Consider the following 71,223-nt stretch of genomic DNA (forward strand, 5'->3'; position numbering starts at 1 on the left):
AGAAGCAGAGCCCGATAGCCTACCCAGAGCGCTCCCAAGGGGAGGCGGTTGGCTACACGCAGAATTCCGTGCCAAATAAACTTTATTCAAGGAAGGGACCAGTGTGTAGCTAGAGTGTATATTTACTTGGTAGAAATCACAAGGAGGTAGGCTGCATGTTCGCTGGAACCGGGGAACTTATGGCACAAGCCTTGCTTACCACTTTTGAATGCTCCATTCAAGCTGCCTTGAAGCTACCTAAATTACAATTTTAGGACGGGTCTCTAGTGTCTGTAGGCAGGGCTCTGGGAAGGGAACGAGTGTTCTCTACATCAACAGGGTGCTTTCATAGACTGGGTAGGAGCCTCGCCTGCGACACTCTAGAGCTAAAAGGAAACTTGACGTGAGTCCTCTCCTCAAGGTAAAGCCTAGAATAGCCCTGCCAAAGTGGAAGCTTGGAGAGGAGTTCTTGAGGCATTAGTTTCAGGTCTGTTTTCTTTTAAGGTTAGTAAGCTTTTCAAGGCCCTGAGGACCTCGCCTGGGCACCCTATTCCCTGCAAGAACACCCAGTACCGGCAGGCTCCACTGGGCTACTAAGAAACATCCAGGCCCAGAAACTTTTCCCATTCACTCTTTGTATTTTGTGTGTAGGCCAACACACTACACTCTTCCTTGGAAGAGCTAGATTTCCTCAGCTCTCCAACAGCTCCAGGAAATGTGTTCTCTCACGTCCTACATATCATGCAAATCTGCCTCATTGCCCTAGGCTGACCGGCACTGAGAAACCAAAACTGCTTCACATTCCTTCTACAAAGTCATACCTTAACACCTCATCCTTACAGTAGAAAGTCGGCTTGCGTTTCTGCTGTAACCACAGCACAGTTCTTCCTCTTACACTCCAGGGTTTTAGAAGAAGCTAAGCCCGATAGCCTACCCAGAGCGATCCCTGGAGGAGGCGGTTGGCTACACGCAGAATTACGTGCCAAATAAACTTTATTCAAGGAAGGGACCAGTGTGTAGCTAGAGTGTATATTTACTTGGTAGAAATCACAAGGAGGTAGGCTGCATGTTCGCTGGAAACGGGGAACTTATGGCACAAGCCTTGCTTACCCATTTTGAATGCTCCATTCAAGCTGCCTTGAAGCTGCCTAAATAACAATTTTAGGACGAGTCTCTAGTCTCTGTAGGCAAGGCTCTGGGAAGGGAACCAGTGTTCTCTACATCAACAGGGTGCTTTCATAGCCTGGGTGGGAGCCTCTCCTCAGACGCTCTACAGCTAAAAGGAAACTTGACGTGAGTCCTTTCCTCAAGGTAAAGCCTAGAATAGCCCTGCCGAAGTGGAAGCTTGGAGCGGAGTCCTTGAGGCATTAGTTTCAGGTCTGTTTCCTTTTAAGGTTAGTAAGCTTTTCAGGACACCGAGGACCTCGCCTGGGCACCTTATTCCCTGGAAGACCACCGAGTACCGGCAGTCTCCACTGGGCTACTAAGAAACATCCAGGCCCGGACACCTTTCCCAGTCACTCTGTGTATTTTGTGTGTAGGCCAACACACTGCACTCTTCCTTGGAAGAGCTAGATTTCCTCAGCTCTCCAACAGCCCCAGGAAATGTGTTCTCTCACGTCCTACATATCATGCAAATCTGCCTCATTGCCCTAGGCTGAGCAGCTCTGAGAAACCAAAACTGCTTCGCATTCCTTCTACAAAGTCATACCTTAAGACCCCATCCTTACAGTAGAAAGTCGGCTTGCGTTTCTGCTGTAACCACAGCACAGTTCTTCTTCTTACACTCCAGGGTTTTAGAAGAAGCTAAGCCCGATAGCCTACCCAGAGCGATCCCTGGGGGAGGCGGTTGGCTACACGCAGAATTACGTGCCAAATAAACTTTATTCAAGGAAGGGACCAGTGTGTAGCTAGAGTGTATATTTACTTGGTAGAAATCACAAGGAGGTAGGCTGCATGTTCGCTGGAAACGGGGAACTTATGGCACAAGCCTTGCTTACCCATTTTGAATGCTCCATGCAAGCTGCCTTGAAGCTGCCTAAATAACAATTTTAGGACGGGTCTCTAGTCTCTGTAGGCAAGGCTCTGGGAAGGGAACGAGTGTTCTCTACATCAACAGGGTGCTTTCATAGCCTGGGTGGGAGCCTCTCCTCAGACGCCCTAGAGATAAAGGAAACTTGACGTGAGGTCTTTCCTCCAGGTAAAGCCTTGACTAGCCCTGCCGAAGCTGAGCTTGAAGCAGTTTCCTTGTGGCATTTGTTTTAGGTCTGTTTTCTTTTAAGGTTAGTAAGCTTGTCAAGACACCGAGGACCTCTCGTGGGCACCCTATTCCCTGCAAGAGCACCGAGTACCAGCAGGCTCCACTGGGCTACTAAGAAACATCCAGGCCCGGAAACGTTTCCCAGTCACTGTGTATTTTGTGTGTAGGGCAACACACTGCACTCTTCCTTGGAAGAGCTAGATTTCCTCAGCTCTCCAACAACTCCAGGAAATGTGTTCTCTCAATTCCTATATGTCAAGTAAATCTGCCTCATTGCCCTAGGCAGAGCAGCACTGAGAAACCAAAAGTGCAACGCATTCTTTCTTTAAAGTCAAACCTTAAGACCCCATCCTTACAGGAGAAAGTCGGCTTGCTTTCCTGCTGTAACCAAAGCACAGTTCTTCCTCTTACACTCCAGGGTTTTAGAAGAAGCAGAGCCCGATAGCCTACCCAGAGCGCTCCCAAGGGGAGGAGGTTGGCTACACGCAGAATTCCGTGCCAAATAAACTTTATTCAAGGAAGGGACCAGTGTGTAGCTAGAGTGTATATTTACTTGGTAGAAATCACAAGGAGGTAGGCTGCATGTTCGCTGGAAACGGGGAACTTATGGCACAAGCCTTGCTTACCACTTTTGAATGCTCCATTCAAGCTGCCTTGAAGCTACCTAAATTACAATTTTAGGACGGGTCTCTAGTGTCTGTAGGCAGGGCTCTGGGAAGGGAACGAGTGTTCTCTACATCAACAGGGTGCTTTCAGAGACTGGGTAGGAGCCTCGCCTGAGACACTCTAGAGCTAAAAGGAAACTTGACGTGAGTCCTCTCCTCAAGGTAAAGCCTAGAATAGCCCTGCCGAAGTGGAAGCTTGGAGCGGAGTTCTTGAGGCATTAGTTTCAGGTCTGTTTTCTTTTAAGGTTAGTAAGCTTTTCAAGGCCCTGAGGACCTCGCCTGGGCACCCTATTCCCTGCAAGAACACCCAGTACCGGCAGGCTCCACTGGGCTACTAAGAAACATCCAGGCCCGGAAACTTTTCCCATTCACTCTTTGTATTTTGTGTGTAGGCCAACACACTACACTCTTCCTTGGAAGAGCTAGATTTCCTCAGCTCTCCAACAGCTCCAGGAAATGTGTTCTCTCACGTCCTACATATCATGCAAATCTGCCTCATTGCCCTAGGCTGACCGGCACTGAGAAACCAAAACTGCTTCACATTCCTTCTACAAAGTCATACCTTAACACCCCATCCTTACAGTAGAAAGTCGGCTTGCGTTTCTGCTGTAACCACAGCACAGTTCTTCCTCTTACACTCCAGGGTTTTAGAAGAAGCTAAGCCCGATAGCCTACCCAGAGCGATCCCTGGGGGAGGCGGTTGGCTACACGCAGAATTACGTGCCAAATAAACTTTATTCAAGGAAGGGACCAGTGTGTAGCTAGAGTGTATATTTACTTGGTAGAAATCACAAGGAGGTAGGCTGCATGTTCGCTGGAAACGGGGAACTTATGGCACAAGCCTTGCTTACCCATTTTGAATGCTCCATTCAAGCTGCCTTGAAGCTGCCTAAATAACAATTTTAGGACGGGTCTCTAGTCTCTGTAGGCAAGGCTCTGGGAAGGGAACGAGTGTTCTCTACATCAACAGGGTGCTTTCATAGCCTGGGTGGGAGCCTCTCCTCAGACGCTCTACAGCTAAAAGGAAACTTGACGTGAGTCCTTTCCTCAAGGTAAAGCCTAGAATAGCCCTGCCGAAGTGGAAGCTTGGAGCGGAGTCCTTGAGGCATTAGTTTCAGGTCTGTTTCCTTTTAAGGTTAGTAAGCTTTTCAGGACACCGGGGACCTCGCCTGGGCACCTTATTCCCTGGAAGACCACCGAGTACCGGCAGTCTCCACTGGGCTACTAAGAAACATCCAGGCCCGGACACCTTTCCCAGTCACTCTGTGTATTTTGTGTGTAGGCCAACACACTGCACTCTTCCTTGGAAGAGCTAGATTTCCTCAGCTCTCCAACAGCTCCAGGAAATTTGTTCTCTCACGTCCTACATATCATGCAAATCTGCCTCATTGCCCTAGGCTGAGCAGCTCTGAGAAACCAAAACGGCTTCGCATTCCTTCTACAAAGTCATACCTTAAGACCCCATCCTTACAGGAGAAAGTCAGCTTGCGTTTCTGCTGTAACCAAAGCACAGATCTTCCTCTTACACTGCAGGGTTTTAGAAGAAGCTAAGCCAGATAGCCTACCTAGAGCGCTCCTTGGGGGAGGCTGTTGGCTACACGCAGAACTCCGTGCCAAATAAACTTTATTCAAGGAAGGGACCAGTGTGTAGCTAGAGTGTATATTTACTTGGTAGAAATCACAAGTAGGTAGGCCGCGTGTTCGCTGGAAACGGTGACCTTATGGCACAAGCCTTGCTTTCCCATTTTGAATGCTCCATGCATGCTGCCTTGAAGTTACCTAAATAACAGTTTTAGGACGAGTCTTTAGTCATTGTAGGCAGGGCTCTGGGAAGGGAACGAGTGTTCTCTGCATCAACAGGGTGCTTTCATAGCCTGGGTGGGAGCCTCTCCTCAGACGCCCTAGAGATAAAGGAAACTTGACGTGAGTTCTTTCCTCCAGGTAAAGCCTTGAATAGCCCTGCCGAAGCTAAGCTTGAAGCAGTTTCCTTGTGGCATTTGTTTTAGGTCTGTTTTCTTTTAAGGTTAGTAAGCTTGTCAAGACACCGAGGACCTCTCGTGGGCACCCTATTCCCTGCAAGAGCACCGAGTACCAGCAGGCTCCACTGGGCTACTAAGAAACATCCAGGCCCGGAAACGTTTCCCAGTCACTGTGTATTTTGTGTGTAGGGCAACACACTGCACTCTTCCTTGGAAGAGCTAGATTTCCTCAGCTCTCCAACAGCTCCAGGAAATGTATTCTCTCACGTCCTACATATCATGCAAATCTGCCTCATTGCCTTAGGCTGACCGGCACTGAGAAACCAAAACTGCTTCACATTCCTTCTACAAAGTCATACCTTAACACCCCATCCTTACAGTAGAAAGTCGGCTTGCGTTTCTGCTGTAACCACAGCACAGTTCTTCCTCTTACACTCCAGGGTTTTAGAAGAAGCTAAGCCCGATAGCCTACCCAGAGCGATCCCTGGGGGAGGCGGTTGGCTACACGCAGAATTACGTGCCAAATAAACTTTATTCAAGGAAGGGACCAGTGTGTAGCTAGAGTGTATATTTACTTGGTAGAAATCACAAGGAGGTAGGCTGCATGTTCGCTGGAAACGGGGAACTTATGGCACAAGCCTTGCTTACCCATTTTGAATGCTCCATTCAAGCTGCCTTGAAGCTGCCTAAATAACAATTTTAGGACGGGTCTCTAGTCTCTGTAGGCAAGGCTCTGGGAAGGGAACGAGTGTTCTCTACATCAACAGGGTGCTTTCATAGCCTGGGTGGGAGCCTCTCCTCAGACGCCCTAGAGATAAAGGAAACTTGACGTGAGTTCTTTCCTCCAGGTAAAGCCTTGAATAGCCCTGCCGAAGCTAAGCTTGAAGCAGTTTCCTTGTGGCATTTGTTTTAGGTCTGTTTTCTTTTAAGGTTAGTAAGCTTGTCAAGACACCGAGGACCTCTCGTGGGCACCCTATTCCCTGCAAGAGCACCGAGTACCAGCAGGCTCCACTGGGCTACTAAGAAACATCCAGGCCCGGAAACGTTTCCCAGTCACTGTGTATTTTGTGTGTAGGGCAACACACTGCACTCTTCCTTGGAAGAGCTAGATTTCCTCAGCTCTCCAACAACTCCAGGAAATGTGTTCTCTCAATTCCTATATGTCATGCAAATCTCCCTCATTGCCCTAGGCAGAGCAGCACTGAGAAACCAAAAGTGCAACGCATTCTTTCTTTAAAGTCAAACTTAAGACCCCATCCTTACAGGAGAAAGTCGGCTTGCTTTCCTGCTGTAACCAAAGCACAGTTCTTCCTCTTACACTCCAGGGTTTTAGAAGAAGCAGAGCCCGATAGCCTACCCAGAGCGCTCCCAAGGGGAGGCGGTTGGCTACACGCAGAATTCCGTGTCAAATAAACTTTATTCAAGGAAGGGACCAGTGTGTAGCTAGAGTGTATATTTACTTGGTAGAAATCACAAGGAGGTAGGCTGCATGTTCGCTGGAAACGGGGAACTTATGGCACAAGCCTTGCTTACCACTTTTGAATGCTCCATTCAAGCTGCCTTGAAGCTACCTAAATTACAATTTTAGGACGGGTCTCTAGTGTCTGTAGGCAGGGCTCTGGGAAGGGAACGAGTGTTCTCTACATCAACAGGGTGCTTTCAGAGACTGGGTAGGAGCCTCGCCTGAGACACTCTAGAGCTAAAAGGAAACTTGACGTGAGTCCTCTCCTCAAGGTAAAGCCTAGAATAGCCCTGCCGAAGTGGAAGCTTGGAGCGGAGTTCTTGAGGCATTAGTTTCAGGTCTGTTTTCTTTTAAGGTTAGTAAGCTTTTCAAGGCCCTGAGGACCTCGCCTGGGCACCCTATTCCCTGCAAGAACACCCAGTACCGGCAGGCTCCACTGGGCTACTAAGAAACATCCAGGCCCGGAAACTTTTCCCATTCACTCTTTGTATTTTGTGTGTAGGCCAACACACTACACTCTTCCTTGGAAGAGCTAGATTTCCTCAGCTCTCCAACAGCTCCAGGAAATGTGTTCTCTCACGTCCTACATATCATGCAAATCTGCCTCATTGCCCTAGGCTGACCGGCACTGAGAAACCAAAACTGCTTCCCATTCCTTCTACAAAGTCATACCTTAACACCCCATCCTTACAGTAGAAAGTCGGCTTGCGTTTCTGCTGTAACCACAGCACAGTTCTTCCTCTTACACTCCAGGGTTTTAGAAGAAGCTAAGCCCGATAGCCTACCCAGAGCGATCCCTGGGGGAGGCGGTTGGCTACACGCAGAATTCCGTGCCAAATAAACTTTATTCAAGGAAGGGACCAGTGTGTAGCTAGAGTGTATATTTACTTGGTAGAAATCACAAGAAGGTAGGCTGCATGTTCGCTGGAAACGGGGAACTTATGGCACAAGCCTTGCTTACCCATTTTGAATGCTCCATTCAAGCTGCCTTGAAGCTGCCTAAATAACAATTTTAGGACGGGTCTCTAGTCTCTGTAGGCAAGGCTCTGGGAAGGGAACGAGTGTTCTCTACATCAACAGGGTGCTTTCATAGCCTGGGTGGGAGCCTCTCCTCAGACGCTCTACAGCTAAAAGGAAACTTGACGTGAGTCCTTTCCTCAAGGTAAAGCCTAGAATAGCCCTGCCGAAGTGGAAGCTTGGAGCGGAGTCCTTGAGGCATTAGTTTCAGGTCTGTTTCCTTTTAAGGTTAGTAAGCTTTTCAGGACACCGAGGACCTCGCCTGGGCACCTTATTCCCTGGAAGACCACCGAGTACCGGCAGTCTCCACTGGGCTACTAAGAAACATCCAGGCCCGGAAACCTTTCCCAGTCACTCTGTGTATTTTGTGTGTAGGCCAACACACTGCACTCTTCCTTGGAAGAGCTAGATTTCCTCAGCTCTCCAACAGCTCCAGGAAATTTGTTCTCTCACGTCCTACATATCATGCAAATCTGCCTCATTGCCCTAGGCTGAGCAGCTCTGAGAAACCAAAACGGCTTCGCATTCCTTCTACAAAGTCATACCTTAAGACCCCATCCTTACAGGAGAAAGTCAGCTTGCGTTTCTGCTGTAACCAAAGCACAGATCTTCCTCTTACACTGCAGGGTTTTAGAAGAAGCTAAGCCAGATAGCCTACCTAGAGCGCTCCTTGGGGGAGGCTGTTGGCTACACGCAGAACTCCGTGCCAAATAAACTTTATTCAAGGAAGGGACCAGTGTGTAGCTAGAGTGTATATTTACTTGGTAGAAATCACAAGTAGGTAGGTCGCGTGTTCGCTGGAAACGGTGACCTTATGGCACAAGCCTTGCTTTCCCATTTTGAATGCTCCATGCATGCTGCCTTGAAGTTACCTAAATAACAGTTTTAGGACGAGTCTTTAGTCATTGTAGGCAGGGCTCTGGGAAGGGAACGAGTGTTCTCTGCATCAACAGGGTGCTTTCATAGCCTGGGTGGGAGCCTCTCCTCAGACGCCCTAGAGATAAAGGAAACTTGACGTGAGTTCTTTCCTCCAGGTAAAGCCTTGAATAGCCCTGCCGAAGCTAAGCTTGAAGCAGTTTCCTTGTGGCATTTGTTTTAGGTCTGTTTTCTTTTAAGGTTAGTAAGCTTGTCAAGACACCGAGGACCTCTCGTGGGCACCCTATTCCCTGCAAGAGCACCGAGTACCAGCAGGCTCCACTGGGCTACTAAGAAACATCCAGGCCCGGAAACGTTTCCCAGTCACTGTGTATTTTGTGTGTAGGGCAACACACTGCACTCTTCCTTGGAAGAGCTAGATTTCCTCAGCTCTCCAACAGCTCCAGGAAATGTATTCTCTCACGTCCTACATATCATGCAAATCTGCCTCATTGCCTTAGGCTGACCGGCACTGAGAAACCAAAACTGCTTCACATTCCTTCTACAAAGTCATACCTTAACACCCCATCCTTACAGTAGAAAGTCGGCTTGCGTTTCTGCTGTAACCACAGCACAGTTCTTCCTCTTACACTCCAGGGTTTTAGAAGAAGCTAAGCCCGATAGCCTACCCAGAGCGATTCCTGGGGGAGGCGGTTGGCTACACGCAGAATTACGTGCCAAATAAACTTTATTCAAGGAAGGGACCAGTGTGTAGCTAGAGTGTATATTTACTTGGTAGAAATCACAAGGAGGTAGGCTGCATGTTCGCTGGAAACGGGGAACTTATGGCACAAGCCTTGCTTACCCATTTTGAATGCTCCATTCAAGCTGCCTTGAAGCTGCCTAAATAACAATTTTAGGACGGGTCTCTAGTCTCTGTAGGCAAGGCTCTGGGAAGGGAACGAGTGTTCTCTACATCAACAGGGTGCTTTCATAGCCTGGGTGGGAGCCTCTCCTCAGACGCCCTAGAGATAAAGGAAACTTGACGTGAGTTCTTTCCTCCAGGTAAAGCCTTGAATAGCCCTGCCGAAGCTAAGCTTGAAGCAGTTTCCTTGTGGCATTTGTTTTAGGTCTGTTTTCTTTTAAGGTTAGTAAGCTTGTCAAGACACCGAGGACCTCTCGTGGGCACCCTATTCCCTGCAAGAGCACCGAGTACCAGCAGGCTCCACTGGGCTACTAAGAAACATCCAGGCCCGGAAACGTTTCCCAGTCACTGTGTATTTTGTGTGTAGGGCAACACACTGCACTCTTCCTTGGAAGAGCTAGATTTCCTCAGCTCTCCAACAACTCCAGGAAATGTGTTCTCTCAATTCCTATATGTCATGCAAATCTGCCTCATTGCCCTAGGCAGAGCAGCACTGAGAAACCAAAAGTGCAACGCATTCTTTCTTTAAAGTCAAACCTTAAGACCCCATCCTTACAGGAGAAAGTCGGCTTGCTTTCCTGCTGTAACCAAAGCACAGTTCTTCCTCTTACACTCCAGGGTTTTAGAAGAAGCAGAGCCCGATAGCCTACCCAGAGCGCTCCCAAGGGGAGGAGGTTGGCTACACGCAGAATTCCGTGCCAAATAAACTTTATTCAAGGAAGGGACCAGTGTGTAGCTAGAGTGTATATTTACTTGGTAGAAATCACAAGGAGGTAGGCTGCATGTTCGCTGGAAACGGGGAACTTATGGCACAAGCCTTGCTTACCACTTTTGAATGCTCCATTCAAGCTGCCTTGAAGCTACCTAAATTACAATTTTAGGACGGGTCTCTAGTGTCTGTAGGCAGGGCTCTGGGAAGGGAACGAGTGTTCTCTACATCAACAGGGTGCTTTCAGAGACTGGGTAGGAGCCTCGCCTGAGACACTCTAGAGCTAAAAGGAAACTTGACGTGAGTCCTCTCCTCAAGGTAAAGCCTAGAATAGCCCTGCCGAAGTGGAAGCTTGGAGCGGAGTTCTTGAGGCATTAGTTTCAGGTCTGTTTTCTTTTAAGTTTAGTAAGATTTTCAAGGCCCTGAGGACCTCGCCTGGGCACCCTATTCCCTGCAAGAACACCCAGTACCGGCAGGCTCCACTGGGCTACTAAGAAACATCCAGGCCCGGAAACTTTTCCCATTCACTCTTTGTATTTTGTGTGTAGGCCAACACACTACACTCTTCCTTGGAAGAGCTAGATTTCCTCAGCTCTCCAACAGCTCCAGGAAATGTGTTCTCTCACGTCCTACATATCATGCAAATCTGCCTCATTGCCCTAGGCTGACCGGCACTGAGAAACCAAAACTGCTTCACATTCCTTCTACAAAGTCATACCTTAACACCCCATCCTTACAGTAGAAAGTCGGCTTGCGTTTCTGCTGTAACCACAGCACAGTTCTTCCTCTTACACTCCAGGGTTTTAGAAGAAGCTAAGCCCGATAGCCTACCCAGAGCGATCCCTGGGGGAGGCGGTTGGCTACAGGCAGAATTCCGTGCCAAATAAACTTTATTCAAGGAAGGGACCAGTGTGTAGCTAGAGTGTATATTTACTTGGTAGAAATCACAAGGAGGTAGGCTGCATGTTCGCTGGAAACGGGGAACTTATGGCACAAGCCTTGCTTACCCATTTTGAATGCTCCATTCAAGCTGCCTTGAAGCTGCCTAAATAACAATTTTAGGACGGGTCTCTAGTCTCTGTAGGCAAGGCTCTGGGAAGGGAACGAGTGTTCTCTACATCAACAGGGTGCTTTCATAGCCTGGGTGGGAGCCTCTCCTCAGACGCTCTACAGCTAAAAGGAAACTTGACGTGAGTCCTTTCCTCAAGGTAAAGCCTAGAATAGCCCTGCCGAAGTGGAAGCTTGGAGCGGAGTCCTTGAGGCATTAGTTTCAGGTCTGTTTCCTTTTAAGGTTAGTAAGCTTTTCAGGACACCGGGGACCTCGCCTGGGCACCTTATTCCCTGGAAGACCACCGAGTACCGGCAGTCTCCACTGGGCTACTAAGAAACATCCAGGCCCGGAAACCTTTCCCAGTCACTCTGTGTATTTTGTGTGTAGGCCAACACACTGCACTCTTCCTTGGAAGAGCTAGATTTCCTCAGCTCTCCAACAGCTCCAGGAAATTTGTTCTCTCACGTCCTACATATCATGCAAATCTGCCTCATTGCCCTAGGCTGAGCAGCTCTGAGAAACCAAAACGGCTTCGCATTCCTTCTACAAAGTCATACCTTAAGACCCCATCCTTACAGGAGAAAGTCAGCTTGCGTTTCTGCTGTAACCAAAGCACAGATCTTCCTCTTACACTGCAGGGTTTTAGAAGAAGCTAAGCCAGATAGCCTACCTAGAGCGCTCCTTGGGGGAGGCTGTTGGCTACACGCAGAACTCCGTGCCAAATAAACTTTATTCAAGGAAGGGACCAGTGTGTAGCTAGAGTGTATATTTACTTGGTAGAAATCACAAGTAGGTAGGCCGCGTGTTCGCTGGAAACGGTGACCTTATGGCACAAGCCTTGCTTTCCCATTTTGAATGCTCCATGCATGCTGCCTTGAAGTTACCTAAATAACAGTTTTAGGACGAGTCTTTAGTCATTGTAGGCAGGGCTCTGGGAAGGGAACGAGTGTTCTCTGCATCAACAGGGTGCTTTCATAGCCTGGGTGGGAGCCTCTCCTCAGACGCCCTAGAGATAAAGGAAACTTGACGTGAGTTCTTTCCTCCAGGTAAAGCCTTGAATAGCCCTGCCGAAGCTAAGCTTGAAGCAGTTTCCTTGTGGCATTTGTTTTAGGTCTGTTTTCTTTTAAGGTTAGTAAGCTTGTCAAGACACCGAGGACCTCTCGTGGGCACCCTATTCCCTGCAAGAGCACCGAGTACCAGCAGGCTCCACTGGGCTACTAAGAAACATCCAGGCCCGGAAACGTTTCCCAGTCACTGTGTATTTTGTGTGTAGGGCAACACACTGCACTCTTCCTTGGAAGAGCTAGATTTCCTCAGCTCTCCAACAGCTCCAGGAAATGTATTCTCTCACGTCCTACATATCATGCAAATCTGCCTCATTGCCTTAGGCTGACCGGCACTGAGAAACCAAAACTGCTTCACATTCCTTCTACAAAGTCATACCTTAACACCCCATCCTTACAGTAGAAAGTCGGCTTGCGTTTCTGCTGTAACCACAGCACAGTTCTTCCTCTTACACTCCAGGGTTTTAGAAGAAGCTAAGCCCGATAGCCTACCCAGAGCGATCCCTGGGGGAGGCGGTTGGCTACACGCAGAATTACGTGCCAAATAAACTTTATTCAAGGAAGGGACCAGTGTGTAGCTAGAGTGTATATTTACTTGGTAGAAATCACAAGGAGGTAGGCTGCATGTTCGCTGGAAACGGGGAACTTATGGCACAAGCCTTGCTTACCCATTTTGAATGCTCCATTCAAGCTGCCTTGAAGCTGCCTAAATAACAATTTTAGGACGGGTCTCTAGTCTCTGTAGGCAAGGCTCTGGGAAGGGAACGAGTGTTCTCTACATCAACAGGGTGCTTTCATAGCCTGGGTGGGAGCCTCTCCTCAGACGCCCTAGAGATAAAGGAAACTTGACGTGAGTTCTTTCCTCCAGGTAAAGCCTTGAATAGCCCTGCCGAAGCTAAGCTTGAAGCAGTTTCCTTGTGGCATTTGTTTTAGGTCTGTTTTCTTTTAAGGTTAGTAAGCTTGTCAAGACACCGAGGACCTCTCGTGGGCACCCTATTCCCTGCAAGAGCACCGAGTACCAGCAGGCTCCACTGGGCTACTAAGAAACATCCAGGCCCGGAAACGTTTCCCAGTCACTGTGTATTTTGTGTGTAGGGCAACACACTGCACTCTTCCTTGGAAGAGCTAGATTTCCTCAGCTCTCCAACAACTCCAGGAAATGTGTTCTCTCAATTCCTATATGTCATGCAAATCTCCCTCATTGCCCTAGGCAGAGCAGCACTGAGAAACCAAAAGTGCAACGCATTCTTTCTTTAAAGTCAAACTTAAGACCCCATCCTTACAGGAGAAAGTCGGCTTGCTTTCCTGCTGTAACCAAAGCACAGTTCTTCCTCTTACACTCCAGGGTTTTAGAAGAAGCAGAGCCCGATAGCCTACCCAGAGCGCTCCCAAGGGGAGGCGGTTGGCTACACGCAGAATTCCGTGCCAAATAAACTTTATTCAAGGAAGGGACCAGTGTGTAGCTAGAGTGTATATTTACTTGGTAGAAATCACAAGGAGGTAGGCTGCATGTTCGCTGGAAACGGGGAACTTATGGCACAAGCCTTGCTTACCACTTTTGAATGCTCCATTCAAGCTGCCTTGAAGCTACCTAAATTACAATTTTAGGACGGGTCTCTAGTGTCTGTAGGCAGGGCTCTGGGAAGGGAACGAGTGTTCTCTACATCAACAGGGTGCTTTCAGAGACTGGGTAGGAGCCTCGCCTGAGACACTCTAGAGCTAAAAGGAAACTTGACGTGAGTCCTCTCCTCAAGGTAAAGCCTAGAATAGCCCTGCCGAAGTGGAAGCTTGGAGCGGAGTTCTTGAGGCATTAGTTTCAGGTCTGTTTTCTTTTAAGGTTAGTAAGCTTTTCAAGGCCCTGAGGACCTCGCCTGGGCACCCTATTCCCTGCAAGAACACCCAGTACCGGCAGGCTCCACTGGGCTACTAAGAAACATCCAGGCCCGGAAACTTTTCCCATTCACTCTTTGTATTTTGTGTGTAGGCCAACACACTACACTCTTCCTTGGAAGAGCTAGATTTCCTCAGCTCTCCAACAGCTCCAGGAAATGTGTTCTCTCACGTCCTACATATCATGCAAATCTGCCTCATTGCCCTAGGCTGACCGGCACTGAGAAACCAAAACTGCTTCCCATTCCTTCTACAAAGTCATACCTTAACACCCCATCCTTACAGTAGAAAGTCGGCTTGCGTTTCTGCTGTAACCACAGCACAGTTCTTCCTCTTACACTCCAGGGTTTTAGAAGAAGCTAAGCCCGATAGCCTACCCAGAGCGATCCCTGGGGGAGGCGGTTGGCTACACGCAGAATTCCGTGCCAAATAAACTTTATTCAAGGAAGGGACCAGTGTGTAGCTAGAGTGTATATTTACTTGGTAGAAATCACAAGAAGGTAGGCTGCATGTTCGCTGGAAACGGGGAACTTATGGCACAAGCCTTGCTTACCCATTTTGAATGCTCCATTCAAGCTGCCTTGAAGCTGCCTAAATAACAATTTTAGGACGGGTCTCTAGTCTCTGTAGGCAAGGCTCTGGGAAGGGAACGAGTGTTCTCTACATCAACAGGGTGCTTTCATAGCCTGGGTGGGAGCCTCTCCTCAGACGCTCTACAGCTAAAAGGAAACTTGACGTGAGTCCTTTCCTCAAGGTAAAGCCTAGAATAGCCCTGCCGAAGTGGAAGCTTGGAGCGGAGTCCTTGAGGCATTAGTTTCAGGTCTGTTTCCTTTTAAGGTTAGTAAGCTTTTCAGGACACTGAGGACCTCGCCTGGGCACCTTATTCCCTGGAAGACCACCGAGTACCGGCAGTCTCCACTGGGCTACTAAGAAACATCCAGGCCCGGAAACCTTTCCCAGTCACTCTGTGTATTTTGTGTGTAGGCCAACACACTGCACTCTTCCTTGGAAGAGCTAGATTTCCTCAGCTCTCCAACAGCTCCAGGAAATTTGTTCTCTCACGTCCTACATATCATGCAAATCTGCCTCATTGCCCTAGGCTGAGCAGCTCTGAGAAACCAAAACGGCTTCGCATTCCTTCTACAAAGTCATACCTTAAGACCCCATCCTTACAGGAGAAAGTCAGCTTGCGTTTCTGCTGTAACCAAAGCACAGATCTTCCTCTTACACTGCAGGGTTTTAGAAGAAGCTAAGCCAGATAGCCTACCTAGAGTGCTCCTTGGGGGAGGCTGTTGGCTACTCGCAGAACTCCGTGCCAAATAAACTTTATTCAAGGAAGGGACCAGTGTGTAGCTAGAGTGTATATTTACTTGGTAGAAATCACAAGTAGGTAGGCCGCGTGTTCGCTGGAAACGGTGACCTTATGGCACAAGCCTTGCTTTCCCATTTTGAATGCTCCATGCATGCTGCCTTGAAGTTACCTAAATAACAGTTTTAGGACGAGTCTTTAGTCATTGTAGGCAGGGCTCTGGGAAGGGAACGAGTGTTCTCTGCATCAACAGGGTGCTTTCATAGCCTGGGTGGGAGCCTCTCCTCAGACGCCCTAGAGATAAAGGAAACTTGACGTGAGTTCTTTCCTCCAGGTAAAGCCTTGAATAGCCCTGCCGAAGCTAAGCTTGAAGCAGTTTCCTTGTGGCATTTGTTTTAGGTCTGTTTTCTTTTAAGGTTAGTAAGCTTGTCAAGACACCGAGGACCTCTCGTGGGCACCCTATTCCCTGCAAGAGCACCGAGTACCAGCAGGCTCCACTGGGCTACTAAGAAACATCCAGGCCCGGAAACGTTTCCCAGTCACTGTGTATTTTGTGTGTAGGGCAACACACTGCACTCTTCCTTGGAAGAGCTAGATTTCCTCAGCTCTCCAACAGCTCCAGGAAATGTATTCTCTCACGTCCTACATATCATGCAAATCTGCCCCATTGCCTTAGGCTGACCGGCACTGAGAAACCAAAACTGCTTCACATTCCTTCTACAAAGTCATACCTTAACACCCCATCCTTACAGTAGAAAGTCGGCTTGCGTTTCTGCTGTAACCACAGCACAGTTCTTCCTCTTACACTCCAGGGTTTTAGAAGAAGCTAAGCCCGATAGCCTACCCAGAGCGATCCCTGGGGGAGGCGGTTGGCTACACGCAGAATTACGTGCCAAATAAACTTTATTCAAGGAAGGGACCAGTGTGTAGCTAGAGTGTATATTTACTTGGTAGAAATCACAAGGAGGTAGGCTGCATGTTCGCTGGAAACGGGGAACTTATGGCACAAGCCTTGCTTACCCATTTTGAATGCTCCATTCAAGCTGCCTTGAAGCTGCCTAAATAACAATTTTAGGACGGGTCTCTAGTCTCTGTAGGCAAGGCTCTGGGAAGGGAACGAGTGTTCTCTACATCAACAGGGTGCTTTCATAGCCTGGGTGGGAGCCTCTCCTCAGACGCCCTAGAGATAAAGGAAACTTGACGTGAGTTCTTTCCTCCAGGTAAAGCCTTGAATAGCCCTGCCGAAGCTAAGCTTGAAGCAGTTTCCTTGTGGCATTTGTTTTAGGTCTGTTTTCTTTTAAGGTTAGTAAGCTTGTCAAGACACCGAGGACCTCTCGTGGGCACCCTATTCCCTGCAAGAGCACCGAGTACCAGCAGGCTCCACTGGGCTACTAAGAAACATCCAGGCCCGGAAACGTTTCCCAGTCACTGTGTATTTTGTGTGTAGGGCAACACACTGCACTCTTCCTTGGAAGAGCTAGATTTCCTCAGCTCTCCAACAACTCCAGGAAATGTGTTCTCTCAATTCCTATATGTCATGCAAATCTGCCTCATTGCCCTAGGCAGAGCAGCACTGAGAAACCAAAAGTGCAACGCATTCTTTCTTTAAAGTCAAACCTTAAGACCCCATCCTTACAGGAGAAAGTCGGCTTGCTTTCCTGCTGTAACCAAAGCACAGTTCTTCCTCTTACACTCCAGGGTTTTAGAAGAAGCAGAGCCCGATAGCCTACCCAGAGCGCTCCCAAGGGGAGGAGGTTGGCTACACGCAGAATTCCGTGCCAAATAAACTTTATTCAAGGAAGGGACCAGTGTGTAGCTAGAGTGTATATTTACTTGGTAGAAATCACAAGGAGGTAGGCTGCATGTTCGCTGGAAACGGGGAACTTATGGCACAAGCCTTGCTTACCACTTTTGAATGCTCCATTCAAGCTGCCTTGAAGCTACCTAAATTACAATTTTAGGACGGGTCTCTAGTGTCTGTAGGCAGGGCTCTGGGAAGGGAACGAGTGTTCTCTACATCAACAGGGTGCTTTCAGAGACTGGGTAGGAGCCTCGCCTGAGACACTCTAGAGCTAAAAGGAAACTTGACGTGAGTCCTCTCCTCAAGGTAAAGCCTAGAATAGCCCTGCCGAAGTGGAAGCTTGGAGCGGAGTTCTTGAGGCATTAGTTTCAGGTCTGTTTTCTTTTAAGGTTAGTAAGCTTTTCAAGGCCCTGAGGACCTCGCCTGGGCACCCTATTCCCTGCAAGAACACCCAGTACCGGCAGGCTCCACTGGGCTACTAAGAAACATCCAGGCCCGGAAACTTTTCCCATTCACTCTTTGTATTTTGTGTGTAGGCCAACACACTACACTCTTCCTTGGAAGAGCTAGATTTCCTCAGCTCTCCAACAGCTCCAGGAAATGTGTTCTCTCACGTCCTACATATCATGCAAATCTGCCTCATTGCCCTAGGCTGACCGGCACTGAGAAACCAAAACTGCTTCACATTCCTTCTACAAAGTCATACCTTAACACCCCATCCTTACAGTAGAAAGTCGGCTTGCGTTTCTGCTGTAACCACAGCACAGTTCTTCCTCTTACACTCCAGGGTTTTAGAAGAAGCTAAGCCCGATAGCCTACCCAGAGCGATCCCTGGGGGAGGCGGTTGGCTACACGCAGAATTCCGTGCCAAATAAACTTTATTCAAGGAAGGGACCAGTGTGTAGCTAGAGTGTATATTTACTTGGTAGAAATCACAAGGAGGTAGGCTGCATGTTCGCTGGAAACGGGGAACTTATGGCACAAGCCTTGCTTACCCATTTTGAATGCTCCATTCAAGCTGCCTTGAAGCTGCCTAAATAACAATTTTAGGACGGGTCTCTAGTCTCTGTAGGCAAGGCTCTGGGAAGGGAACGAGTGTTCTCTACATCAACAGGGTGCTTTCATAGCCTGGGTGGGAGCCTCTCCTCAGACGCTCTACAGCTAAAAGGAAACTTGACGTGAGTCCTTTCCTCAAGGTAAAGCCTAGAATAGCCCTGCCGAAGTGGAAGCTTGGAGCGGAGTCCTTGAGGCATTAGTTTCAGGTCTGTTTCCTTTTAAGGTTAGTAAGCTTTTCAGGACACCGGGGACCTCGCCTGGGCACCTTATTCCCTGGAAGACCACCGAGTACCGGCAGTCTCCACTGGGCTACTAAGAAACATCCAGGCCCGGAAACCTTTCCCAGTCACTCTGTGTATTTTGTGTGTAGGCCAACACACTGCACTCTTCCTTGGAAGAGCTAGATTTCCTCAGCTCTCCAACAGCTCCAGGAAATTTGTTCTCTCACGTCCTACATATCATGCAAATCTGCCTCATTGCCCTAGGCTGAGCAGCTCTGAGAAACCAAAACGGCTTCGCATTCCTTCTACAAAGTTATACCTTAAGACCCCATCCTTACAGGAGAAAGTCAGCTTGCGTTTCTGCTGTAACCAAAGCACAGATCTTCCTCTTACACTGCAGGGTTTTAGAAGAAGCTAAGCCAGATAGCCTACCTAGAGCGCTCCTTGGGGGAGGCTGTTGGCTACACGCAGAACTCCGTGCCAAATAAACTTTATTCAAGGAAGGGACCAGTGTGTAGCTAGAGTGTATATTTACTTGGTAGAAATCACAAGTAGGTAGGCCGCGTGTTCGCTGGAAACGGTGACCTTATGGCACAAGCCTTGCTTTCCCATTTTGAATGCTCCATGCATGCTGCCTTGAAGTTACCTAAATAACAGTTTTAGGACGAGTCTTTAGTCATTGTAGGCAGGGCTCTGGGAAGGGAACGAGTGTTCTCTGCATCAACAGGGTGCTTTCATAGCCTGGGTGGGAGCCTATCCTCAGACGCCCTAGAGATAAAGGAAACTTGACGTGAGTTCTTTCCTCCAGGTAAAGCCTTGAATAGCCCTGCCGAAGCTAAGCTTGAAGCAGTTTCCTTGTGGCATTTGTTTTAGGTCTGTTTTCTTTTAAGGTTAGTAAGCTTGTCAAGACACCGAGGACCTCTCGTGGGCACCCTATTCCCTGCAAGAGCACCGAGTACCAGCAGGCTCCACTGGGCTACTAAGAAACATCCAGGCCCGGAAACGTTTCCCAGTCACTGTGTATTTTGTGTGTAGGGCAACACACTGCACTCTTCCTTGGAAGAGCTAGATTTCCTCAGCTCTCCAACAGCTCCAGGAAATGTATTCTCTCACGTCCTACATATCATGCAAATCTGCCTCATTGCCTTAGGCTGACCGGCACTGAGAAACCAAAACTGCTTCACATTCCTTCTACAAAGTCATACCTTAACACCCCATCCTTACAGTAAAAAGTCGGCTTGCGTTTCGGCTGTAACCACAGCACAGTTCTTCCTCTTACACTCCAGGGTTTTAGAAGAAGCTAAGCCCGATAGCCTACCCAGAGCGATCCCTGGGGGAGGCGGTTGGCTACACGCAGAATTACGTGCCAAATAAACTTTATTCAAGGAAGGGACCAGTGTGTAGCTAGAGTGTATATTTACTTGGTAGAAATCACAAGGAGGTAGGCTGCATGTTCGCTGGAAACGGGGAACTTATGGCACAAGCCTTGCTTACCCATTTTGAATGCTCCATTCAAGCTGCCTTGAAGCTGCCTAAATAACAATTTTAGGACGGGTCTCTAGTCTCTGTAGGCAAGGCTCTGGGAAGGGAACGAGTGTTCTCTACATCAACAGGGTGCTTTCATAGCCTGGGTGGGAGCCTCTCCTCAGACGCCCTAGAGATAAAGGAAACTTGATGTGAGTTCTTTCCTCCAGGTAAAGCCTTGAATAGCCCTGCCGAAGCTAAGCTTGAAGCAGTTTCCTTGTGGCATTTGTTTTAGGTCTGTTTTCTTTTAAGGTTAGTAAGCTTGTCAAGACACCGAGGACCTCTCGTGGGCACCCTATTCCCTGCAAGAGCACCGAGTACCAGCAGGCTCCACTGGGCTACTAAGAAACATCCAGGCCCGGAAACGTTTCCCAGTCACTGTGTATTTTGTGTGTAGGGCAACACACTGCACTCTTCCTTGGAAGAGCTAGATTTCCTCAGCTCTCCAACAACTCCAGGAAATGTGTTCTCTCAATTCCTATATGTCATGCAAATCTGCCTCATTGCCCTAGGCTGACCGGCACTGAGAAACCAAAACTGCTTCCCATTCCTTCTACAAAGTCATACCTTAACACCCCATCCTTACAGTAGAAAGTCGGCTTGCGTTTCTGCTGTAACCACAGCACAGTTCTTCCTCTTACACTCCAGGGTTTTAGAAGAAGCTAAGCCCGATAGCCTACCCAGAGCGATCCCTGGGGGAGGCGGTTGGCTACACGCAGAATTACGTGCCAAATAAACTTTATTTAAGGAAGGGACCAGTGTGTAGCTAGAGTGTATATTTACTTGGTAGAAATCACAAGGAGGTAGGCTGCATGTTCGCTGGAAACGGGGAACTTATGGCACAAGCCTTGCTTACCCATTTTGAATGCTCCATTCAAGCTGCCTTGAAGCTGCCTAAATAACAATTTTAGGACGGGTCTCTAGTCTCTGTAGGCAAGGCTCTGGGAAGGGAACGAGTGTTCTCTACATCAACAGGGTGCTTTCATAGCCTGGGTGGGAGCCTCTCCTCAGACGCTCTACAGCTAGAAGGAAACTTGACGTGAGTCCTTTCCTCAAGGTAAAGCCTAGAATAGCCCTGCCGAAGTGGAAGCTTGGAGCGGAGTCCTTGAGGCATTAGTTTCAGGTCTGTTTCCTTTTAAGGTTAGTAAGCTTTTCAGGACACCGAGGACCTCGCCTGGGCACCTTATTCCCTGGAAGACCACCGAGTACCGGCAGTCTCCACTGGGCTACTAAGAAACATCCAGGCCCGGGAACCTTTCCCAGTCACTCTGTGTATTTTGTGTGTAGGACAACACACTGCACTCTTCCTTGGAAGAGCTAGATTTCCTCACCTTTCCAACAGCTCCAGGAAATTTGTTCTCTCACGTCCTACATATCATGCAAATCTGCCTCATTGCCTTAGGCTGACCGGCACTGAGAAACCAAAACTGCTTCACATTCCTTCTACAAAGTCATACCTTAACACCCCATCCTTACAGTAGAAAGTCGGCTTGCGTTTCTGCTGTAACCACAGCACAGTTCTTCCTCTTACACTCCAGGGTTTTAGAAGAAGCTAAGCCCGATAGCCTACCCAGAGCGATCCCTGGGGGAGGCGGTTGGCTACACGCAGAATTACGTGCCAAATAAACTTTATTCAAGGAAGGGACCAGTGTGTAGCTAGAGTGTATATTTACTTGGTAGAAATCACAAGGAGGTAGGCTGCATGTTCGCTGGAAACGGGGAACTTATGGCACAAGCCTTGCTTACCCATTTTGAATGCTCCATTCAAGCTGCCTTGAAGCTGCCTAAATAACAATTTTAGGACGGGTCTCTAGTCTCTGTAGGCAAGGCTCTGGGAAGGGAACGAGTGTTCTCTACATCAACAGGGTGCTTTCATAGCCTGGGTGGGAGCCTCTCCTCAGACGCCCTAGAGATAAAGGAAACTTGACGTGAGTTCTTTCCTCCAGGTAAAGCCTTGAATAGCCCTGCCGAAGCTAAGCTTGAAGCAGTTTCCTTGTGGCATTTGTTTTAGGTCTGTTTTCTTTTAAGGTTAGTAAGCTTGTCAAGACACCGAGGACCTCTCGTGGGCACCCTATTCCCTGCAAGAGCACCGAGTACCAGCAGGCTCCACTGGGCTACTAAGAAACATCCAGGCCCGGAAACGTTTCCCAGTCACTGTGTATTTTGTGTGTAGGGCAACACACTGCACTCTTCCTTGGAAGAGCTAGATTTCCTCAACTCTCCAACAACTCCAGGAAATGTGTTCTCTCAATTCCTATATGTCATGCAAATCTCCCTCATTGCCCTAGGCAGAGCAGCACTGAGAAACCAAAAGTGCAACGCATTCTTTCTTTAAAGTCAAACCTTAAGACCCCATCCTTACAGGAGAAAGTCGGCTTGCTTTCCTGCTGTAACCAAAGCACAGTTCTTCCTCTTACACTCCAGGGTTTTAGAAGAAGCAGAGCCCGATAGCCTACCCAGAGCGCTCCCAAGGGGAGGCGGTTGGCTACACGCAGAATTCCGTGCCAAATAAACTTTATTCAAGGAAGGGACCAGTGTGTAGCTAGAGTGTATATTTACTTGGTAGAAATCACAAGGAGGTAGGCTGCATGTTCGCTGGAAACGGGGAACTTATGGCACAAGCCTTGCTTACCACTTTTGAATGCTCCATTCAAGCTGCCTTGAAGCTACCTAAATTACAATTTTAGGACGGGTCTCTAGTGTCTGTAGGCAGGGCTCTGGGAAGGGAACGAGTGTTCTCTACATCAACAGGGTGCTTTCAGAGACTGGGTAGGAGCCTCGCCTGAGACACTCTAGAGCTAAAAGGAAACTTGACGTGAGTCCTCTCCTCAAGGTAAAGCCTAGAATAGCCCTGCCGAAGTGGAAGCTTGGAGCGGAGTTCTTGAGGCATTAGTTTCAGGTCTGTTTTCTTTTAAGGTTAGTAAGCTTTTCAAGGCCCTGAGGACCTCGCCTGGGCACCCTATTCCCTGCAAGAACACCCAGTACCGGCAGGCTCCACTGGGCTACTAAGAAACATCCAGGCAAGGAAACTTTTCCCATTCACTCTTTGTATTTTGTGTGTAGGCCAACACACTACACTCTTCCTTGGAAGAGCTAGATTTCCTCAGCTCTCCAACAGCTCCAGGAAATGTGTTCTCTCCCGTCCTACATATCATGCAAATCTGCCTCATTGCCCTAGGCTGACCGGCACTGAGAAACCAAAACTGCTTCCCATTCCTTCTACAAAGTCATACCTTAACACCCCATCCTTACAGTAGAAAGTCGGCTTGCGTTTCTGCTGTAACCACAGCACAGTTCTTCCTCTTACACTCCAGGGTTTTAGAAGAAGCTAAGCCCGATAGCCTACCCAGAGCGATCCCTGGGGGAGGCGGTTGGCTACACGCAGAATTCCGTGCCAAATAAACTTTATTCAAGGAAGGGACCAGTGTGTAGCTAGAGTGTATATTTACTTGGTAGAAATCACAAGGAGGTAGGCTGCATGTTCGCTGGAAACGGGGAACTTATGGCACAAGCCTTGCTTACCCATTTTGAATGCTCCATTCAAGCTGCCTTGAAGCTGCCTAAATAACAATTTTAGGACGGGTCTCTATAGGCAAGGCTCTGGGAAGGGAACGAGTGTTCTCTACATCAACAGGGTGCTTTCATAGCCTGGGTGGGAGCCTCTCCTCAGACGCTCTACAGCTAAAAGGAAACTTGACGTGAGTCCTTTCCTCAAGGTAAAGCCTAGAATAGCCCTGCCGAAGTGGAAGCTTGGAGCGGAGTCCTTGAGGCATTAGTTTCAGGTCTGTTTCCTTTTAAAGTTAGTAAGCTTTTCAGGACACCGAGGACCTCGCCTGCGCACCTTATTCCCTGGAAGACCACCGAGTACCGGCAGTCTCCACTGGGCTACTAAGAAACATCCAGGCCCGGAAACCGTTCCCAGTCACTCTGTGTATTTTGCGTGTAGGCCAACACACTGCACTCTTCTTTGGAAGAGCTAGATTTCCTCAGCTCTCCAACAGCTCCAGGAAATTTGTTCTCTCACGACCTACATATCATGCAAATCTGCCTCATTGCCCTAGGCTGACCGGCACTGAGAAACCAAAACTGCTTCGCATTCCTTCTACAAAGTCATACCTTAACACCCCATCCTCACAGTCGAAAGTCGGCTTGCGTTTCTGCTGTAACCACAGCACAGTTCTTCCTCTTACACTCCAGGGTTTTAGAAGAAGCCGAGCCCGATAGCCTACCCAGAGCGATCCCTGGGGGAGGCGGTTGGCTACACGCAGAATTACGTGCCCAATAAACTTTATTTAAGGAAGGGACCAGTGTGTATCTAGAGTGTATATTTCCTTGGTAGAAATCACAAGGAGGTAGGCTGCATGTTCGCTGGAAACGGGGAACGTATGGCACAAGCCTTGCTTACCCATTTTGAATGCTCCATTCAAGCTGCCTTGAAGCTGCCTAAATAACAATTTTAGGACGGGTCTCTAGTCTCTGTAGGCAAGGCTCTGGGAAGGGAACGAGTGTTCTCTCCATCAACAGGGTGCTTTCATAGCCTGGGTGGGAGCCTCTCCTCAGACGCTCTACAGCTAAAAGGAAACTTGACGTGAGTCCTTTCCTCAAGGTAAAGCCTAGAATAGCCCTGCCGAAGTGGAAGCTTGGAGCGGAGTCCTTGAGGCATTAGTTTCAGGTCTGTTTCCTTTTAAGGTTAGTAAGCTTTTCAGGACACCGGGGACCTCGCCTGGGCACCTTATTCCCTGGAAGACCACCGAGTACCGGCAGTCTCCACTGGGCTACTAAGAAACATCCAGGCCCGGAAACCTTTCCCAGTCACTCTGTGTATTTTGTGTGTAGGCCAACACACTGCACTCTTCCTTGGAAGAGCTAGATTTCCTCAGCTCTCCAACAGCTCCAGGAAATTTGTTCTCTCACGTCCTACATATCATGCAAATCTGCCTCATTGCCCTAGGCTGAGCAGCTCTGAGAAACCAAAACGGCTTCGCATTCCTTCTACAAAGTTATACCTTAAGACCCCATCCTTACAGGAGAAAGTCAGCTTGCGTTTCTGCTGTAACCAAAGCACAGATCTTCCTCTTACACTGCAGGGTTTTAGAAGAAGCTAAGCCAGATAGCCTACCTAGAGCGCTCCTTGGGGGAGGCTGTTGGCTACACGCAGAACTCCGTGCCAAATAAACTTTATTCAAGGAAGGGACCAGTGTGTAGCTAGAGTGTATATTTACTTGGTAGAAATCACAAGTAGGTAGGCCGCGTGTTCGCTGGAAACGGTGACCTTATGGCACAAGCCTTGCTTTCCCATTTTGAATGCTCCATGCATGCTGCCTTGAAGTTACCTAAATAACAGTTTTAGGACGAGTCTTTAGTCATTGTAGGCAGGGCTCTGGGAAGGGAACGAGTGTTCTCTGCATCAACAGGGTGCTTTCATAGCCTGGGTGGGAGCCTATCCTCAGACGCCCTAGAGATAAAGGAAACTTGACGTGAGTTCTTTCCTCCAGGTAAAGCCTTGAATAGCCCTGCCGAAGCTAAGCTTGAAGCAGTTTCCTTGTGGCATTTGTTTTAGGTCTGTTTTCTTTTAAGGTTAGTAAGCTTGTCAAGACACCGAGGACCTCTCGTGGGCACCCTATTCCCTGCAAGAGCACCGAGTACCAGCAGGCTCCACTGGGCTACTAAGAAACATCCAGGCCCGGAAACGTTTCCCAGTCACTGTGTATTTTGTGTGTAGGGCAACACACTGCACTCTTCCTTGGAAGAGCTAGATTTCCTCAGCTCTCCAACAGCTCCAGGAAATGTATTCTCTCACGTCCTACATATCATGCAAATCTGCCTCATTGCCTTAGGCTGACCGGCACTGAGAAACCAAAACTGCTTCACATTCCTTCTACAAAGTCATACCTTAACACCCCATCCTTACAGTAAAAAGTCGGCTTGCGTTTCGGCTGTAACCACAGCACAGTTCTTCCTCTTACACTCCAGGGTTTTAGAAGAAGCTAAGCCCGATAGCCTACCCAGAGCGATCCCTGGGGGAGGCGGTTGGCTACACGCAGAATTACGTGCCAAATAAACTTTATTCAAGGAAGGGACCAGTGTGTAGCTAGAGTGTATATTTACTTGGTAGAAATCACAAGGAGGTAGGCTGCATGTTCGCTGGAAACGGGGAACTTATGGCACAAGCCTTGCTTACCCATTTTGAATGCTCCATTCAAGCTGCCTTGAAGCTGCCTAAATAACAATTTTAGGACGGGTCTCTAGTCTCTGTAGGCAAGGCTCTGGGAAGGGAACGAGTGTTCTCTACATCAACAGGGTGCTTTCATAGCCTGGGTGGGAGCCTCTCCTCAGACGCCCTAGAGATAAAGGAAACTTGATGTGAGTTCTTTCCTCCAGGTAAAGCCTTGAATAGCCCTGCCGAAGCTAAGCTTGAAGCAGTTTCCTTGTGGCATTTGTTTTAGGTCTGTTTTCTTTTAAGGTTAGTAAGCTTGTCAAGACACCGAGGACCTCTCGTGGGCACCCTATTCCCTGCAAGAGCACCGAGTACCAGCAGGCTCCACTGGGCTACTAAGAAACATCCAGGCCCGGAAACGTTTCCCAGTCACTGTGTATTTTGTGTGTAGGGCAACACACTGCACTCTTCCTTGGAAGAGCTAGATTTCCTCAGCTCTCCAACAACTCCAGGAAATGTGTTCTCTCAATTCCTATATGTCATGCAAATCTGCCTCATTGCCCTAGGCTGACCGGCACTGAGAAACCAAAACTGCTTCCCATTCCTTCTACAAAGTCATACCTTAACACCCCATCCTTACAGTAGAAAGTCGGCTTGCGTTTCTGCTGTAACCACAGCACAGTTCTTCCTCTTACACTCCAGGGTTTTAGAAGAAGCTAAGCCCGATAGCCTACCCAGAGCGATCCCTGGGGGAGGCGGTTGGCTACACGCAGAATTACGTGCCAAATAAACTTTATTTAAGGAAGGGACCAGTGTGTAGCTAGAGTGTATATTTACTTGGTAGAAATCACAAGGAGGTAGGCTGCATGTTCGCTGGAAACGGGGAACTTATGGCACAAGCCTTGCTTACCCATTTTGAATGCTCCATTCAAGCTGCCTTGAAGCTGCCTAAATAACAATTTTAGGACGGGTCTCTAGTCTCTGTAGGCAAGGCTCTGGGAAGGGAACGAGTGTTCTCTACATCAACAGGGTGCTTTCATAGCCTGGGTGGGAGCCTCTCCTCAGACGCTCTACAGCTAGAAGGAAACTTGACGTGAGTCCTTTCCTCAAGGTAAAGCCTAGAATAGCCCTGCCGAAGTGGAAGCTTGGAGCGGAGTCCTTGAGGCATTAGTTTCAGGTCTGTTTCCTTTTAAGGTTAGTAAGCTTTTCAGGACACCGAGGACCTCGCCTGGGCACCTTATTCCCTGGAAGACCACCGAGTACCGGCAGTCTCCACTGGGCTACTAAGAAACATCCAGGCCCGGGAACCTTTCCCAGTCACTCTGTGTATTTTGTGTGTAGGACAACACACTGCACTCTTCCTTGGAAGAGCTAGATTTCCTCACCTTTCCAACAGCTCCAGGAAATTTGTTCTCTCACGTCCTACATATCATGCAAATCTGCCTCATTGCCTTAGGCTGACCGGCACTGAGAAACCAAAACTGCTTCACATTCCTTCTACAAAGTCATACCTTAACACCCCATCCTTACAGTAGAAAGTCGGCTTGCGTTTCTGCTGTAACCACAGCACAGTTCTTCCTCTTACACTCCAGGGTTTTAGAAGAAGCTAAGCCCGATAGCCTACCCAGAGCGATCCCTGGGGGAGGCGGTTGGCTACACGCAGAATTACGTGCCAAATAAACTTTATTCAAGGAAGGGACCAGTGTGTAGCTAGAGTGTATATTTACTTGGTAGAAATCACAAGGAGGTAGGCTGCATGTTCGCTGGAAACGGGGAACTTATGGCACAAGCCTTGCTTACCCATTTTGAATGCTCCATTCAAGCTGCCTTGAAGCTGCCTAAATAACAATTTTAGGACGGGTCTCTAGTCTCTGTAGGCAAGGCTCTGGGAAGGGAACGAGTGTTCTCTACATCAACAGGGTGCTTTCATAGCCTGGGTGGGAGCCTCTCCTCAGACGCCCTAGAGATAAAGGAAACTTGACGTGAGTTCTTTCCTCCAGGTAAAGCCTTGAATAGCCCTGCCGAAGCTAAGCTTGAAGCAGTTTCCTTGTGGCATTTGTTTTAGGTCTGTTTTCTTTTAAGGTTAGTAAGCTTGTCAAGACACCGAGGACCTCTCGTGGGCACCCTATTCCCTGCAAGAGCACCGAGTACCAGCAGGCTCCACTGGGCTACTAAGAAACATCCAGGCCCGGAAACGTTTCCCAGTCACTGTGTATTTTGTGTGTAGGGCAACACACTGCACTCTTCCTTGGAAGAGCTAGATTTCCTCAGCTCTCCAACAACTCCAGGAAATGTGTTCTCTCAATTCCTATATGTCATGCAAATCTCCCTCATTGCCCTAGGCAGAGCAGCACTGAGAAACCAAAAGTGCAACGCATTCTTTCTTTAAAGTCAAACCTTAAGACCCCATCCTTACAGGAGAAAGTCGGCTTGCTTTCCTGCTGTAACCAAAGCACAGTTCTTCCTCTTACACTCCAGGGTTTTAGAAGAAGCAGAGCCCGATAGCCTACCCAGAGCGCTCCCAAGGGGAGGCGGTTGGCTACACGCAGAATTCCGTGCCAAATAAACTTTATTCAAGGAAGGGACCAGTGTGTAGCTAGAGTGTATATTTACTTGGTAGAAATCACAAGGAGGTAGGCTGCATGTTCGCTGGAAACGGGGAACTTATGGCACAAGCCTTGCTTACCACTTTTGAATGCTCCATTCAAGCTGCCTTGAAGCTACCTAAATTACAATTTTAGGACGGGTCTCTAGTGTCTGTAGGCAGGGCTCTGGGAAGGGAACGAGTGTTCTCTACATCAACAGGGTGCTTTCAGAGACTGGGTAGGAGCCTCGCCTGAGACACTCTAGAGCTAAAAGGAAACTTGACGTGAGTCCTCTCCTCAAGGTAAAGCCTAGAATAGCCCTGCCGAAGTGGAAGCTTGGAGCGGAGTTCTTGAGGCATTAGTTTCAGGTCTGTTTTCTTTTAAGGTTAGTAAGCTTTTCAAGGCCCTGAGGACCTCGCCTGGGCACCCTATTCCCTGCAAGAACACCCAGTACCGGCAGGCTCCACTGGGCTACTAAGAAACATCCAGGCAAGGAAACTTTTCCCATTCACTCTTTGTATTTTGTGTGTAGGCCAACACACTACACTCTTCCTTGGAAGAGCTAGATTTCCTCAGCTCTCCAACAGCTCCAGGAAATGTGTTCTCTCACGTCCTACATATCATGCAAATCTGCCTCATTGCCCTAGGCTGACCGGCACTGAGAAACCAAAACTGCTTCCCATTCCTTCTACAAAGTCATACCTTAACACCCCATCCTTACAGTAGAAAGTCGGCTTGCGTTTCTGCTGTAACCACAGCACAGTTCTTCCTCTTACACTCCAGGGTTTTAGAAGAAGCTAAGCCCGATAGCCTACCCAGAGCGATCCCTGGGGGAGGCGGTTGGCTACACGCAGAATTCCGTGCCAAATAAACTTTATTCAAGGAAGGGACCAGTGTGTAGCTAGAGTGTATATTTACTTGGTAGAAATCACAAGGAGGTAGGCTGCATGTTCGCTGGAAACGGGGAACTTATGGCACAAGCCTTGCTTACCCATTTTGAATGCTCCATTCAAGCTGCCTTGAAGCTGCCTAAATAACAATTTTAGGACGGGTCTCTATAGGCAAGGCTCTGGGAAGGGAACGAGTGTTCTCTACATCAACAGGGTGCTTTCATAGCCTGGGTGGGAGCCTCTCCTCAGACGCTCTACAGCTAAAAGGAAACTTGACGTGAGTCCTTTCCTCAAGGTAAAGCCTAGAATAGCCCTGCCGAAGTGGAAGCTTGGAGCGGAGTCCTTGAGGCATTAGTTTCAGGTCTGTTTCCTTTTAAAGTTAGTAAGCTTTTCAGGACACCGAGGACCTCGCCTGCGCACCTTATTCCCTGGAAGACCACCGAGTACCGGCAGTCTCCACTGGGCTACTAAGAAACATCCAGGCCCGGAAACCGTTCCCAGTCACTCTGTGTATTTTGCGTGTAGGCCAACACACTGCACTCTTCTTTGGAAGAGCTAGATTTCCTCAGCTCTCCAACAGCTCCAGGAAATTTGTTCTCTCACGACCTACATATCATGCAAATCTGCCTCATTGCCCTAGGCTGACCGGCACTGAGAAACCAAAACTGCTTCGCATTCCTTCTACAAAGTCATACCTTAACACCCCATCCTCACAGTCGAAAGTCGGCTTGCGTTTCTGCTGTAACCACAGCACAGTTCTTCCTCTTACACTCCAGGGTTTTAGAAGAAGCCGAGCCCGATAGCCTACCCAGAGCGATCCCTGGGGGAGGCGGTTGGCTACACGCAGAATTACGTGCCCAATAAACTTTATTTAAGGAAGGGACCAGTGTGTATCTAGAGTGTATATTTCCTTGGTAGAAATCACAAGGAGGTAGGCTGCATGTTCGCTGGAAACGGGGAACGTATGGCACAAGCCTTGCTTACCCATTTTGAATGCTCCATTCAAGCTGCCTTGAAGCTGCCTAAATAACAATTTTAGGACGGGTCTCTAGTCTCTGTAGGCAAGGCTCTGGGAAGGGAACGAGTGTTCTCTCCATCAACAGGGTGCTTTCATAGCCTGGGTGGGAGCCTCTCCTCAGACGCTCTACAGCTAAAAGGAAACTTGACGTGAGTCCTTTCCTCAAGGTAAAGCCTAGAATAGCCCTGCCGAAGTGGAAGCTTGGAGCGGAGTCCTTGAGGCATTAGTTTCAGGTCTGTTTCCTTTTAAGGTTAGTAAGCTTTTCAGGACACCGAGGACCTCGCCTGGGCACCTTATTCCCTGGAAGACCACCGAGTACCGGCAGTCTCCACTGGGCTACTAAGAAACATCCAGGCCCGGAAACCTTTCCCAGTCACTCTGTGTATTTTGTGTGTAGGCCAACACACTGCACTCTTCCTTGGAAGAGCTAGATTTCCTCAGCTCTCCAACAGCCCCAGGAAATGTGTTCTCTCACGTCCTACATATCATGCAAATCTGCCTCATTGCCCTAGGCTGAGCAGCTCTGAGAAACCAAAACTGCTTCGCATTCCTTCTACAAAGTCATACCTTAAGACCCCATCCTTACAGGAGAAAGTCAGCTTGCGTTTCTGCTGTAACCAAAGCACAGATCTTCCTCTTACACTGCAGGGTTTTAGAAGAAGCTAAGCCAGATAGCCTACCTAGAGCGCTCCTTGGGGGAGGCTGTTGGCTACACGCAGAACTCCGTGCCAAATAAACTTTATTCAAGGAAGGGACCAGTGTGTAGCTAGAGTGTATATTTACTTGGTAGAAATCACAAGTAGGTAGGCCGCGTGTTCGCTGGAAACGGGGACCTTATGGCACAAGCCTTGCTTTCCCATTTTGAATGCTCCATGCATGCTGCCTTGAAGTTACCTAAATAACAGTTTTAGGACGAGTCTTTAGTCATTGTAGGCAGGGCTCTGGGAAGGGAACGAGTGTTCTCTTCATCAACAGGGTGCTTTCATAGCCTGGGTGGGAGCCTCTCCTCAGACGCCCTAGAGATAAAGGAAACTTGACGTGAGTTCTTTCCTCCAGGTAAAGCCTTGAATAGCCCTGCCGAAGCTAAGCTTGAAGCAGTTTCCTTGTGGCATTTGTTTTAGGTCTGTTTTCTTTTAAGGTTAGTAAGCTTGTCAAGACACCGAGGACCTCTCGTGGGCACCCTATTCCCTGCAAGAGCACCGAGTACCAGCAGGCTCCACTGGGCTACTAAGAAACATCCAGGCCCGGAAACGTTTCCCAGTCACTGTGTATTTTGTGTGTAGGGCAACACACTGCACTCTTCCTTGGAAGAGCTAGATTTCCTCAGCTCTCCAACAACTCCAGGCAATGTGTTCTCTCAATTCCTATATGTCATGCAAATCTCCCTCATTGCCCTAGGCTGAGCAGCACTGAGAAACCAAAACTGCAACGCATTCCTTCTTTAAAGTCAAACCTTAAGACCCCATCCTTACAGGAGAAAGTCGGCTTGCTTTCCTGCTGTAACCAAAGCACAGTTCTTCCTCTTACACTCCAGGGTTTTAGAAGAAGCAGAGCCCGATAGCCTACCCAGAGCCCTCCCGAGGGGAGGCGGTTGGCTACACGCAGAATTCCGTGCCAAATAAACTTTATTCAAGGAAGGGACCAGTGTGTAGCTAGAGTGTATATTTACTTGGTAGAAATCACAAGGAGGTAGGCTGCATGTTCGCTGGAAACGGGGAACTTATGGCACAAGCCTTGCTTACCACTTTTGAATGCTCCATTCAAGCTGCCTTGAAGCTACCTAAATTACAATTTTAGGACGGGTCTCTAGTGTCTGTAGGCAGGGCTCTGGGAAGGGAACGAGTGTTCTCTACATCAACAGGGTGCTTTCATAGACTGGGTAGGAGCCTCGCCTGAGACACTCTAGAGCTAAAAGGAAACTTGACGTGAGTCCTCTCCTCAAGGTAAAGCCTAGAATAGCCCTGCCGAAGTGGAAGCTTGGAGCGGAGTTCTTGAGGCATTAGTTTCAGGTCTGTTTTCTTTTAAGGTTAGTAAGCTTTTCAAGGCCCTGAGGACCTCGCCTGGGCACCCTATTCCCTGCAAGAACACCCAGTACCGGCAGGCTCCACTGGGCTACTAAGAAACATCCAGGCCCGGAAACTTTTCGCATTCGCTCTTTGTATTTTGTGTGTAGGCCAACACACTACACTCTTCCTTGGAAGAGCTAGATTTCCTCAGCTCTCCAACAGCTCCAGGAAATGTGTTCTCTCACGTCCTACATATCATGCAAATCTGCCTCATTGCCCTAGGCTGACCGGCACTGAGAAACCAAAACTGCTTCGCATTCCTTCTACAAAGTCATACCTTAACACCCCATCCTCACAGTCGAAAGTCGGCTTGCGTTTCTGCTGTAACCACAGCACAGTTCTTCCTCTTACACTCCAGGGTTTTAGAAGAAGCCGAGCCCGATAGCCTACCCAGAGCGATCCCTGGGGGAGTCGGTTGGCTACACGCAGAATTACGTGCCCAATAAACTTTATTTAAGGAAGGGACCAGTGTGTAGCTAGAGTGTATATTTCCTTGGTAGAAATCACAAGGAGGTAGGCTGCATGTTCGCTGGAAACGGGGAACGTATGGCACAAGCCTTGCTTACCCATTTTGAATGCTCCATTCAAGCTGCCTTGAAGCTACCTAAATTACAATTTTAGGACGGGTCTCTAGTGTCTGTAGGCAGGGCTCTGGGAAGGGAACGAGTGTTCTCTACATCAACAGGGTGCTTTCATAGACTGGGTAGGAGCCTCGCCTGAGACACTCTAGAGCTAAAAGGAAACTTGACGTGAGTCCTCTCCTCAAGGTAAAGCCTAGAATAGCCCTGCCGAAGTGGAAGCTTGGAGCGGAGTCCTTGAGGCATTAGTTTCAGGTCTGTTTCCTTTTAAGGTTAGTAAGCTTTTCAGGACACCGAGGACCTCGCCTGGGCACCTTATTCCCTGGAAGACCACCGAGTACCGGCAGTCTCCACTGGGCTACTAAGAAACATCCAGGCCCGGACACCTTTCCCAGTCACTCTGTGTATTTTGTGTGTAGGCCAACACACTGCACTCTTCCTTGGAAGAGCTAGATTTCCTCAGCTCTCCAACAGCTCCAGGAAATGTGTTCTCTCACGTCCTATATATCATGCAAATCTGCCTCATTGCCCTAGGCTGAGCAGCTCTGAGAAACCAAAACTGCTTCGCATTCCTTCTACAAAGTCATACCTTAACACCCCATCCTCACAGTAGGAAGTCGGCTTGCGTTTCTGCTGTAACCCCAGCACAGTTCTTCCTCTTACACTCCAGGGTTTTAGAAGAAGCCGAGCCCGATAGCCTACCCAGAGCGATCCCTGGGGGAGGCGGTTGGCTACACGCAGAATTACGTGCCCAATAAACTTTATTTAAGGAAGGGACCAGTGTGTAGCTAGAGTGTATATTTCCTTGCTAGAAATCACAAGGAGGTAGGCTGCATGTTCGCTGGAAACGGGGAACGTATGGCACAAGCCTTGCTTACCCATTTTGAATGCTCCATTCAAGCTGCCTTGAAGCTGCCTAAATAACAATTTTAGGACGGGTCTCTAGTCTCTGTAGGCAAGGCTCTGGGAAGGGAACGAGTGTTCTCTCCATCAACAGGGTGCTTTCATAGCCTGGGTTGGGAGCCTCTCCTCAGACGCTCTACAGCTAAAAGGAAACTTGACGTGAGTCCTTTCCTCAAGGTAAAGCCTAGAATAGCCCTGCCGAAGTGGAAGCTTGGAGCGGAGTCCTTGAGGCATTAGTTTCAGGTCTGTTTCCTTTTAAGGTTAGTAAGCTTTTCAGGACACCGAGGACCTCGCCTGGGCACCTTATTCCCTGGAAGACCACCGAGTACCGGCAGTCTCCACTGGGCTACTAAGAAACATCCAGGCCCGGACACATTTCCCAGTCACTCTGTGTATTTTGTGTGTAGGCCAACACACCGCACTCTTCCTTGGAAGAGCTAGATTTCCTCAGCTCTCCAACAGCCCCAGGAAATGTGTTCTCTCACGTCCTGCATATCATGCAAATCTGCCTCATTGCCCTAGGCTGAGCAGCTCTGAGAAACCAAAACTGCTTCGCATTCCTTCTACAAAGTCATACCTTAAGACCCCATCCTTACAGGAGAAAGTCAGCTTGCGTTTCTGCTGTAACCAAAGCACAGATCTTCCTCTTACACTGCAGGGTTTTAGAAGAAGCTAAGCCACATAGACTACCTAGAGCGCTCCTTGGGGGAGGCTGTTGGCTACACGCAGAACTCCGTGCCAAATAAACTTTATTCAAGGAAGGGACCAGTGTGTAGCTAGAGTGTATATTTACTTGGTAGAAATCACAAGTAGGTAGGCCGCGTGTTCGCTGGAAACGGTGACCTTATGGCACAAGCCTTGCTTTCCCATTTTGAATGCTCCATGCATGCTGCCTTGAAGTTACCTAAATAACAGTTTTAGGACGAGTCTTTAGTCATTGTAGGCAGGGCTCTGGGAAGGGAACGAGTGTTCTCTGCATCAACAGGGTGCTTTCATAGCCTGGGTGGGAGCCTCTCCTCAGACGCCCTAGAGATAAAGGAAACTTGACGTGAGTTCTTTCCTCCAGGTAAAGCCTTGAATAGCCCTGCCGAAGCTAAGCTTGAAGCAGTTTCCTTGTGGCATTTGTTTTAGGTCTGTTTTCTTTTAAGGTTAGTAAGCTTGTCAAGACACCGAGGACCTCTCGTGGGCACCCTATTCCCTGCAAGAGCACCGAGTACCAGCAGGCTCCACTGGGCTACTAAGAAACATCCAGGCCCGGAAACGTTTCCCAGTCACTGTGTATTTTGTGTGTAGGGCAACACACTGCACTCTTCCTTGGAAGAGCTAGATTTCCTCAGCTCTCCAACAACTCCAGGCAATGTGTTCTCTCAATTCCTATATGTCATGCAAATCTCCCTCATTGCCCTTAGGCTGAGCAGCACTGAGAAAACAAAACTGCAACGCATTCCTTCTTTAAAGTCAAACCTTAAGACCCCATCCTTACAGGAGAAAGTCGGCTTGCTTTCCTGCTGTAACCAAAACACAGTTCTTCCTCTTACACCCCAGGGTTTTAGAAGAAGCAGAGCCCGATAGCCTACCCAGAGCCCTCCCGAGGGGAGGCGGTTGGCTACACGCAGAATTCCGTGCCAAATAAACTTTATTCAAGGAAGGGACCAGTGTGTAGCTAGAGTGTATATTTACTTGGTAGAAATCACAAGGAGGTAGGCTGCATGTTCGCTGGAAACGGGGAACTTATGGCACAAGCCTTGCTTACCACTTTTGAATGCTCCATTCAAGCTGCCTTGAAGCTACCTAAATTACAATTTTAGGACGGGTCTCTAGTGTCTGTAGGCAGGGCTCTGGGAAGGGAACGAGTGTTCTCTACATCAACAGGGTGCTTTCATAGACTGGGTAGGAGCCTCGCCTGAGACACTCTAGAGCTAAAAGGAAACTTGACGTGAGTCCTCTCCTCAAGGTAAAGCCTAGAATAGCCCTGCCGAAGTGGAAGCTTGGAGCGGAGTTCTTGAGGCATTAGTTTCAGGTCTGTTTTCTTTTAAGGTTAGTAAGCTTTTCAAGGCCCTGAGGACCTCGCCTGGGCACCCTATTCCCTGCAAGAACACCCAGTACCGGCAGGCTCCACTGGGCTACTAAGAAACATCCAGGCCCGGAAACTTTTCGCATTCGCTCTTTGTATTTTGTGTGTAGGCCAACACACTACACTCTTCCTTGGAAGAGCTAGATTTCCTCAGCTCTCCAACAGCTCCAGGAAATGTGTTCTCTCACGTCCTACATATCATGCAAATCTGCCTCATTGCCCTAGGCTGACCGGCACTGAGAAACCAAAACTGCTTCGCATTCCTTCTACAAAGTCATACCTTAACACCCCATCCTCACAGTCGAAAGTCGGCTTGCGTTTCTGCTGTAACCACAGCACAGTTCTTCCTCTTACACTCCAGGGTTTTAGAAGAAGCCGAGCCCGATAGCCTACCCAGAGCGATCCCTGGGGGAGTCGGTTGGCTACACGCAGAATTACGTGCCCAATAAACTTTATTTAAGGAAGGGACCAGTGTGTAGCTAGAGTGTATATTTCCTTGGTAGAAATCACAAGGAGGTAGGCTGCATGTTCGCTGGAAACGGGGAACGTATGGCACAAGCCTTGCTTACCCATTTTGAATGCTCCATTCAAGCTGCCTTGAAGCTACCTAAATTACAATTTTAGGACGGGTCTCTAGTGTCTGTAGGCAGGGCTCTGGGAAGGGAACGAGTGTTCTCTACATCAACAGGGTGCTTTCATAGACTGGGTAGGAGCCTCGCCTGAGACACTCTAGAGCTAAAAGGAAACTTGACGTGAGTCCTCTCCTCAAGGTAAAGCCTAGAATAGCCCTGCCGAAGTGGAAGCTTGGAGCGGAGTCCTTGAGGCATTAGTTTCAGGTCTGTTTCCTTTTAAGGTTAGTAAGCTTTTCAGGACACCGAGGACCTCGCCTGGGCACCTTATTCCCTGGAAGACCACCGAGTACCGGCAGTCTCCACTGGGCTACTAAGAAACATCCAGGCCCGGACACCTTTCCCAGTCACTCTGTGTATTTTGTGTGTAGGCCAACACACTGCACTCTTCCTTGGAAGAGCTAGATTTCCTCAGCTCTCCAACAGCTCCAGGAAATGTGTTCTCTCACGTCCTACATATCATGCAAATCTGCCTCATTGCCCTAGGCTGAGCAGCTCTGAGAAACCAAAACTGCTTCGCATTCCTTCTACAAAGTCATACCTTAACACCCCATCCTCACAGTAGGAAGTCGGCTTGCGTTTCTGCTGTAACCACAGCACAGTTCTTCCTCTTACACTCCAGGGTTTTAGAAGAAGCTAAGCCCGATAGCCTACCCAGAGCGATCCCTGGGGGAGGCGGTTGGCTACACGCAGAATTACGTGCCAAATAAACTTTATTTAAGGAAGGGACCAGTGTGTAGCTAGAGTGTATATTTACTTGGTAGAAATCACAAGGAGGTAGGCTGCATGTTCGCTGGAAACGGGGAACGTATGGCACAAGCCTTGCTTACCCATTTTGAATGCTCCATTCAAGCTGCCTTGAAGCTGCCTAAATAACAATTTTAGGACGGGTCTCTAGCCTCTGTAGGCAAGGCTCTGGGAAGGGAACGAGTGTTCTCTACATCAACAGGGTGCTTTCATAGCCTGGGTGGGAGCCTCTCCTCAGACGCTCTACAGCTAAAAGGAAACTTGACGTGAGTCCTTTCCTCAAGGTAAAGCCTAGAATAGCCCTGCCGAAGTGGAAGCTTGGAGCGGAGTCCTTGAGGCATTAGTTTCAGGTCTGTTTCCTTTTAAGGTTAGTAAGCTTTTCAGGACACCGAGGACCTCGCCTGGGCACCTTATTCCCTGGAAGACCACCGAGTACCGGCAGTCTCCACTGGGCTACTAAGAAACATCCAGGCCCGGAAACCTTTCCCAGTCACTCTGTGTATTTTGTGTGTAGGCCAACACACTGCACTCTTCCTTGGAAGAGCTAGATTTCCTCAGCTCTCCAACAGCTCCAGGAAATTTGTTCTCTCACGTCCTACATATCATGCAAATCTGCCTCATTGCCCTAGGCTGAGCAGCTCTGAGAAACCAAAACGGCTTCGCATTCCTTCTACAAAGTCATACCTTAAGACCCCATCCTTACAGGAGAAAGTCAGCTTGCGTTTCTGCTGTAACCAAAGCACAGATCTTCCTCTTACACTGCAGGGTTTTAGAAGAAGCTAAGCCAGATAGCCTACCTAGAGCGCTCCTTGGGGGAGGCTGTTGGCTACACGCAGAACTCCGTGCCAAATAAACTTTATTCAAGGAAGGGACCAGTGTGTAGCTAGAGTGTATATTTACTTGGTAGAAATCACAAGTAGGTAGGCCGCGTGTTCGCTGGAAACGGTGACCTTATGGCACAAGCCTTGCTTTCCCATTTTGAATGCTCCATGCATGCTGCCTTGAAGTTACCTAAATAACAGTTTTAGGACGAGTCTTTAGTCATTGTAGGCAGGGCTCTGGGAAGGGAACGAGTGTTCTCTGCATCAACAGGGTGCTTTCATAGCCTGGGTGGGAGCCTCTCCTCAGACGCCCTAGAGATAAAGGAAACTTGACGTGAGTTCTTTCCTCCAGGTAAAGCCTTGAATAGCCCTGCCGAAGCTAAGCTTGAAGCAGTTTCCTTGTGGCATTTGTTTTAGGTCTGTTTTCTTTTAAGGTTAGTAAGCTTGTCAAGACACCGAGGACCTCTCGTGGGCACCCTATTCCCTGCAAGAGCACCGAGTACCAGCAGGCTCCACTGGGCTACTAAGAAACATCCAGGCCCGGAAACGTTTCCCAGTCACTGTGTATTTTGTGTGTAGGGCAACACACTGCACTCTTCCTTGGAAGAGCTAGATTTCCTCAGCTCTCCAACAGCTCCAGGAAATGTGTTCTCTCACGTCCTACATATCATGCAAATCTGCCTCATTGCCTTAGGCTGACCGGCACTGAGAAACCAAAACTGCTTCACATTCCTTCTACAAAGTCATACCTTAACACCCCATCCTTACAGTAGAAAGTCGGCTTGCGTTTCTGCTGTAACCACAGCACAGTTCTTCCTCTTACACTCCAGGGTTTTAGAAGAAGCTAAGCCCGATAGCCTACCCAGAGCGATCCCTGGGGGAGGCGGTTGGCTACACGCAGAATTACGTGCCAAATAAACTTTATTCAAGGAAGGGACCAGTGTGTAGCTAGAGTGTATATTTACTTGGTAGAAATCACAAGGAGGTAGGCTGCATGTTCGCTGGAAACGGGGAACTTATGGCACAAGCCTTGCTTACCCATTTTGAATGCTCCATTCAAGCTGCCTTGAAGCTGCCTAAATAACAATTTTAGGACGGGTCTCTAGTCTCTGTAGGCAAGGCTCTGGGAAGGGAACGAGTGTTCTCTACATCAACAGGGTGCTTTCATAGCCTGGGTGGGAGCCTCTCCTCAGACGCTCTACAGCTAAAAGGAAACTTGACGTGAGTCCTCTCCTCAAGGTAAAGCCTAGAATAGCCCTGCCGAAGAGGAAGCTTGGAGCGGAGTTCTTGAGGCATTAGTTTCAGGTCTCTTTTCTTTTAAGGGTAGTAAGCTTTTCAAGGCCCTGAGGACCTCGCCTGGGCACCCTATTCCCTGCAAGAACACCCAGTACCGGCAGGCTCCACTGGGCTACTAAGAAACATCCAGGCCCGGAAACTTTTCCCATTCACTCTTTGTATTTTGTGTGTAGGCCAACACACTACACTCTTCCTTGGAAGAGCTAGATTTCCTCAGCTCTCCAACAGCTCCAGGAAATGTGTTCTCTCATGTCCTACATATCATGCAAATCTGCCTCATTGCCCTAGGCTGACCGGCACTGAGAAACCAAAACTGCTTCACATTCCTTCTACAAAGTCATACCTTAACACCCCATCCTTACAGTAGAAAGTCGGCCTGCGTTTCTGCTGTAACCACAGCACAGTTCTTCCTCTTACACTCCAGGGTTTTAGAAGAAGCTAAGCCCGATAGCCTACCCAGAGCGATCCCTGGGGGAGGCGGTTGGCTACACGCAGAATTACGTGCCAAATAAACTTTATTTAAGGAAGGGACCAGTGTGTAGCTAGAGTGTATATTTACTTGGTAGAAATCACAAGGAGGTAGGCTGCATGTTCGCTGGAAACGGGGAACTTATGGCACAAGCCTTGCTTACCCATTTTGAATGCTCCATTCAAGCTGCCTTGAAGCTGCCTAAATAACAATTTTAGGACGGGTCTCTAGTCTCTGTAGGCAAGGCTCTGGGAAGGGAACGAGTGTTCTCTACATCAACAGGGTGCTTTCATAGCCTGGGTGGGAGCCTCTCCTCAGACGCTCTACAGCTAGAAGGAAACTTGACGTGAGTCCTTTCCTCAAGGTAAAGCCTAGAATAGCCCTGCCGAAGTGGAAGCTTGGAGCGGAGTCCTTGAGGCATTAGTTTCAGGTCTGTTTCCTTTTAAGGTTAGTAAGCCTTTCAGGACACCGAGGACCTCGCCTGGGCACCTTATTCCCTGGAAGACCACCGAGTACCGGCAGTCTCCACTGGGCTACTAAGAAACATCCAGGCTCGGGAACCTTTCCCAGTCACTCTGTGTATTTTGTGTGTAGGACAACACACTGCACTCTTCCTTGGAAGAGCTAGATTTCCTCACCTTTCCAACAGCTCGAGGAAATTTGTTCTATCACGTCCTACATATCATGCAAATCTGCCTCATTGCCTTAGGCTGACCGGCACTGAGAAACCAAAACTGCTTCACATTCCTTCTACAAAGTCATACCTTAACACCCCATCCTTACAGTAGAAATTCGGCTTGCGTTTCTGCTGTAACCACAGCACAGTTCTTCCTCTTACACTCCAGGGTTTTAGAAGAAGCTAAGCCCGATAGCCTACCCAGAGCGATCCCTGGGGGAGGCGGTTGGCTACACGCAGAATTACGTGCCAAATAAACTTTATTCAAGGAAGGGACCAGTGTGTAGCTAGAGTGTATATTTACTTGGTAGAAATCACAAGGAGGTAGGCTGCATGTTCGCTGGAAACGGGGAACTTATGGCACAAGCCTTGCTTACCCATTTTGAATGCTCCATTCAAGCTGCCTTGAAGCTGCCTAAATAACAATTTTAGGACGGGTCTCTAGTCTCTGTAGGCAAGGCTCTGGGAAGGGAACGAGTGTTCTCTACATCAACAGGGTGCTTTCATAGCCTGGGTGGGAGCCTCTCCTCAGACGCCCTAGAGATAAAGGAAACTTGACGTGAGTTCTTTCCTCCAGGTAAAGCCTTGAATAGCCCTGCCGAAGCTAAGCTTGAAGCAGTTTCCTTGTGGCATTTGTTTTAGGTCTGTTTTCTTTTAAGGTTAGTAAGCTTGTCAAGACACCGAGGACCTCTCGTGGGCACCCTATTCCCTGCAAGAGCACCGAGTACCAGCAGGCTCCACTGGGCTACTAAGAAACATCCAGGCCCGGAAACGTTTCCCAGTCACTGTGTATTTTGTGTGTAGGGCAACACACTGCACTCTTCCTTGGAAGAGCTAGATTTCCTCAGCTCTCCAACAACTCCAGGAAATGTGTTCTCTCAATTCCTATATGTCATGCAAATCTCCCTCATTGCCCTAGGCAGAGCAGCACTGAGAAACCAAAAGTGCAACGCATTCTTTCTTTAAAGTCAAACCTTAAGACCCCATCCTTACAGGAGAAAGTCGGCTTGCTTTCCTGCTGTAACCAAAGCACAGTTCTTCCTCTTACACTCCAGGGTTTTAGAAGAAGCAGAGCCCGATAGCCTACCCAGAGCGCTCCCAAGGGGAGGCGGTTGGCTACACGCAGAATTCCGTGCCAAATAAACTTTATTCAAGGAAGGGACCAGTGTGTAGCTAGAGTGTATATTTACTTGGTAGAAATCACAAGGAGGTAGGCTGCATGTTCGCTGGAAACGGGGAACTTATGGCACAAGCCTTGCTTACCACTTTTGAATGCTCCATTCAAGCTGCCTTGAAGCTACCTAAATTACAATTTTAGGACGGGTCTCTAGTGTCTGTAGGCAGGGCTCTGGGAAGGGAACGAGTGTTCTCTACATCAACAGGGTGCTTTCATAGAGTGGGTAGGAGCCTCGCCTGAGACACTCTAGAGCTAAAAGGAAACTTGACGTGAGTCCTCTCCTCAAGGTAAAGCCTAGAATAGCCCTGCCGAAGTGGAAGCTTGGAGCGGAGTTCTTGAGGCATTAGTTTCAGGTCTGTTTCCTTTTAAGGTTAGTAAGCTTTTCAGGACACCGAGGACCTCGCCTGGGCACCTTATTCCCTGGAAGACCACCGAGTACCGGCAGTCTCCACTGGGCTACTAAGAAACATCCAGGCACGGACACCTTTCCCTGTCACTCTGTGTATTTTGTGTGTAGGCCAACACACTGCACTCTTCCTTGGAAGAGCTAGATTTCCTCAGCTCTCCAACAGCTCCAGGAAATGTGTTCTCTCACGTCCTACATATCATGCAAATCTGCCTCATTGCCCTAGGCTGAGCAGCTCTGAGAAACCAAAACTGCTTCGCATTCCTTCTACAAAGTCATACCTTAACACCCCATCCTCACAGTAGGAAGTCGGCTTGCGTTTCTGCTGTAACCCCAGCACAGTTCTTCCTCTTACACTCCAGGGTTTTAGAAGAAGCCGAGCCCGATAGCCTACCCAGAGCGATCCCTGGGGGAGGCGGTTGGCTACTCGCAGAATTACGTGCCCAATAAACTTTATTTAAGGAAGGGACCAGTGTGTAGCTAGAGTGTATATTTCCTTGCTAGAAATCACAAGGAGGTAGGCTGCATGTTCGCTGGAAACGGGGAACGTATGGCACAAGCCTTGCTTACCCATTTTGAATGCTCCATTCAAGCTGCCTTGAAGCTGCCTAAATAACAATTTTAGGACGGGTCTCTAGTCTCTGTAGGCAAGGCTCTGGGAAGGGAACGAGTGTTCTCTCCATCAACAGGGTGCTTTCATAGCCTGGGTTGGGAGCCTCTCCTCAGACGCTCTACAGCTAAAAGGAAACTTGACGTGAGTCCTTTCCTCAAGGTAAAGCCTAGAATAGCCCTGCCGAAGTGGAAGCTTGGAGCGGAGTCCTTGAGGCATTAGTTTCAGGTCTGTTTCCTTTTAAGGTTAGTAAGCTTTTCAGGACACCGAGGACCTCGCCTGGGCACCTTATTCCCTGGAAGACCACCGAGTACCGGCAGTCTCCACTGGGCTACTAAGAAACATCCAGGCCCGGACACCTTTCCCAGTCACTCTGTGTATTTTGTGTGTAGGCCAACACACCGCACTCTTCCTTGGAAGAGCTAGATTTCCTCAGCTCTCCAACAGCCCCAGGAAATGTGTTCTCTCACGTCCTGCATATCATGCAAATCTGCCTCATTGCCCTAGGCTGAGCAGCTCTGAGAAACCAAAACTGCTTCGCATTCCTTCTACAAAGTCATACCTTAAGACCCCATCCTTACAGGAGAAAGTCAGCTTGCGTTTCTGCTGTAACCAAAGCACAGATCTTCCTCTTACACTGCAGGGTTTTAGAAGAAGCTAAGCCACATAGACTACCTAGAGCGCTCCTTGGGGGAGGCTGTTGGCTACACGCAGAACTCCGTGCCAAATAAACTTTATTCAAGGAAGGGACCAGTGTGTAGCTAGAGTGTATATTTACTTGGTAGAAATCACAAGTAGGTAGGCCGCGTGTTCGCTGGAAACGGTGACCTTATGGCACAAGCCTTGCTTTCCCATTTTGAATGCTCCATGCATGCTGCCTTGAAGTTACCTAAATAACAGTTTTAGGACGAGTCTTTAGTCATTGTAGGCAGGGCTCTGGGAAGGGAACGAGTGTTCTCTGCATCAACAGGGTGCTTTCATAGCCTGGGTGGGAGCCTCTCCTCAGACGCCCTAGAGATAAAGGAAACTTGACGTGAGTTCTTTCCTCCAGGTAAAGCCTTGAATAGCCCTGCCGAAGCTAAGCTTGAAGCAGTTTCCTTGTGGCATTTGTTTTAGGTCTGTTTTCTTTTAAGGTTAGTAAGCTTGTCAAGACACCGAGGACCTCTCGTGGGCACCCTATTCCCTGCAAGAGCACCGAGTACCAGCAGGCTCCACTGGGCTACTAAGAAACATCCAGGCCCGGAAACGTTTCCCAGTCACTGTGTATTTTGTGTGTAGGGCAACACACTGCACTCTTCCTTGGAAGAGCTAGATTTCCTCAGCTCTCCAACAACTCCAGGCAATGTGTTCTCTCAATTCCTATATGTCATGCAAATCTCCCTCATTGCCCTAGGCTGAGCAGCACTGAGAAACCAAAACTGCAACGCATTCCTTCTTTAAAGTCAAACCTTAAGACCCCATCCTTACAGGAGAAAGTCGGCTTGCTTTCCTGCTGTAACCAAAGCACAGTTCTTCCTCTTACACTCCAGGGTTTTAGAAGAAGCAGAGCCCGATAGCCTACCCAGAGCGCTCCCGAGGGGAGGCGGTTGGCTACACGCAGAATTCCGTGCCAAATAAACTTTATTCAAGGAAGGGACCAGTGTGTAGCTAGAGTGTATATTTACTTGGTAGAAATCACAAGGAAGTAGGCTGCATGTTCGCTGGAAACGGGGAACTTATGGCACAAGCCTTGCTTACCACTTTTGAATGCTCCATTCAAGCTGCCTTGAAGCTACCTAAATTACAATTTTAGGACGGGTCTCTAGTGTCTGTAGGCAGGGCTCTGGGAAGGGAACGAGTGTTCTCTACATCAACAGGGTGCTTTCATAGACTGGGTAGGAGCCTCGCCTGAGACACTCTAGAGCTAAAAGGAAACTTGACGTGAGTCCTCTCCTCAAGGTAAAGCCTAGAATAGCCCTGCCGAAGTGGAAGCTTGGAGCGGAGTTCTTGAGGCATTAGTTTCAGGTCTGTTTTCTTTTAAGGTTAGTAAGCTTTTCAAGGCCCTGAGGACCTCGCCTGGGCACCCTATTCCCTGCAAGAACACCCAGTACCGGCAGGCTCCACTGGGCTACTAAGAAACATCCAGGCCCGGAAACTTTTCCCATTCGCTCTTTGTATTTTGTGTGTAGGCCAACACACTACACTCTTCCTTGGAAGAGCTAGATTTCCTCAGCTCTCCAACAGCTCCAGGAAATGTGTTCTCTCACGACCTACATATCATGCAAATCTGCCTCATTGCCCTAGGCTGACCGGCACTGAGAAACCAAAACTGCTTCGCATTCCTTCTACAAAGTCATACCTTGACACCCCATCCTCACAGTCGAAAGTCGGCTTGCGTTTCTGCTGTAACCACAGCAAAGTTCTTCCTCTTACACTCCAGGGTTTTAGAAGAAGCCGAGCCCGATAGCCTACCCAGAGCGATCCCTGGGAGAGGCGGTTGGCTACACGCAGAATTACGTGCCCAATAAACTTTATTTAAGGAAGGGACCAGTGTGTAGCTAGAGTGTATATTTACTTGGTAGAAATCACAAGGAGGTAGGCTCCATGTTCGCTGGAAACGGGGAACGTATGGCACAAGCCTTGCTTACCCATTTTGAATGCTACATTCAAGCTGCCTTGAAGCTACCTAAATTACAATTTTAGGACGGGTCTCTAGTGTCTGTAGGCAGGGCTCTGGGAAGGGAACGAGTGTTCTCTACATCAACAGGGTGCTTTCAGAGACTGGTTAGGAGCCTCGCCTGAGACACTCTAGAGCTAAAAGGAAACTTGACGTGAGTCCTCTCCTCAAGGTAAAGCCTAGAATAGCCCTGCCGAAGTGGAAGCTTGGAGCGGAGTTCTTGAGGCATTAGTTTCAGGTCTGTTTTCTTTTAAGGTTAGTAAGCTTTTCAAGGCCCTGAGGACCTCGCCTGGGCACCCTATTCCCTGCAAGAACACCCAGTACCGGCAGGCTCCACTGGGCTACTAAGAAACATCCAGGCCCGGAAACTTTTCCCATTCACTCTTTGTATTTTGTGTGTAGGCCAACACACTACACTCTTCCTTGGAAGAGCTAGATTTCCTCAGCTCTCCAACAGCTCCAGGAAATGTGTTCTCTCACGTCCTACATATCATGCAAATCTGCCTCATTGCCCTAGGCTGACCGGCACTGAGAAACCAAAACTGCTTCACATTCCTTCTACAAAGTCATACCTTAACACCCCATCCTTACAGTAGAAAGTCGGCTTGCGTTTCTGCTGTAACCACAGCACAGTTCTTCCTCTTACACTCCAGGGTTTTAGAAGAAGCTAAGCCCGATAGCCTACCCAGAGCGATCCCTGGGGGAGGCGGTTGGCTACACGCAGAATTCCGTGCCAAATAAACTTTATTCAAGGAAGGGACCAGTGTGTAGCTAGAGTGTATATTTACTTGGTAGAAATCACAAGGAGGTAGGCTGCATGTTCGCTGGAAACGGGGAACTTATGGCACAAGCCTTGCTTACCCATTTTGAATGCTCCATTCAAGCTGCCTTGAAGCTGCCTAAATAACAATTTTAGGACGGGTCTCTAGTCTCTGTAGGCAAGGCTCTGGGAAGGGAACGAGTGTTCTCTACATCAACAGGGTGCTTTCATAGCCTGGGTGGGAGCCTCTCCTCAGACGCTCTACAGCTAAAAGGAAACTTGACGTGAGTCCTTTCCTCAAGGTAAAGCCTAGAATAGCCCTGCCGAAGTGGAAGCTTGGAGCGGAGTCCTTGAGGCATTAGTTTCAGGTCTGTTTCCTTTTAAGGTTAGTAAGCTTTTCAGGACACCGAGGACCTCGCCTGGGCACCTTATTCCCTGGAAGACCACCGAGTACCGGCAGTCTCCACTGGGCTACTAAGAAACATCCAGGCCCGGAAACCTTTCCCAGTCACTCTGTGTATTTTGTGTGTAGGCCAACACACTGCACTCTTCCTTGGAAGAGCTAGATTTCCTCAGCTCTCCAACAGCTCCAGGAAATTTGTTCTCTCACGTCCTACATATCATGCAAATCTGCCTCATTGCCCTAGGCTGAGCAGCTCTGAGAAAACAAAACGGCTTCGCATTCCTTCTACAAAGTCATACCTTAAGACCCCATCCTTACAGGAGAAAGTCAGCTTGCGTTTCTGCTGTAACCAAAGCACAGATCTTCCTCTTACACTGCAGGGTTTTAGAAGAAGCTAAGCCAGATAGCCTACCTAGAGCGCTCCTTGGGGGAGGCTGTTGGCTACACGCAGAACTCCGTGCCAAATAAACTTTATTCAAGGAAGGGACCAGTGTGTAGCTAGAGTGTATATTTACTTGGTAGAAATCACAAGTAGGTAGGCCGCGTGTTCGCTGGAAACGGTGACCTTATGGCACAAGCCTTGCTTTCCCATTTTGAATGCTCCATGCATGCTGCCTTGAAGTTACCTAAATAACAGTTTTAGGACGAGTCTTTAGTCATTGTAGGCAGGGCTCTGGGAAGGGAACGAGTGTTCTCTGCATCAACAGGGTGCTTTCATAGCCTGGGTGGGAGCCTCTCCTCAGACGCCCTAGAGATAAAGGAAACTTGACGTGAGTTCTTTCCTCCAGGTAAAGCCTTGAATAGCCCTGCCGAAGCTAAGCTTGAAGCAGTTTCCTTGTGGCATTTGTTTTAGGTCTGTTTTCTTTTAAGGTTAGTAAGCTTGTCAAGACACCGAGGACCTCTCGTGGGCACCCTATTCCCTGCAAGAGCACCGAGTACCAGCAGGCTCCACTGGGCTACTAAGAAACATCCAGGCCCGGAAACGTTTCCCAGTCACTGTGTATTTTGTGTGTAGGGCAACACACTGCACTCTTCCTTGGAAGAGCTAGATTTCCTCAGCTCTCCAACAACTCCAGGCAATGTGTTCTCTCAATTCCTATATGTCATGCAAATCTCCCTCATTGCCCTAGGCTGAGCAGCACTGAGAAACCAAAACTGCAACGCATTCCTTCTTTAAAGTCAAACCTTAAGACCCCATCCTTACAGGAGAAAGTCGGCTTGCTTTCCTGCTGTAACCAAAGCACAGTTCTTCCTCTTACACTCCAGGGTTTTAGAAGAAGCAGAGCCCGATAGCCTACCCAGAGCGCTCCCGAGGGGAGGCGGTTGGCTACACGCAGAATTCCGTGCCAAATAAACTTTATTCAAGGAAGGGACCAGTGTGTAGCTAGAGTGTATATTTACTTGGTAGAAATCACAAGGAAGTAGGCTGCATGTTCGCTGGAAACGGGGAACTTATGGCACAAGCCTTGCTTACCACTTTTGAATGCTCCATTCAAGCTGCCTTGAAGCTACCTAAATTACAATTTTAGGACGGGTCTCTAGTGTCTGTAGGCAGGGCTCTGGGAAGGGAACGAGTGTTCTCTACATCAACAGGGTGCTTTCATAGACTGGGTAGGAGCCTCGCCTGAGACACTCTAGAGCTAAAAGGAAACTTGACGTGAGTCCTCTCCTCAAGGTAAAGCCTAGAATAGCCCGGCCGAAGTGGAAGCTTGGAGCGGAGTTCTTGAGGCATTAGTTTCAGGTCTGTTTTCTTTTAAGGTTAGTAAGCTTTTCAAGGCCCTGAGGACCTCGCCTGGGCACCCTATTCCCTGCAAGAACACCCAGTACCGGCAGGCTCCACTGGGCTACTAAGAAACATCCAGGCCCGGAAACTTTTCCCATTCGCTCTTTGTATTTTGTGTGTAGGCCAACACACTACACTCTTCCTTGGAAGAGCTAGATTTCCTCAGCTCTCCAACAGCTCCAGGAAATGTGTTCTCTCACGACCTACATATCATGCAAATCTGCCTCATTGCCCTAGGCTGACCGGCACTGAGAAACCAAAACTGCTTCGCATTCCTTCTACAAAGTCATACCTTAACACCCCATCCTCACAGTCGAAAGTCGGCTTGCGTTTCTGCTGTAACCACAGCACAGTTCTTCCTCTTACACTCCAGGGTTTTAGAAGAAGCCGAGCCCGATAGCCTACCCAGAGCGATCCCTGGGGGAGGCGGTTGGCTACACGCAGAATTACGTGCCCAATAAACTTTATTTAAGGAAGGGACCAGTGTGTAGCTAGAGTGTATATTTACTTGGTAGAAATCACAAGGAGGTAGGCTGCATGTTCGCTGGAAACGGGGAACGTATGGCACAAGCCTTGCTTACCCATTTTGAATGCTACATTCAAGCTGCCTTGAAGCTACCTAAATTACAATTTTAGGACGGGTCTCTAGTGTCTGTAGGCAGGGCTCTGGGAAGGGAACGAGTGTTCTCTACATCAACAGGGTGCTTTCAGAGACTGGGTAGGAGCCTCGCCTGAGACACTCTAGAGCTAAAAGGAAACTTGACGTGAGTCCTCTCCTCAAGGTAAAGCCTAGAATAGCCCTGCCGAAGTGGAAGCTTGGAGCGGAGTTCTTGAGGCATTAGTTTCAGGTCTGTTTTCTTTTAAGGTTAGTAAGCTTTTCAAGGCCCTGAGGACCTCGCCTGGGCACCCTATTCCCTGCAAGAACACCCAGTACCGGCAGGCTCCACTGGGCTACTAAGAAACATCCAGGCCCGGAAACTTTTCCCATTCACTCTTTGTATTTTGTGTGTAGGCCAACACACTACACTCTTCCTTGGAAGAGCTAGATTTCCTCAGCTCTCCAACAGCTCCAGGAAATGTGTTCTCTCACGTCCTACATATCATGCAAATCTGCCTCATTGCCCTAGGCTGACCGGCACTGAGAAACCAAAACTGCTTCACATTCCTTCTACAAAGTCATACCTTAACACCCCATCCTTACAGTAGAAAGTCGGCTTGCGTTTCTGCTGTAACCACAGCACAGTTCTTCCTCTTACACTCCAGGGTTTTAGAAGAAGCTAAGCCCGATAGCCTACCCAGAGCGATCCCTGGGGGAGGCGGTTGGCTACACGCAGAATTCCGTGCCAAATAAACTTTATTCAAGGAAGGGACCAGTGTGTAGCTAGAGTGTATATTTACTTGGTAGAAATCACAAGGAGGTAGGCTGCATGTTCGCTGGAAACGGGGAACTTATGGCACAAGCCTTGCTTACCCATTTTGAATGCTCCATTCAAGCTGCCTTGAAGCTGCCTAAATAACAATTTTAGGACGGGTCTCTAGTCTCTGTAGGCAAGGCTCTGGGAAGGGAACGAGTGTTCTCTACATCAACAGGGTGCTTTCATAGCCTGGGTGGGAGCCTCTCCTCAGACGCTCTACAGCTAAAAGGAAACTTGACGTGAGTCCTTTCCTCAAGGTAAAGCCTAGAATAGCCCTGCCGAAGTGGAAGCTTGGAGCGGAGTCCTTGAGGCATTAGTTTCAGGTCTGTTTCCTTTTAAGGTTAGTAAGCTTTTCAGGACACCGAGGACCTCGCCTGGGCACCTTATTCCCTGGAAGACCACCGAGTACCGGCAGTCTCCACTGGGCTACTAAGAAACATCCAGGCCCGGAAACCTTTCCCAGTCACTCTGTGTATTTTGTGTGTAGGCCAACACACTGCACTCTTCCTTGGAAGAGCTAGATTTCCTCAGCTCTCCAACAGCTCCAGGAAATTTGTTCTCTCACGTCCTACATATCATGCAAATCTGCCTCATTGCCCTAGGCTGAGCAGCTCTGAGAAACCAAAACGGCTTCGCATTCCTTCTACAAAGTCATACCTTAAGACCCCATCCTTACAGGAGAAAGTCAGCTTGCGTTTCTGCTGTAACCAAAGCACAGATCTTCCTCTTACACTGCAGGGTTTTAGAAGAAGCTAAGCCAGATAGCCTACCTAGAGCGCTCCTTGGGGGAGGCTGTTGGCTACACGCAGAACTCCGTGCCAAATAAACTTTATTCAAGGAAGGGACCAGTGTGTAGCTAGAGTGTATATTTACTTGGTAGAAATCACAAGTAGGTAGGCCGCGTGTTCGCTGGAAACGGTGACCTTATGGCACAAGCCTTGCTTTCCCATTTTGAATGCTCCATGCATGCTGCCTTGAAGTTACCTAAATAACAGTTTTAGGACGAGTCTTTAGTCATTGTAGGCAGGGCTCTGGGAAGGGAACGAGTGTTCTCTGCATCAACAGGGTGCTTTCATAGCCTGGGTGGGAGCCTATCCTCAGACGCCCTAGAGATAAAGGAAACTTGACGTGAGTTCTTTCCTCCAGGTAAAGCCTTGAATAGCCCTGCCGAAGCTAAGCTTGAAGCAGTTTCCTTGTGGCATTTGTTTTAGGTCTGTTTTCTTTTAAGGTTAGTAAGCTTGTCAAGACACCGAGGACCTCTCGTGGGCACCCTATTCCCTGCAAGAGCACCGAGTACCAGCAGGCTCCACTGGGCTACTAAGAAACATCCAGGCCCGGAAACGTTTCCCAGTCACTGTGTATTTTGTGTGTAGGGCAACACACTGCACTCTTCCTTGGAAGAGCTAGATTTCCTCAGCTCTCCAACAGCTCCAGGAAATGTATTCTCTCACGTCCTACATATCATGCAAATCTGCCTCATTGCCTTAGGCTGACCGGCACTGAGAAACCAAAACTGCTTCACATTCCTTCTACAAAGTCATACCTTAACACCCCATCCTTACAGTAAAAAGTCGGCTTGCGTTTCGGCTGTAACCACAGCACAGTTCTTCCTCTTACACTCCAGGGTTTTAGAAGAAGCTAAGCCCGATAGCCTACCCAGAGCGATCCCTGGGGGAGGCGGTTGGCTACACGCAGAATTACGTGCCAAATAAACTTTATTCAAGGAAGGGACCAGTGTGTAGCTAGAGTGTATATTTACTTGGTAGAAATCACAAGGAGGTAGGCTGCATGTTCGCTGGAAACGGGGAACTTATGGCACAAGCCTTGCTTACCCATTTTGAATGCTCCATTCAAGCTGCCTTGAAGCTGCCTAAATAACAATTTTAGGACGGGTCTCTAGTCTCTGTAGGCAAGGCTCTGGGAAGGGAACGAGTGTTCTCTACATCAACAGGGTGCTTTCATAGCCTGGGTGGGAGCCTCTCCTCAGACGCCCTAGAGATAAAGGAAACTTGACGTGAGTTCTTTCCTCCAGGTAAAGCCTTGAATAGCCCTGCCGAAGCTAAGCTTGAAGCAGTTTCCTTGTGGCATTTGTTTTAGGTCTGTTTTCTTTTAAGGTTAGTAAGCTTGTCAAGACACCGAGGACCTCTCGTGGGCACCCTATTCCCTGCAAGAGCACCGAGTACCAGCAGGCTCCACTGGGCTACTAAGAAACATCCAGGCCCGGAAACGTTTCCCAGTCACTGTGTATTTTGTGTGTAGGGCAACACACTGCACTCTTCCTTGGAAGAGCTAGATTTCCTCAGCTCTCCAACAACTCCAGGAAATGTGTTCTCTCAATTCCTATATGTCATGCAAATCTCCCTCATTGCCCTTAGGCTGAGCAGCACTGAGAAAACAAAACTGCAACGCATTCCTTCTTTAAAGTCAAACCTTAAGACCCCATCCTTACAGGAGAAAGTCGGCTTGCTTTCCTGCTGTAACCAAAGCACAGTTCTTCCTCTTACACCCCAGGGTTTTAGAAGAAGCAGAGCCCGATAGCCTACCCAGAGCGCTTCCAAGGGGAGGCGGTTGGCTACACGCAGAATTCCGTGCCAAATAAACTTTATTCAAGGAAGGGACCAGTGTGTAGCTAGAGTGTATATTTACTTGGTAGAAATCACAAGGAGGTAGGCTGCATGTTCGCTGGAAACGGGGAACTTATGGCACAAGCCTTGCTTACCACTTTTGAATGCTCCATTCAAGCTGCCTTGAAGCAACCTAAATTACAATTTTAGGACGGGTCTCTAGTGTCTGTAGGCAGGGCTCTGGGAAGGGAACGAGTGTTCTCTACATCAACAGGGTGCTTTCAGAGACTGGGTAGGAGCCTCGCCTGAGACACTCTAGAGCTAAAAGGAAACTTGACGTGAGTCCTCTCCTCAAGGTAAAGCCTAGAATAGCCCTGCCGAAGTGGAAGCTTGGAGCGGAGTTCTTGAGGCATTAGTTTCAGGTCTGTTTTCTTTTAAGGTTAGTAAGCTTTTCAAGGCCCTGAGGACCTCGCCTGGGCACCCTATTCCCTGCAAGAACACCCAGTACCGGCAGGCTCCACTGGGCTACTAAGAAACATCCAGGCCCGGAAACTTTTCCCATTCACTCTTTGTATTTTGTGTGTAGGCCAACACACTACACTCTTCCTTGGAAGAGCTAGATTTCCTCAGCTCTCCAACAGCTCCAGGAAATGTGTTCTCTCACGTCCTACATATCATGCAAATCTGCCTCATTGCCCTAGGCTGACCGGCACTGAGAAACCAAAACTGCTTCCCATTCCTTCTACAAAGTCATACCTTAACACCCCATCCTTACAGTAGAAAGTCGGCTTGCGTTTCTGCTGTAACCACAGCACAGTTCTTCCTCTTACACTCCAGGGTTTTAGAAGAAGCTAAGCCCGATAGCCTACCCAGAGCGATCCCTGGGGGAGGCGGTTGGCTACACGCAGAATTACGTGCCAAATAAACTTTATTCAAGGAAGGGACCAGTGTGTAGCTAGAGTGTATATTTACTTGGTAGAAATCACAAGGAGGTAGGCTGCATGTTCGCTGGAAACGGGGAACTTATGGCACAAGCCTTGCTTACCCATTTTGAATGCTCCATTCAAACTGCCTTGAAGCTGCCTAAATAACAATTTTAGGACGGGTCTCTAGTCTCTGTAGGCAAGGCTCTGGGAAGGGAACGAGTGTTCTCTACATCAACAGGGTGCTTTCATAGCCTGGGTGGGAGCCTCTCCTCAGACGCTCTACAGCTAAAAGGAAACTTGACGTGAGTCCTTTCCTCAAGGTAAAGCCTAGAATAGCCCTGCCGAAGTGGAAGCTTGGAGCGGAGTCCTTGAGGCATTAGTTTCAGGTCTGTTTCCTTTTAAAGTTAGTAAGCTTTTCAGGACACCGAGGACCTCGCCTGGGCACCTTATTCCCTGGAAGACCACCGAGTACCGGCAGTCTCCACTGGGCTACTAAGAAACATCCAGGCCCGGAAACCTTTCCCAGTCACTCTGTGTATTTTGTGTGTAGGCCAACACACTGCACTCTTCCTTGGAAGAGCTAGATTTCCTCAGCTCTCCAACAGCTCCAGGAAATTTGTTCTCTCACGACCTACATATCATGCAAATCTGCCTCATTGCCCTAGGCTGACCGGCACTGAGAAACCAAAACTGCTTCGCATTCCTTCTACAAAGTCATACCTTAACACCCCATCCTCACAGTCGAAAGTCGGCTTGCGTTTCTGCTGTAACCACAGCACAGTTCTTCCTCTTACACTCCAGGGTTTTAGAAGAAGCCGAGCCCGATAGCCTACCCAGAGCGATCCCTGGGGGAGGCGGTTGGCTACACGCAGAATTACGTGCCAAATAAACTTTATTTAAGGAAGGGACCAGTGTGTAGCTAGAGTGTATATTTCCTTGGTAGAAATCACAAGGAGGTAGGCTGCATGTTCGCTGGAAACGGGGAACGTATGGCACAAGCCTTGCTTACCCATTTTGAATGCTCCATTCAAGCTGCCTTGAAGCTGCCTAAATAACAATTTTAGGACGGGTCTCTAGTCTCTGTAGGCAAGGCTCTGGGAAGGGAACGAGTGTTCTCTCCATCAACAGGGTGCTTTCATAGCCTGGGTGGGAGCCTCTCCTCAGACGCTCTACAGCTAAAAGGAAACTTGACGTGAGTCCTTTCCTCAAGGTAAAGCCTAGAATAGCCCTGCCGAAGTGGAAGCTTGGAGCGGAGTCCTTGAGGCATTAGTTTCAGGTCTGTTTCCTTTTAAGGTTAGTAAGCTTTTCAGGACACCGAGGACCTCGCCTGGGCACCTTATTCCCTGGAAGACCACCGAGTACCGGCAGTCTCCACTGGGCTACTAAGAAACATCCAGGCCCGGAAACCTTTCCCAGTCACTCTGTGTATTTTGTGTGTAGGCCAACACACTGCACTCTTCCTTGGAAGAGCTAGATTTCCTCAGCTCTCCAACAGCCCCAGGAAATGTGTTCTCTCACGTCCTACATATCATGCAAATCTGCCTCATTGCCCTAGGCTGAGCAGCTCTGAGAAACCAAAACTGCTTCGCATTCCTTCTACAAAGTCATACCTTAATACCCCATCCTTACAGGAGAAAGTCAGCTTGCGTTTCTGCTGTAACCAAAGCACAGATCTTCCTCTTACACTGCAGGGTTTTAGAAGAAGCTAAGCCAGATAGCCTACCTAGAGCGCTCCTTGGGGGAGGCTGTTGGCTACACGCAGAACTCCGTGCCAAATAAACTTTATTCAAGGAAGGGACCAGTGTGTAGCTAGAGTGTATATTTACTTGGTAGAAATCACAAGTAGGTAGGCCGCGTGTTCGCTGGAAACGGGGACCTTATGGCACAAGCCTTGCTTTCCCATTTTGAATGCTCCATGCATGCTGCCTTGAAGTTACCTAAATAACAGTTTTAGGACGAGTCTTTAGTCATTGTAGGCAGGGCTCTGGGAAGGGAACGAGTGTTCTCTGCATCAACAGGGTGCTTTCATAGCCTGGGTGGGAGCCTCTCCTCAGACGCCCTAGAGATAAAGGAAACTTGACGTGAGTTCTTTCCTCCAGGTAAAGCCTTGAATAGCCCTGCCGAAGCTAAGCTTGAAGCAGTTTCCTTGTGGCATTTGTTTTAGGTCTGTTTTCTTTTAAGGTTAGTAAGCTTGTCAAGACACCGAGGACCTCTCGTGGGCACCCTATTCCCTGCAAGAGCACCGAGTACCAGCAGGCTCCACTGGGCTACTAAGAAACATCCAGGCCCGGAAACGTTTCCCAGTCACTGTGTATTTTGTGTGTAGGGCAACACACTGCACTCTTCCTTGGAAGAGCTAGATTTCCTCAGCTCTCCAACAACTCCAGGAAATGTGTTCTCTCAATTCCTATATGTCATGCAAATCTCCCTCATTGCCCTAGGCTGAGCAGCACTTAGAAACCAAAACTGCAACGCATTCCTTCTTTAAAGTCAAACCTTAAGACCCCATCCTTACAGGAGAAAGTCGGCTTGCTTTCCTGCTGTAACCAAAGCACAGTTCTTCCTCTTACACTCCAGGGTTTTAGAAGAAGCAGAGCCCGATAGCCTACCCAGAGCGCTCCCGAGGGGAGGCAGTTGGCTACACGCAGAATTCCGTGCCAAATAAACTTTATTCAAGGAAGGGACCAGTGTGTAGCTAGAGTGTATATATACTTGGTAGAAATCACAAGGAGGTAGGCTGCATGTTCGCTGGAAACGGGGAACTTATGGCACAAGCCTTGCTTACCACTTTTGAATGCTCCATTCAAGCTGCCTTGAAGCTACCTAAATTACAATTTTAGGACGGGTCTCTAGTGTCTGTAGGCAGGGCTCTGGGAAGGGAACGAGTGTTCTCTACATCAACAGGGTGCTTTCATAGACTGGGTAGGAGCCTCGCCTGAGACACTCTAGAGCTAAAAGGAAACTTGACGTGAGTCCTGTCCTCAAGGTAAAGCCTAGAATAGCCCTGCCGAAGTGGAAGCTTGGAGCGGAGTTCTTGAGGCATTAGTTTCAGGTCTGTTTTCTTTTAAGGTTAGTAAGCTTTTCAAGGCCCTGAGGACCTCGCCTGGGCACCCTATTCCCTGCAAGAACACCCAGTACCGGCAGGCTCCACTGGGCTACTAAGAAACATCCAGGCCCGGAAACTTTTCGCATTCGCTCTTTGTATTTTGTGTGTAGGCCAACACACTACACTCTTCCTTGGAAGAGCTAGATTTCCTCAGCTCTCCAACAGCTCCAGGAAATGTGTTCTCTCACGTCCTACATATCATGCAAATCTGCCTCATTGCCCTAGGCTGACCGGCACTGAGAAACCAAAACTGCTTCGCATTCCTTCTACAAAGTCATACCTTAACACCCCATCCTCACAGTCGAAAGTCGGCTTGCGTTTCTGCTGTAACCACAGCACAGTTCTTCCTCTTACACTCCAGGGTTTTAGAAGAAGCCGAGCCCGATAGCCTACCCAGAGCGATCCCTGGGGGAGTCGGTTGGCTACACGCAGAATTACGTGCCCAATAAACTTTATTTAAGGAAGGGACCAGTGTGTAGCTAGAGTGTATATTTCCTTGGTAGAAATCACAAGGAGGTAGGCTGCATGTTCGCTGGAAACGGGGAACGTATGGCACAAGCCTTGCTTACCCATTTTGAATGCTCCATTCAAGCTGCCTTGAAGCTACCTAAATTACAATTTTAGGACGGGTCTCTAGTGTCTGTAGGCAGGGCTCTGGGAAGGGAACGAGTGTTCTCTACATCAACAGGGTGCTTTCATAGACTGGGTAGGAGCCTCGCCTGAGACACTCTAGAGCTAAAAGGAAACTTGACGTGAGTCCTCTCCTCAAGGTAAAGCCTAGAATAGCCCTGCCGAAGTGGAAGCTTGGAGCGGAGTCCTTGAGGCATTAGTTTCAGGTCTGTTTCCTTTTAAGGTTAGTAAGCTTTTCAGGACACCGAGGACCTCGCCTGGGCACCTTATTCCCTGGAAGACCACCGAGTACCGGCAGTCTCCACTGGGCTACTAAGAAACATCCAGGCCCGGACACCTTTCCCAGTCACTCTGTGTATTTTGTGTGTAGGCCAACACACTGCACTCTTCCTTGGAAGAGCTAGATTTCCTCAGCTCTCCAACAGCTCCAGGAAATGTGTTCTCTCACGTCCTACATATCATGCAAATCTGCCTCATTGCCCTAGGCTGAGCAGCTCTGAGAAACCAAAACTGCTTCGCATTCCTTCTACAAAGTCATACCTTAACACCCCATCCTCACAGTAGAAAGTCGGCTTGCGTTTCTGCTGTAACCCCAGCACAGTTCTTCCTCTTACACTCCAGGGTTTTAGAAGAAGCCGAGCCCGATAGCCTACCCAGCGCGATCCCTGGGGGAGGCGGTTGGCTACACGCAGAATTACGTGCCAAATAAACTTTATTTAAGGAAGGGACCAGTGTGTAGCTAGAGTGTATATTTCCTTGGTAGAAATCACAAGGAGGTAGGCTGCATGTTCGCTGGAAACGGGGAACGTATGGCACAAGCCTTGCTTACCCATTTTGAATGCTCCATTCAAGCTGCCTTGAAGCTACCTAAATTACAATTTTAGGACGGGTCTCTAGTGTCTGTAGGCAGGGCTCTGGGAAGGGAACGAGTGTTCTCTACATCAACAGGGTGCTTTCATAGACTGGGTAGGAGCCTCGCCTGAGACACTCTAGAGCTAAAAGGAAACTTGACGTGAGTCCTCTCCTCAAGGTAAAGCCTAGAATAGCCCTGCCGAAGTGGAAGCTTGGAGCGGAGTCCTTGAGGCATTAGTTTCAGGTCTGTTTCCTTTTAAGGTTAGTAAGCTTTTCAGGACACCGAGGACCTCGCCTGGGCACCTTATTCCCTGGAAGACCACCGAGTACCGGCAGTCTCCACTGGGCTACTAAGAAACATCCAGGCCCGGACACCTTTCCCAGTCACTCTGTGTATTTTGTGTGTAGGCCAACACACTGCACTCTTCCTTGGAAGAGCTAGATTTCCTCAGCTCTCCAACAGCTCCAGGAAATGTGTTCTCTCACGTCCTACATATCATGCAAATCTGCCTCATTGCCCTAGGCTGAGCAGCTCTGAGAAACCAAAACTGCTTCGCATTCCTTCTACAAAGTCATACCTTAACACCCCATCCTCACAGTAGAAAGTCGGCTTGCGTTTCTGCTGTAACCCCAGCACAGTTCTTCCTCTTACACTCCAGGGTTTTAGAAGAAGCCGAGCCCGATAGCCTACCCAGCGCGATCCCTGGGGGAGGCGGTTGGCTACACGCAGAATTACGTGCCAAATAAACTTTATTTAAGGAAGGGACCAGTGTGTAGCTAGAGTGTATATTTCCTTGGTAGAAATCACAAGGAGGTAGGCTGCATGTTCGCTGGAAACGGGGAACGTATGGCACAAGCCTTGCTTACCCATTTTGAATGCTCCATTCAAGCTGCCTTGAAGCTACCTATATTACAATTTTAGGACGGGTCTCTAGTGTCTGTAGGCAGGGCTCTGGGAAGGGAACGAGTGTTCTCTACATCAACAGGGTGCTTTCAGAGACTGGGTAGGAGCCTCGCCTGAGACACTCTAGAGCTAAAAGGAAACTTGACGTGAGTCCTCTCCTCAAGGTAAAGCCTAGAATAGCCCTGCCGAAGTGGAAGCTTGGAGCGGAGTTCTTGAGGCATTAGTTTCAGGTCTGTTTTCTTTTAAGGTTAGTAAGCTTTTCAAGGCCCTGAGGACCTCGCCTGGGCACCCTATTCCCTGCAAGAACACCCAGTACCGGCAGGCTCCACTGGGCTACTAAGAAACATCCAGGCCCGGAAACTTTTCCCATTCACTCTTTGTATTTTGTGTGTAGGCCAACACACTACACTCTTCCTTGGAAGAGCTAGATTTCCTCAGCTCTCCAACAGCTCCAGGAAATGTGTTCTCTCACGTCCTACATATCATGCAAATCTGCCTCATTGCCCTAGGCTGACCGGCACTGAGAAACCAAAACTGCTTCACATTCCTTCTACAAAGTCATACCTTAACACCCCATCCTTACAGTAGAAAGTCGGCTTGCGTTTCTGCTGTAACCACAGCACAGTTCTTCCTCTTACACTCCAGGGTTTTAGAAGAAGCTAAGCCCGATAGCCTACCCAGAGCGATCCCTGGGGGAGGCGGTTGGCTACACGCAGAATTCCGTGCCAAATAAACTTTATTCAAGGAAGGGACCAGTGTGTAGCTAGAGTGTATATTTACTTGGTAGAAATCACAAGGAGGTAGGCTGCATGTTCGCTGGAAACGGGGAACTTATGGCACAAGCCTTGCTTACCCATTTTGAATGCTCCATTCAAGCTGCCTTGAAGCTGCCTAAATAACAATTTTAGGACGGGTCTCTAGTCTCTGTAGGCAAGGCTCTGGGAAGGGAACGAGTGTTCTCTACATCAACAGGGTGCTTTCATAGCCTGGGTGGGAGCCTCTCCTCAGACGCTCTACAGCTAAAAGGAAACTTGACGTGAGTCCTTTCCTCAAGGTAAAGCCTAGAATAGCCCTGCCGAAGTGGAAGCTTGGAGCGGAGTCCTTGAGGCATTAGTTTCAGGTCTGTTTCCTTTTAAGGTTAGTAAGCTTTTCAGGACACCGAGGACCTCGCCTGGGCACCTTATTCCCTGGAAGACCACCGAGTACCGGCAGTCTCCACTGGGCTACTAAGAAACATCCAGGCCCGGAAACCTTTCCCAGTCACTCTGTGTATTTTGTGTGTAGGCCAACACACTGCACTCTTCCTTGGAAGAGCTAGATTTCCTCAGCTCTCCAACAGCTCCAGGAAATTTGTTCTCTCACGTCCTACATATCATGCAAATCTGCCTCATTGCCCTAGGCTGAGCAGCTCTGAGAAACCAAAACGGCTTCGCATTCCTTCTACAAAGTCATACCTTAAGACCCCATCCTTACAGGAGAAAGTCAGCTTGCGTTTCTGCTGTAACCAAAGCACAGATCTTCCTCTTACACTGCAGGGTTTTAGAAGAAGCTAAGCCAGATAGCCTACCTAGAGCGCTCCTTGGGGGAGGCTGTTGGCTACACGCAGAACTCCGTGCCAAATAAACTTTATTCAAGGAAGGGACCAGTGTGTAGCTAGAGTGTATATTTACTTGGTAGAAATCACAAGTAGGTAGGCCGCGTGTTCGCTGGAAACGGGGACCTTATGGCACAAGCCTTGCTTTCCCATTTTGAATGCTCCATGCATGCTGCCTTGAAGTTACCTAAATAACAGTTTTAGGACGAGTCTTTAGTCATTGTAGGCAGGGCTCTGGGAAGGGAACGAGTGTTCTCTGCATCAACAGGGTGCTTTCATAGCCTGGGTGGGAGCCTATCCTCAGACGCCCTAGAGATAAAGGAAACTTGACGTGAGTTCTTTCCTCCAGGTAAAGCCTTGAATAGCCCTGCCGAAGCTAAGCTTGAAGCAGTTTCCTTGTGGCATTTGTTTTAGGTCTGTTTTCTTTTAAGGTTAGTAAGCTTGTCTAGACACCGAGGACCTCTCGTGGGCACCCTATTCCCTGCAAGAGCACCGAGTACCAGCAGGCTCCACTGGGCTACTAAGAAAAATCCAGGCCCGGAAACGTTTCCCAGTCACTGTGTATTTTGTGTGTAGGGCAACACACTGCACTCTTCCTTGGAAGAGCTAGATTTCCTCAGCTCTCCAACAGCTCCAAGAAATGTATTCTCTCACGTCCTACATATCATGCAAATCTGCCTCATTGCCTTAGGCTGACCGGCACTGAGAAACCAAAACTGCTTCACATTCCTTCTACAAAGTCATACCTTAACACCCCATCCTTACAGTAAAAAGTCGGCTTGCGTTTCGGCTGTAACCACAGCACAGTTCTTCCTCTTACACTCCAGGGTTTTAGAAGAAGCTAAGCCCGATAGCCTACCCAGAGCGATCCCTGGGGGAGGCGGTTGGCTACACGCAGAATTCCGTGCCAAATAAACTTTATTCAAGGAAGGGACCAGTGTGTAGCTAGAGTGTATATTTACTTGGTAGAAATCACAAGGAGGTAGGCTGCATGTTCGCTGGAAACGGGGAACTTATGGCACAAGCCTTGCTTACCCATTTTGAATGCTCCATTCAAGCTGCCTTGAAGCTGCCTAAATAACAATTTTAGGACGGGTCTCTAGTCTCTGTAGGCAAGGCTCTGGGAAGGGAACGAGTGTTCTCTACATCAACAGGGTGCTTTCATAGCCTGGGTGGGAGCCTCTCCTCAGACGCCCTAGAGATAAAGGAAACTTGACGTGAGTTCTTTCCTCCAGGTAAAGCCTTGAATAGCCCTGCCGAAGCTAAGCTTGAAGCAGTTTCCTTGTGGCATTTGTTTTAGGTCTGTTTTCTTTTAAGGTTAGTAAGCTTGTCAAGACACCGAGGACCTCTCGTGGGCACCCTATTCCCTGCAAGAGCACCGAGTACCAGCAGGCTCCACTGGGCTACTAAGAAACATCCAGGCCCGGAAACGTTTCCCAGTCACTGTGTATTTTGTGTGTAGGGCAACACACTGCACTCTTCCTTGGAAGAGCTAGATTTCCTCAGCTCTCCAACAACTCCAGGCAATGTGTTCTCTCAATTCCTATATGTCATGCAAATCTCCCTCATTGCCCTAGGCAGAGCAGCACTGAGAAACCAAAAGTGCAACGCATTCTTTCTTTAAAGTCAAACCTTAAGACCCCATCCTTACAGGAGAAAGTCGGCTTGCTTTCCTGCTGTAACCAAAGCACAGTTCTTCCTCTTACACTCCAGGGTTTTAGAAGAAGCAGAGCCCGATAGCCTACCCAGAGCGCTCCCAAGGGGAGGCGGTTGGCTACACGCAGAATTCCGTGCCAAATAAACTTTATTCAAGGAAGGGACCAGTGTGTAGCTAGAGTGTATATTTACTTGGTAGAAATCACAAGGAGGTAGGCTGCATGTTCGCTGGAAACGGGGAACTTATGGCACAAGCCTTGTTTACCACTTTTGAATGCTCCATTCAAGCTGCCTTGAAGCTACCTAAATTACAATTTTAGGACGGGTCTCTAGTGTCTGTAGGCAGGGCTCTGGGAAGGGAACGAGTGTTCTCTACATCAACAGGGTGCTTTCAGAGACTGGGTAGGAGCCTCGCCTGAGACACTCTAGAGCTAAAAGGAAACTTGACGTGAGTCCTCTCCTCAAGGTAAAGCCTAGAATAGCCCTGCCGAAGTGGAAGCTTGGAGCGGAGTTCTTGAGGCATTAGTTTCAGGTCTGTTTTCTTTTAAGGTTAGTAAGCTTTTCAAGGCCCTGAGGACCTCGCCTGGGCACCCTATTCCCTGCAAGAACACCCAGTACCGGCAGGCTCCACTGGGCTACTAAGAAACATCCAGGCCCGGAAACTTTTCCCATTCACTCTTTGTAGTTTGTGTGTAGGCCAACACACTACACTCTTCCTTGGAAGAGCTAGATTTCCTCAGCTCTCCAACAGCTCCAGGAAATGTGTTCTCTCACGTCCTACATATCATGCAAATCTGCCTCATTGCCCTAGGCTGACCGGCACTGAGAAACCAAAACTGCTTCCCATTCCTTCTACAAAGTCATACCTTAACACCCCATCCTTACAGTAGAAAGTCGGCTTGCGTTTCTGCTGTAACCACAGCACAGTTCTTCCTCTTACACTCCAGGGTTTTAGAAGAAGCTAAGCCCGATAGCCTACCCAGAGCGATCCCTGGGGGAGGCGGTTGGCTACACGCAGAATTACGTGCCAAATAAACTTTATTCAAGGAAGGGACCAGTGTGTAGCTAGAGTGTATATTTACTTGGTAGAAATCACAAGGAGGTAGGCTGCATGTTCGCTGGAAACGGGGAACTTATGGCACAAGCCTTGCTTACCCATTTTGAATGCTCCATTCAAACTGCCTTGAAGCTGCCTAAATAACAATTTTAGGACGGGTCTCTAGTCTCTGTAGGCAAGGCTCTGGGAAGGGAACGAGTGTTCTCTACATCAACAGGGTGCTTTCATAGCCTGGGTGGGAGCCTCTCCTCAGACGCTCTACAGCTACAAGGAAACTTGACGTGAGTCCTTTCCTCAAGGTAAAGCCTAGAATAGCCCTGCCGAAGTGGAAGCTTGGAGCGGAGTCCTTGAGGCATTAGTTTCAGGTCTGTTTCCTTTTAAAGTTAGTAAGCTTTTCAGGACACCGAGGACCTCGCCTGGGCACCTTATTCCCTGGAAGACCACCGAGTACCGGCAGTCTCCACTGGGCTACTAAGAAACATCCAGGCCCGGACACCTTTCCCAGTCACTCTGTGTATTTTGTGTGTAGGCCAACACACCGCACTCTTCCTTGGAAGAGCTAGATTTCCTCAGCTCTCCAACAGCCCCAGGAAATGTGTTCTCTCACGTCCTGCATATCATGCAAATCTGCCTCATTGCCCTAGGCTGAGCAGCTCTGAGAAACCAAAACTGCTTCGCATTCCTTCTACAAAGTCATACCTTAAGACCCCATCCTTACAGGAGAAAGTCAGCTTGCGTTTCTGCTGTAACCAAAGCACAGTTCTTCCTCTTACACTGCAGGGTTTTAGAAGAAGCTAAGCCACATAGACTACCTAGAGAGCTCCTTGGGGGAGGCTGTTGGCTACACGCAGAACTCCGTGCCAAATAAACTTTATTCAAGGAAGGGACCAGTGTGTAGCTAGAGTGTATATTTACTTGGTAGAAATCACAAGTAGGTAGGCCGCCTGTTCGCTGGAAACGGTGACCTTATGGCACAAGCCTTGCTTTCCCATTTTGAATGCTCCATGCATGCTGCCTTGAAGTTACCTTAATAACAGTTTTAGGACGAGTCTTTAGTCATTGTAGGCAGGGCTCTGGGAAGGGAACGAGTGTTCTCTGCATCAACAGGGTGCTTTCATAGCCTGGGTGGGAGCCTCTCCTCAGACGCCCTAGAGATAAAGGAAACTTGACGTGAGTTCTTTCCTCCAGGTAAAGCCTTGAATAGCCCTGCCGAAGCTAAGCTTGAAGCAGTTTCCTTGTGGCATTTGTTTTAGGTCTGTTTTCTTTTAAGGTTAGTAAGCTTGTCAAGACACCGAGGACCTCTCGTGGGCACCCTATTCCCTGCAAGAGCACCGAGTACCAGCAGGCTCCACTGGGCTACTAAGAAACATCCAGGCCCGGAAACGTTTCCCAGTCACTGTGTATTTTGTGTGTAGGGCAACACACTGCACTCTTCCTTGGAAGAGCTAGATTTCCTCAGCTCTCCAACAACTCCAGGCAATGTGTTCTCTCAATTCCTATATGTCATGCAAATCTCCCTCATTGTCCTAGGCTGAGCAGCACTGAGAAACCAAAACTGCAACGCATTCCTTCTTTAAAGTCAAACCTTAAGACCCCATCCTTACAGGAGAAAGTCGGCTTGCTTTCCTGCTGTAACCAAAGCACAGTTCTTCCTCTTACACTCCAGGGTTTTAGAAGAAGCAGAGCCCGATAGCCTACCCAGAGCGCTCCCGAGGGGAGGCGGTTGGCTACACGCAGAATTCCGTGCCAAATAAACTTTATTCAAGGAAGGGACCAGTGTGTAGCTAGAGTGTATATTTACTTGGTAGAAATCACAAGGAAGTAGGCTGCATGTTCGCTGGAAACGGGGAACTTATGGCACAAGCCTTGCTTACCACTTTTGAATGCTCCATTCAAGCTGCCTTGAAGCTACCTAAATTACAATTTTAGGACGGGTCTCTAGTGTCTGTAGGCAGGGCTCTGGGAAGGGAACGAGTGTTCTCTACATCAACAGGGTGCTTTCATAGACTGGGTAGGAGCCTCGCCTGAGACACTCTAGAGCTAAAAGGAAACTTGACGTGAGTCCTCTCCTCAAGGTAAAGCCTAGAATAGCCCTGCCGAAGTGGAAGCTTGGAGCGGAGTTCTTGAGGCATTAGTTTCAGGTCTGTTTTCTTTTAAGGTTAGTAAGCTTTTCAAGGCCCTGAGGACCTCGCCTGGGCACCCTATTCCCTGCAAGAACACCCAGTACCGGCAGGCTCCACTGGGCTACTAAGAAACATCCAGGCCCGGAAACTTTTCCCAATCGCTCTTTGTATTTTGTGTGTAGGCCAACACACTACACTCTTCCTTGGAAGAGCTAGATTTCCTCAGCTCTCCAACAGCTCCAGGAAATGTGTTCTCTCACGACCTACATATCATGCAAATCTGCCTCATTGCCCTAGGCTGACCGGCACTGAGAAACCAAAACTGCTTCGCATTCCTTCTACAAAGTCATACCTTAACACCCCATCCTCACAGTCGAAAGTCGGCTTGCGTTTCTGCTGTAACCACAGCACAGTTCTTCCTCTTACACTCCAGGGTTTTAGAAGAAGCCGAGCCCGATAGCCTACCCAGAGCGATCCCTGGGGGAGGCGGTTGGCTACACGCAGAATTACGTGGCCAATATACTTTATTTAAGGAAGGGACCAGTGTGTAGCTAGAGTGTATATTTCCTTGGTAGAAATCACAAGGAGGTAGGCTGCATGTTCGCTGGAAACGGGGAACGTATGGCACAAGCCTTGCTTACCCATTTTGAATGCTCCATTCAAGCTGCCTTGAAGCTACCTAAATTACAATTTTAGGACGGGTCTCTAGTGTCTGTAGGCAGGGCTCTGGGAAGGGAACGAGTGTTCTCTACATCAACAGGGTGCTTTCATAGACTGGGTAGGAGCCTCGCCTGAGACACTCTAGAGCTAAAAGGAAACTTGACGTGAGTCCTTTCCTCAAGGTAAAGCCTAGAATAGCCCTGCCGAAGTGGAAGCTTGGAGCGGAGTCCTTGAGGCATTAGTTTCAGGTCTGTTTCCTTTTAAGGTTAGTAAGCTTTTCAGGACACCGAGGACCTCGCCTGGGCACCTTATTCCCTGGAAGACCACCGAGTACCGGCAGTCTCCACTGGGCTACTAAGAAACATCCAGGCCCGGACACCTTTCCCAGTCACTCTGTGTATTTTGTGTGTAGGCCAACACACTGCACTCTTCCTTGGAAGAGCTAGATTTCCTCAGCTTTCCAACAGCTCCAGGAAATGTGTTCTCTCACGTCCTACATATCATGCAAATCTGCCTCATTGCCCTAGGCTGAGCAGCTCTGAGAAACCAAAACTGCTTCGCATTCCTTCTACAAAGTCATACCTTAACACCCCATCCTCACAGTAGAAAGTCGGCTTGCGTTTCTGCTGTAACCCCAGCACAGTTCTTCCTCTTACACTCCAGGGTTTTAGAAGAAGCCGAGCCCGATAGCCTACCCAGCCCGATCCCTGGGGGAGGCGGTTGGCTACACGCAGAATTACGTGCCAAATAAACTTTATTTAAGGAAGGGACCAGTGTGTAGCTAGAGTGTATATTTCCTTGGTAGAAATCACAAGGAGGTAGGCTGCATGTTCGCTGGAAACGGGGAACGTATGGCACAAGCCTTGCTTACCCATTTTGAATGCTCCATTCAAGCTGCCTTGAAGCTGCCTAAATAACAATTTTAGGACGGGTCTCTAGTCTCTGTAGGCAAGGCTCTGGGAAGGGAACGAGTGTTCTCTACATCAACAGGGTGCTTTCATAGCCTGGGTGGGAGCCTCTCCTCAGACGCTCTACAGCTAAAAGGAAACTTGATGTGAGTCCTTTGCTCAAGGTAAAGCCTAGAATAGCCCTGCCGAAGTGGAAGCTTGGAGCGGAGTCCTTGAGGCATTAGTTTCAGGTCTGTTTCCTTTTAAGGTTAGTAAGCTTTTCAGGACACCGAGGACCTCGCCTGGGCACCTTATTCCCTGGAAGACCACCGAGTACCGGCAGTCTCCACTGGGCTACTAAGAAACATCCAGGCCCGGACACCTTTCCCAGTCACTCTGTGTATTTTGTGTGTAGGCCAACACACTGCACTCTTCCTTGGAAGAGCTAGATTTCCTCAGCTCTCCAACAGCCCCAGGAAATGTGTTCTCTCACGTCCTGCATATCATGCAAATCTGCCTCATTGCCCTAGGCTGAGCAGCTCTGAGAAACCAAAACTGCTTCGCATTCCTTCTACAAAGTCATACCTTAAGACCCCATCCTTACAGGAGCAAGTCGGCTTGCTTTCCTGCTGTAACCAAAGCACAGATCTTCCTCTTACACTGCAGGGTTTTAGAAGAAGCTAAGCCACATAGCCTACCTAGAGCGCTCCTTGGGGGAGGCTGTTGGCTACACGCAGAACTCCGTGCCAAATAAACTTTATTCAAGGAAGGGACCAGTGTGTAGCTAGAGTGTATATTTACTTGGTAGAAATCACAAGTAGGTAGGCCGCGTGTTCGCTGGAAACGGTGACCTTAGGGCACAAGCCTTGCTTTCCCATTTTGAATGCTCCATGCATGCTGCCTTGAAGTTACCTAAATAACAGTTTTAGGACGAGTCTTTAGTCATTGTAGGCAGGGCTCTGGGAAGGGAACGAGTGTTCTCTGCATCAACAGGGTGCTTTCATAGCCTGGGTGGGAGCCTCTCCTCAGACGCCCTAGAGATAAAGGAAACTTGACGTGAGTTCTTTCCTCCAGGTAAAGCCTTGAATAGCCCTGCCGAAGCTGAGCTTGAAGCAGTTTCCTTGTGGCATTTGTTTTAGGTCTGTTTCCTTTTAAGGTTAGTAAGCTTGTCAAGACACCGAGGACCTCTCGTGGGCACCCTATTCCCTGCAAGAGCACCGAGTACCAGCAGGCTCCACTGGGCTACTAAGAAACATCCAGGCCCGGAAACGTTTCCCAGTCACTGTGTATTTTGTGTGTAGGGCAACACACTGCACTCTTCCTTGGAAGAGCTAGATTTCCTCAGCTCTCCAACAACTCCCGGCAATGTGTTCTCTCAATTCCTATATGTCATGCAAATCTCCCTCATTGCCCTAGGCTGAGCAGCACTGAGAAACCAAAACTGCAACGCATTCCTTCTTTAAAGTCAAACCTTAAGACCCCATCCTTACAGGAGAAAGTCGGCTTGCTTTCCTGCTGTAACCAAAGAACAGTTCTTCCTCTTACACTCCAGGGTTTTAGAAGAAGCAGAGCCTGATAGCCTACCCAGAGCGCTCCCGAGGGGAGGCGGTTGGCTACACGCAGAATTCCGTGCCAAATAAACTTTATTCAAGGAAGGGACCAGTGTGTAGCTAGAGTGTATATTTACTTGGTAGAAATCACAAGGAGGTAGGCTGCATGTTCGCTGGAAACGGGGAACGTATGGCACAAGCCTTGCTTACCACTTTTGAATGCTCCATTCAAGCTGCCTTGAAGCTACCTAAATTACAATTTTAGGACGGGTCTCTAGTGTCTGTAGGCAGGGCTCTGGGAAGTGAACGAGTGTTCTCTACATCAACAGGGTGCTTTCAGAGACTGGGTAGGAGCCTCGCCTGAGACACTCTAGAGCTAAAAGGAAACTTGACGTGAGTCCTCTCCTCAAGGTAAAGCCTAGAATAGCCCTGCCGAAGTGGAAGCTTGGAGCGGAGTTCTTGAGGCATTAGTTTCAGGTCTGTTTTCTTTTAAGGTTAGTAAGCTTTTCAAGGCCCTGAGGACCTCGCCTGGGCACCCTATTCCCTGCAAGAACACCCAGTACCGGCAGGCTCCACTGGGCTACTAAGAAACATCCAGGCCCGGAAACTTTTCGCATTCGCTCTTTGTATTTTATGTGTAGGCCAACACACTACACTCTTCCTTGGAAGAGCTAGATTTCCTCAGCTCTCCAACAGCTCCAGGAAATGTGTTCTCTCACGTCCTACATATCATGCAAATCTGCCTCATTGCCCTAGGCTGACCGGCACTGAGACACCAAAACTGCTTCGCATTCCTTCTACAAAGTCATACCTTAACACCCCATCCTCACAGTCGAAAGTCGGCTTGCGTTTCTGCTGTAACCACAGCACAGTTCTTCCTCTTACACTCCAGGGTTTTAGAAGAAGCCGAGCCCGATAACCTACCCAGAGCGATCCCTGGGGGAGGCGGTTGGCTACACGCAGAATTACGTGCCCAATAAACTTTATTTAAGGAAGGGACCAGTGTGTAGCTAGAGTGTATATTTCCTTGCTAGAAATCACAAGGAGGTAGGCTGCATGTTCGCTGGAAACGGGGAACGTATGGCACAAGCCTTGCTTACCCATTTTGAATGCTCCATTCAAGCTGCCTTGAAGCTGCCTAAATAACAATTTTAGGACGGGTCTCTAGTCTCTGTAGGCAAGGCTCTGGGAAGGGAACGAGTGTTCTCTCCATCAACAGGGTGCTTTCATAGCCTGGGTGGGAGCCTCTCCTCAGACGCTCTACAGCTAAAAGGAAACTTGACGTGAGTCCTTTGCTCAAGGTAAAGCCTAGAATAGCCCTCCGAAGTGGAAGCTTGGAGCGGAGTCCTTGAGGCATTAGTTTCAGGTCTGTTTCCTTTTAAGGTTAGTAAGCTTTTCAGGACACCGAGGACCTCGCCTGGGCACCTTATTCCCTGGAAGACCACCGAGTACCGGCAGTCTCCACTGGGCTACTAAGAAACATCCAGGCCCGGACACCTTTCCCAGTCACTCTGTGTATTTTGTGTGTAGGCCAACACACTGCACTCTTCCTTGGAAGAGCTAGATTTCCTCAGCTCTCCAACAGCCCCAGGAAATGTGTTCTCTCACGTCCTGCATATCATGCAAATCTGCCTCATTGCCCTAGGCTGAGCAGCTCTGAGAAACCAAAACTGCTTCGCATTCCTTCTACAAAGTCATACCTTAAGACCCCATCCTTACAGGAGCAAGTCGGCTTGCTTTCCTGCTGTAACCAAAGCACAGATCTTCCTCTTACACTGCAGGGTTTTAGAAGAAGCTAAGCCACATAGCCTACCTAGAGCGCTCCTTGGGGGAGGCTGTTGGCTACACGCAGAACTCCGTGCCAAATAAACTTTATTCAAGGAAGGGACCAGTGTGTAGCTAGAGTGTATATTTACTTGGTAGAAATCACAAGTAGGTAGGCCGCGTGTTCGCTGGAAACGGTGACCTTAGGGCACAAGCCTTGCTTTCCCATTTTGAATGCTCCATGCATGCTGCCTTGAAGTTACCTAAATAACAGTTTTAGGACGAGTCTTTAGTCATTGTAGGCAGGGCTCTGGGAAGGGAACGAGTGTTCTCTGCATCAACAGGGTGCTTTCATAGCCTGGGTGGGAGCCTCTCCTCAGACGCCCTAGAGATAAAGGAAACTTGACGTGAGTTCTTTCCTCCAGGTAAAGCCTTGAATAGCCCTGCCGAAGCTGAGCTTGAAGCAGTTTCCTTGTGGCATTTGTTTTAGGTCTGTTTCCTTTTAAGGTTAGTAAGCTTGTCAAGACACCGAGGACCTCTCGTGGGCACCCTATTCCCTGCAAGAGCACCGAGTACCAGCAGGCTCCACTGGGCTACTAAGAAACATCCAGGCCCGGAAACGTTTCCCAGTCACTGTGTATTTTGTGTGTAGGGCAACACACTGCACTCTTCCTTGGAAGAGCTAGATTTCCTCAGCTCTCCAACAACTCCCGGCAATGTGTTCTCTCAATTCCTATATGTCATGCAAATCTCCCTCATTGCCCTAGGCTGAGCAGCACTGAGAAACCAAAACTGCAACGCATTCCTTCTTTAAAGTCAAACCTTAAGACCCCATCCTTACAGGAGAAAGTCGGCTTGCTTTCCTGCTGTAACCAAAGAACAGTTCTTCCTCTTACACTCCAGGGTTTTAGAAGAAGCAGAGCCTGATAGCCTACCCAGAGCGCTCCCGAGGGGAGGCGGTTGGCTACACGCAGAATTCCGTGCCAAATAAACTTTATTCAAGGAAGGGACCAGTGTGTAGCTAGAGTGTATATTTACTTGGTAGAAATCACAAGGAGGTAGGC

The sequence above is a fragment of the Balaenoptera physalus genome (genome assembly GCF_965194825.1).
Source record: "Balaenoptera physalus genome assembly, chromosome: 17".
Taxonomy (NCBI): domain Eukaryota; kingdom Metazoa; phylum Chordata; class Mammalia; order Artiodactyla; family Balaenopteridae; genus Balaenoptera; species Balaenoptera physalus.